Source organism: Raphanus sativus, chromosome 2 (genome assembly GCF_000801105.2).
Source record: "Raphanus sativus cultivar WK10039 chromosome 2, ASM80110v3, whole genome shotgun sequence".
NCBI lineage: Eukaryota > Viridiplantae > Streptophyta > Magnoliopsida > Brassicales > Brassicaceae > Raphanus > Raphanus sativus.
The window spans coordinates 40,214,963-40,269,481 of NC_079512.1; the positions used below are offsets into that span (position 1 = coordinate 40,214,963).

Consider the following 54,519-nt stretch of genomic DNA (forward strand, 5'->3'; position numbering starts at 1 on the left):
TACAATCCCTTCTACAAATACATTCTTCATAGGCACAACAGGCACAACAACAACAACAACATCTGCAGCAACAGAAGCTGAACAGAGATGACTATTTTGACTACTTAATAAAAAATACATGTGAAATAAGGATCCTCTTTTTTTTTCTCTATCACATCATCTCATTAAATCTCTGGAAAATGCTCAAGATCATTCACCATTGATCATTAGCGACTGAAAAGGAACTTTCTTTATCTCCACAAAAGTAGAATAATCAGTTTTCATCGGTTGCTTCCATGGCTCACCATCCATTTGCAGAAACGCATCTTTCCAATCACCTCCTCTCAGTTCAAACCTAATAGCAGCAGCCTGAAAATATTGATAAAAACCGGTCAAGATGAAACCGAGGCTAAACCGGGACAGGACCGAGGGCAGAAGTGTTTTCTATACCTGAGCAATGTGCTTAGCCGTGATGATTTGAGCCATTACAAATGACGCATGCCAACCTTGCTTCAAACCGAAAATCTCTATCAGCCCATCATCACAATGTGCCTCCACAAATCCTCTCTGTAAAAACGAACAAAAACCCCAAAAAAAAACTATTTCTTTGAAGAAGCTTGAACAGCAAGCAAAGAAACAAAAGATTAGCGTACTGAATAAAAGAAAAACATTACCTTCTCTAAATAGTTTGGTTTCAGATTACCCCATGGATGTCTTCCACTTCCATAATTATCAAGATTCAATACCACAATGGATCTCACGCTATATGTACAAAACCAAAAACACAGATTGTAAAAGTGAATGATAATTATTTTTTAACCAATGTATGTAATAATTAAACTTTTTGTACCTTTTAGGAATCAGGATCTCTTCCCATTCTGAGCAATTTGCCTTTTTAATGTGGATTTTCATTATGTTTCTTAGTCCCCTACAAAATTCATCTTACCACAACATGTCACACACACAACAATAGCTAGGAGATGAGTAAGCTCATAAGAAGCTCTTCACTAGAAATACTAACCTTAAACCCGGATTGCTGACACAAGGCGTGCAAAACCAACCTTGAGTGCAACTGTAACTTGAATAAATAATCTGCAGTGTGATTAATAATCTCATTACAAAACAAGCTTAACCAATACACCATGGAAGATTCAAGGTTCAACAAATCTATAACAACCTTATTTGTAACGGGACCTTGAGCTAGATACGGTTTCTCATTGCGAAGATGATGGAATCCATATGCAACTTGAGCGTCCATACCTTAACAAAACAATACAAGTGTTACCTCAAAAGAAAAGATAAAATGTGTACAAGGATACCGAAAAGAGTAAGTTACCTATGCTGAAGTAGTTGTAGAACACTCCTTCGTAGGACTTTGCTTTAGGAGGTACATCCCCTTCAGCATCCAAAGCCTGGTCAAGTGCAGTTTCTTCTGAAGGCTTCAAAGAATAAGGAGGATCAACGACTTCTCCGGATGGCATCGACACTACAATACTCCAGCTATCTAATTTAGCAACAGGACCTAGAGTCGCTCGGTGCAATGTTCTTTTCATAGCAGATCTCCAAGCAAAAGGAAATGCACCACCCTAAAGAGAGATGGAGAGTGAGAAACAGTTGTTTCAAAAGCATTACCTAAAAGAAAACATTATTAGACTCACTCACTCACTCACCCAATTAAAACTCCTGGAGAGGTCGTTTCCTGTACCAAGAGGAATGACACCAACGGGAGGAATATGTGATTTTCCTTCTTTGTGAAGCTCACCGAGACAACCAAGTACCCAACCAACTGTACCATCACCACCTGCCACCTATCATCATTGCCATTAATTTAACAGATCCAATTCGAACTGCTAAAGTTTAAAAGAATGTGTATATGTATATCTATTAGTCACCATGATCCGAATCCTTTCTCTGCATTCTCTTGCGCATTCATCTCCTTTGGCTGCAATCGTCTCCAAACACGCCAAACCGTACCGTACAAATTCATGGGGTTTCACTTCTGTGAGATCAAATACCTGTAATTGTATAACCACCATCCCATGTGCTCACAAAGCAAAGTACAATTATCAAGAAAAGCAAAAAAAAAAAAAACCTCCAAAGTATTTTTACCCTTCAAATATCAACAACAATCCAAGTAATAAAGTTTCTGCCCTTTTCCATGACAAGAAAAGTTTTATAACCTTTTTCAAGTACCAATAAACTTTTTTAACTGACGAGTCACAATCATAAGCCAAAATAGTGTGTTAACTAACATCCACTAGTTAGAATCAGAGAAAGACAAAAGATTAAAAATCATGACAGAACAGTACACTAAGAATGTCGTCACTCTCAAATTCACATAGATTCTATTTGTACCATATACTTTAGATCATGACAGAAGATTAAATCATGACAGAACAGTACACTAAGAATGTGGTCACTCTCAAATCCACATAGATTCTATTAGTACCATATACTTTAGATCAGAGTGGTTCCATTCACAATCTAAACCCAAATCCAGTTAAGTAGAAAATTAAGGCAAACCCAAATCTAAATTTAAGATCCTCTTCACATAATCTAGATGAGTTCGAGAGTTACGATCTTTAATGTCTGATATACAAAAAAGAAAAAGAAAAAAAAAAAACAGGAACACTGACCTGTTCGTCGCTCATCAACTGTTGAAGCCTCTCTTTAAGAACAGGTCCATGACGACCTCCGCTTTTCGGGTTAATAAACACAACCATCGGTGCATGAGGAGGAGCTAACTCCTCAGTGGCGGCTGCGGCGCCGGGAAGTAACAAATGGTCCGGAACCGCGGTGGAGTCTTTCCGCTCGATGCAATCTCGCATGGCGAGTCGGAGATACTCAGGCATCACTATCCTCCGACGAAGCTCCTCTCTGTCTACGCCTACCCACGCTAGGTTACCGAAACCGCAGCCTCTCGTCGTCACCGCATCGTCAGTCTTCGCCGACGGTCGTGCAACCACGAAGTTAGTCGTCGACGCCTCGCCGACGGACCTCGGTGTCTCCATATTCTCTCCGGTGATCGAATTCGTTAGGGAACAGATTAAAAACTGAAACTTGATCGAACTTCGAAGACTTGAGTTTTGTTCCCGAGACAATTCAAAAGCTTTTTAAAAAAAAAATTATTTTAAAGATTTTTAAAGTGTTTCGAAGACAGAGCAAATCTGTATGTTCGGTTCGATGCGATGTGCATGTGTTTATTAGATTTTCCCCGAAAAGTTTTATTTATGACTTTTCTACACTTTAATTGAAATGCCCATATGTGGACTACGTATTTACACAATTGCCACTTTTAGCTTTATAAAGTTTACTTGATTTTTGTTCTTTCTTGTGAGCAAATTTTGAAGTTTAGACTGGAAGGTGACTTGTGCCAAAAAAAAAGACTGGAAGGTAACTGACCGAGCAGACATAAGAACATTACTAGAGTCAATACAATAAGAAGATGTTTTTCTTTTGTTCTTTGAGCTATATACTCAATTATTATTTTTACATGCTTGCCGTAATAACTCGTAAGATCTTATGAACGGCAGATTTGATATACGGTTTGGATTCAGAAATATATAAAGCAGTGTATCAAAGGCGAGGTACTTGCCGCACGTTATGAATGTAAAAGGGTAAAAAGGACAATCACAAAGCAGTGGACTGGGTCAGGATGACATTACTGGTGTTGTTGGATCGTGAAGCTGTCATATCCAGATATTTATTGCATCTTATCAACGGTGTGTTGCATAACCACTTTTAGTTTACTAGAGTCTAGAATTGATTTTCTCTTTTTAGCTTTGAAAAACATTATTACAAGTCCACAAGTACAACCACGTCTAGAGCTGAGTGAGAGAGAAAAGTTGTGAGAATACCTAAACCATATCCAAGTTTCACTCTATATATCAGTTGATAAATTGTCACTCCCAAAGACAGAGAGGAAAACATTTGAACGTAAGTGAGTAAACGAAAAGAAGAAAAGTCTATTCAATTGATTACATGGTGCCGGCGTCTTCAATTCAACAGAAGTAATATGGAGCCGGATTTTGGATCCATGTCTTAACTAACTAAAGCCCACAATAGCTATGGGTGTGTGGTTTTATAGTCCACTAGTAGTGTAAAGGCCCTATACTTCCACAGATCCTTTATCGACAATTAATTCTCATAATTTAGTTCTCACCTTGAGAAGAATCCAATAAAAGTTTATAACTATACAAAAAATCTTATGAAAAGGTGTTTAATCCGGATAAACGAAACCGATCCAAAAAAACTTGGTTTAAAATTTGTATACTTTTTTATTTATCGAAAACTTTTAAAACAAATTTAAATCAAACTTATAAAATTCAAATTTGCAGAGACGTTTCAACTATACATCATATAATAATTCATATTGGTTGGAAATTTTTAGAACATGAAATGTTGAATCATAACCAATCTGATTTTGCAATGAGTTGTTTTAATTAGTTTTGAATCTTAAACTAACATAACTATTTTCAAAATGTTAGTAAATCAATTTGCTTATCGAAATCATCCTTGTTATTGGTTAGGCATCATTTTCACACCATAAACAATTTTTGGTGTCTTTCAAATTTATCTGAATTTGGATATTAGTGAAAATTATATAAAATGTGTGGATTAGCATATAATGATATAACTGGTTCTGACCACCAAAAGAAAAGTAATACTAGTGGCTGGCAAAAGAAAAAGGAGGCATAGAGTGATAGAAATCGAAATTGGAAGACTGCCAAATTGTTGTGGACAGTGAGAGGGAAAGGTGGACATGTAGATGTAGTCATCAGGGGTACACACAATTCACATTTTCTTGGTGTCAAACTCTCGAAACCGCGTCCGAAACAAAAATAAAAATTATGATTCAGTTTGTTTTCAATTCGCTATTTTGAATGGAATCAAATTATACAAACTTTTATTTTCTAACTATATAGAAAATAGTTACCTAAAAAAAATGTCATGCATGACCAGGGGCGGACGTATATTGTGAGCAACGGGATCACGCCCCCGACTAATTTTTTTTTTCTTTAAGTAATCATCAAGAGATTGGATCAAATTCAATGACAAAGCTCCCGGTTAATTTAATTTTTTTGTAACTGCCCCTTATTAAAAGCTCTCCTAGATCCGCCCATGTGCATGACCCACGTGGATTCGACGATTCATGCACAGTTTTGGAGTATCGATCGCATATGATATGAACCCAAACACTGAGACTTGTTCTTACAGTTGATTTTTGATATGTAATCCAGTTTAAGATTTAGATTTCGGTTTAAACTTTTCATTTAGGAGTCAACAATTAGTTCGGGATTAGTTCTATAAATTGACCATGAAATAGTCAACTGTTAAAATTTAAACAGAAAATTAGTTCGGGAATAAGTTCTATAAATGCATAAAATCAACAGGATTTTTGATATGTAATACAGTTGATTTTTTTTTTAATTAAATGAAAAGTTTAAACCGAAAATTAGTTTCTGTTTAAATTTTAACAGTTGACTATTTTATGGTCAATTTTGCGCAGTCAACAATTAGTTCGGGAATAATTTTGCGCAAGCAATACTTAGATATTAAAAATGTTGATTTCAAAATAGTTGGGGAATAAAATGCTCATTTTCCCTATCATGTGACACTTGAATCACTGAAAGTACACCTAAGAATTTGTATTTATTACTCCCTCTGTTTCAATATAAATAATATTTTAGAAAGAGTATTTTGTTTCAAATTAGATGAAGTTTTGAGATTTTAAGATTAATTTTAACTTTATTGAAAACTGTTTGGCCAATTAAATTTAGCCAATTAAATTTTACTGTATTTTTTGGTATTGGTTAACTGGTTTTAATATTATATCTTTGAAATATTTTTTTCAGAAAATTTTAGTTTTATTAATCTTTGTGCAATAAAAAAATATTATAAAACGGAAGGAGTACAAAATAAATGAGCTATTAATGTGATTCGGCCGTATCAACTAGTAATAAACTTAGAGCATGATTATTGTGGAACTCTTATGGAAAGACTCTTATATTCCGCTAATAACATCTCCGTAAGAAATCCCCAAAATCATGCTCTTGCTAGTTACTGGATTTAGCTTATATTTAAAATTGGGGTTTACAATATCTTAATACATGGGTTAGTCAATCTTCTCGTTAGCAATTTTGACTCGTCATATTCATCGGTAGTAGTCAGACGTGTTGAGTATTTTTTGTTGCGTGGGTATGTCTTTTTTTTTTATTTTTATTTTGTGCACGCGTGGGTATCTGTCTTTGATAAATACATTTTGACCTAGACTGTAGTCTTCCTTTGCGTGAATGCAATTTTTTAATGAATTGTCTCACCCTTCCTAATTAACCAGCCTCAGAATCAGGGGATAAGATTTCCTTCTCCATTTGAAGGGATATCTAATAACGTCACTGACACATTTTTTATACATTTATGTAACATTATAAAGCAGGTAACAACTTAGAACTCACAGGGCCTTTTGTTAACTTTACAATTTCCTCGCTTATAAAGAAATAGAGATGAAATCATCATTTCATAATTATATATTTGCAGGCTTTTTTGAACGAATATGTTTTGTCGGAGAAAATAGAGGGGTTTTTGCCACCATCATGGACGAACAATGTGGTTTGGAACAGCGATGTTATTATTCTTCAACTACGTAAAAGTGGGGACATTTTTGTTAGGTGTAGTGTTCCTATAAACTCCAAAATGTCTATAATAGCTGAACAAAAAAAATTATATGAAATAAATATTTTTGTGGTCGATAAATCTTATTGAAACTTTTAAGAGATGGTTAACTTCATGAAATGATTACTAAAAGCTCAATCGGAAATCTGATGGAAATAAAGGTACGATTTGGGAGTAAATAAAATGACTAAAAATAGTATTATTTCGAAAGCGCAATTATTAATCTCTCGAAATATTTCATTTTTTGGTAAAAATATTTAGATATTGTAAATATATTATTTTGTTGAATAAATTATACACTATAAAAATTATTAAAGGGAAAATGTATAATAGCAAAACAAAACCTTATTTGAACAATTTGTGATTCGGTTTAACGTTAATTTATGTTTCGTTAGTATTATGATGTCCAATACTTCGATAAATGATTCGGTTTAACGCTGATCTATATTTCGTTAGTACTTTTTTTTTGCCAGCTAAACTTTTATTTTATTAAAAGGCAAAGCCCAGAACCAAACACAAAAAAAACCAAAAACAAACGGGTCTACAACTGAAAAACCAACAAAAACCCAAAACTAATGGGCTTAAAGACAATGGGACAAAGCCCAGCCCAGAAACTGATTGGCACAACCCACCACGCGCCCAGACCACGCGTCCTAAAATAAAAAGGACGATCCACGCGTTAAGCGATACGCTTCCCACCGCCACGCGACACCCGCTCGCTGCTTTGATTCACAAACACCAAGACGTCGCCGGAGAAGACGAAACCACCTGTAGTTTCGCTGGAACTTCACCGGAGTCAAAGAATCCGACACCCTTTTTCCGCCTGGACTAAAAAGGAGAGAAACATCGAGTCAATCTCGATATCTCATCCCAAGCCACCGGAAACACCACTACACCGGAACAAAACTCAATCTCCATCCCAGTTGTCTATATCAGCTTCACTTCCTCCGAGAGCTTCACCGATCTAATCGGAATCTCAATCGAAGAAAAAAGCCAACCAACCAAGATTTAGCCGCTACATCGCATCCAAAAGAGAGAGGGTCAGACAGCAAAGCCGGCGGCGCGAGGTTGAACAAACCTCCACTCCCCGGAGTCGAAAAGCCAACCGCCCACCGTGAGAAAAGTGCGACGCCGGAGTCAGAACCGGCCACACCACATCGAAAAGACCGCCGTGTGCCAGAATCATCACCGCCAAGAGGAACCACCACGAAGACTCTTTCTCTCTCTTAAACTTAGAGAGAAGGCAGAGCTTCTACCATTCCTCCTATATCTCTATATTTCGTTAGTACTTAGCATTGTGATGTCCAATACGTTGGTGAATTTATCAATCAAATAACTTTGCACAAGTGGAAAAACTGAAATGCACCGTCTAATCTTTATACGTATAATAAGTTTTATAAGTAATCTTTAGAATGATTTTTTCATCTGTCCAGGATTCATATGTAGTATATGCCATATGGAAAATGGTAACTAAAGGGCAAAGTTGTCATTGCGATAGAAACAGTAGGTCGACAAGAATTGTACGTGTAGTGTAATAAATGGAGAAAGCTGAAACTCTTACCTTCTTTGCAAACTTGCACTTTTATGTTTATCGGCCTTTTGCGATAAATCTATTCTTTTGCGTCAGCTTTTCTTTTCTTTTCATTCCATCGCTACACGACAATTTCCGTCTCGTCGAAGACCATTATTTTGGATCCAAGAACCCAAAGACCCCATCGTAGACCTGTACAGAATGACTCGGTTTGCAAATTTGCAATCTAAACCGAAACTATTAAGATATCCGAAGATAGTCCAAAACTTAATTTAACGCTTTCACTTTCAGATGTGAAACTCATTTGACAATCTTAGATCGTAATATATGTGTCTTGATTTCTAAGAAGAATATATTTTTTTTTCTTTTAGAAGAATAGATTACTTTAACTTACTCCTTTAAAAAAAAAAGGAGTGTATATGATATTTGGGCGGTGATGATGATGGATTTGGCTATGATACTATACGAATATGTTAACCAAAACTCACTAATATTGTAGAGACATATAGTATATAGGAGTATATTGCAGATGTCTACCTAGTTAACCTTTCGTTCTTTTTAAAAAAAAACAAGAGATATATCTTCTATCGATGAATGTAGTACTCCTATTCAGTTAGTCCTAATCATATACCATTGATAATGTTAATGAATATTCGGAAGTTAAAAGAAGGGGTGTGTGGGATATGGAAAAGAGAAGAGTATAACAGAGAAAAGTTTAGTGTAAAAAGGCTGCAAAGGAGTAGTAGTTGGTTAAAAAGTGAGTGAACTCGATAAACGCGTAGCCCTAAAGGCAAAGCGTGCGTTACTCAGTCTTACCCTGTTACCCAATTATTTTTTATATTTTATATTTTATTTATATCTACTATTCCCTTTGTTTGTAAGTAATTTTAAGTTTTTTTTTGATTCAAAATGTAAACAGTTTCACGTGTTTAGATATTTTTTATTGGATATAGTATAATCAATCAATTAAATAAAACTGCTTATGTTAAGTTATATATAAAATTTCTTATCTTATCTTTGTGCTTTATGTAAACAGTTTCACATACATAACTAAATAATAATTTCTTATCTTTGTGCTTTATGTAAAATTATCTACACAATAAAACAGGAAGAGTATAAAATATGATGGACGAAAAGCATTTACAGCATTCTCTTAAGTTTTCATTTATTTATTTATTTTTATAGTGATCTTTAAACTAAAAATAAAGTTATTTTGTAAATTGCATGCAGATAGTTTCATCGACTATTTAAATACTTTTTTATTTTTCTTTCTGTTGCTTTTGAGTTTCAACAACTTTCAGCGACTGATTTATTCATCTTAAACTATAGTATTTTTTTATAAATTAATATTTGATAAGTTAACAAACACAATAAATTAATAAATTTATTCCATTTCAAGTTTGGTTGATGTAAAATAATAGACATATCGATAAAATAATAATAGACAATAAATTTTTATATAAATATATATGATCCCACTAGATCATAAATTAATAACTACAGTAAATTTTATATAAACATATATAAATCTATTGCTGTATATCTTTCATCTCTAATTTTATTTTAATTTTATTGAATTGCATATAAAATTTGTATTATATGATATTTATTCACTATACATGAAATATATCAATAATCTAATGAAAATAGTTAAAATTCAAATCTATAAAACCTAACCAATATATAATATCATAAATGAAATATTATTTTCGTTTTTCTACATTAAAATATTTTTTTTAAAAATAGAAATCTAAAAAAATCTCCTAAATTAATAATTCTATAAATTATAAATTTTATAGTCCCAACATTATTATTTATAGAGTTTTTACAGTAGATGGATCTCTTGGCCAATCAATATATCCACTAATTATTTTATTGAAACATGAATATATGTATTTGAGTTTCCTTGCATTATTGGTTCTAACAAATGAAATGTAACAATTATGAAGGGTAACAAATGAAATAAAGACAATGAGTTTGGTGTAGAAGTAAGAGTTCTTTTTTTTTTTTTTTGATCAAGAAGTAAGAGTCTTTTTGCACAAAATAGATTGTGTATTAAATGGTCTCTGAATTTATTGGGTCGGCTCGCACATCGGCACATGTGATGACCTTACAATTCTTGTCTCAGCATTTAATATTCTTTATCCAAGTAATGAAAAAGTGAATTGTTATTGTTGAGTTCAAAATCAATGTTATGATCTTTGTGATTTGTTTATTTGTTCCAAAAGGATGTCAAGGTGTCGTCAAGCATTTGGTTATTTGTATCAAATTGGTTTAGGGGGCTATATATCTTGCTTTTAAAGAAAAAGTTTTGTGTATGTTATAAACATTATCGCCTTCAGTCAAAATAGCAACTCTAAAAGTATTTGTGTTGTATCTTTTTATCATGTTTCTGATCGTTTTTTTTTTTGTTTTATAACCGTGGGGTTCCCAGGCGGTAAATCCAAACTAATTCCCACGAGACCTTCCATCCGGGCACGCACGGTTATAGGTGGGAATATTGGTAAGGCGACTCGAACCCAGGGCGGGCACTCCAGCTGGAGTTCCATTACCACTAGGCCAAGAGCTCTTGGTTTCGTTTCTTCAGCTTCAAAGTTAAGTTATATGTTCATTGTGATCGTCGTTCATTATGAGAAGTTCAAATGTATTTCATTGCAAAATATAAACAAGAAACTTGCATAGGAAAAACTCAATAAATAATCGAACAAGAAATGTCAAAATGTTTAGTTTCAAATCATCTGTCAAATTAACCTAGCCTTGAAATACTTACGTCTATGGATTTTTTTTTCTACACTCCCCTTCTCAAAATAAATTTGGCTTTGGGAATATTTTTCTGTTGTGGAACGACTGTTGTATAAATTTTTTTTTCTGGTATTACGTAAAAGTATAAGATCATTTTCAGTGGTTCACACTATTTTTCACTCTAAAATATAATAACTTTATAATAAATTTGGAATTTATTCCAATGGTACTCTATTTTAGAGTGAAAATATAGTGATTAACAAAAAAACAAATTACTTTATATTTAGAGTAAATCTATATTTTAATTTATATAGAGTAAAAAATAAAGTACTATTGACACACTTTTACTTTAAACTCTATTTCAAAACGAAAAATAAAATGGAGCTGGAGTTTTTTCTTCAAGATTGTGAATAAAACTAGGAATCACATGTGATAAATATACATATCGGTTTACGACCATTCATTGTGGTGGTACTTTTTATATGAACAAAATATATACAATACAAGTATAGTTTTATTTTAAATGTGTGCATGGTATATAGACACAACATTTATTAAACTAAGATATTAATAATTTATTTATTAATTAGTTGCAAAATTCTAACAAAAGATTAAAAAGGAATAACTTTTGAAACGGCGGAAATGAGTCAGAAGAGAGTAAAAAGGCAAATACGAAAAGGTGAAAGCTTTTTCTGGCGATTCCTTTTGCAGGGATTGCGTGTGAAACACAGATATTTCGTTTTTAAAGGTAAAACCCAAAAATGATAAAAACAAATAAAAAGTAAAAAGATTTTTTCACCTACACGTTTTCAGTGGCACGTGAGCACACCTCCCTTTACGATCAGAAACGAAACACTGAAGCGATGTCTTACACGCGCTAGCTTCAAACGCGTGAAACTAGTTTGTCTTATTTCTCTGACTAGATTCAACTTTTATTGCGTCATCAAAACATTGTTTAGTTGTTACCTTTTTTTCCACACTCATCCGAAAGTAGTGACAATAAATACAAATTCTAAGCGTATTTTTTTATAAAAAAATATATATATTTCGCAACCGTATAGCAAATTACAAAGACAAATGTTATATCTTGTAGATGAACTACTGGTTACACCCCCAAAAATAACGTTCATTTAAAATTTTGGAAAACACTTATTCTGTCAAACCAAATATTTTAGTCTTAATATTACGAATATCAGTTGGATGTTTATGGTCCAAAAAGGTAGAAACTAACGCAATTTTCAAACCAAGTTAATGACTTTGAGGCCTTTGTCCCATTGTAGCTGCAAACAAAAAAAGGACAGCTTGGTAATTTCAAACCGATGTTATAATATTTGGCGTCGAATAAATTCAAATAGATAGACATTGAAAAGCTGTGAAAAAGTTTCGAAGTTCTTGTGAAGCAGATGATCCCATCTTTCTTTTCCTTCACCAATCTTTTTCCCCCCCACGCGCGCTCTCACACACAAGACAGATACACTGCAAATCCACAGTGAGTCAAGAACAGAGACATCAGAGAAAGAGAGAGATAACTTTTTGAAAAAGCTTCTATTTTTTACCTTTCTGTTGATCGCTTTTGGTTTTTCTGTAAAAAGCCATCTTTTGTGTTGCTCCTTTTTTTACCTGATAAACAATTTTCCCTGCCAAAACTTTCTTTCACTTTCTTATTAAATTTTAATATCTTGGCCGGTCCAGAAAAGCTCTTTGTGCAAAGGTTTCTTCTCATTAAGATAACATAGAGAAAAAAAACAGCAGCCAATACCTTTTCTTTCTTGTTGTTGTTGTTGTTGAGATGAGAGCAGATTTGATTACAATACAGCAAACGTTGACGCCGGAAGCAGCGACTGTTCTTAACCAGTCGATCGCCGAGGCGACACGTCGCAACCATGGCCACACGACTCCTCTCCACGTGGCGGCCACTCTCTTATCCTCCTCCTCTGGTTTTCTCCGACAAGCCTGCATCAAATCACACCCAAACTCCTCTCACCCACTCCAGTGCCGAGCTCTCGAGCTCTGTTTCAGCGTCGCCCTCGAACGCCTCCCCACTACAACCACATCGCAAACGCAGGAGCCGCCTCTGCTTTCAAACGCACTAACCGCGGCTTTAAAACGCGCGCAGGCTCACCAGCGGCGCGGTTGCCCCGAGCAGCAGCAGCAGCCGCTTCTGGCCGTGAAAGTCGAGCTCGAGCAGCTCATCATTTCGATCCTCGACGACCCGAGCGTAAGCCGGGTCATGCGGGAGGCTAGCTTCTCTAGCCCCGCCGTCAAATCCGCGATCGAACAGTCGCTTTCCGGTAATTCCGTTACTCCGAGACAAACCGGGATAGTTAACACGTCTTCAATCGGGTTCGGTTATCGACCTGTACCGGTTCCGGTTAACCGGAATCCTTACGTTAATCCCCGGTTACAGCAAAACGTCTCCTCCTCCGGGGGTGGGATGGTGATGCAGAGGACAGACGAAGCTAAACGTGTCATGGAGGTTATGACCCGGACCCGGAAAAGAAACCCGGTTCTCGTCGGCGACTCGGAGCCTCAGATTCTCGTGAAAGAGATTCTAAGGAAGATCGAGACCGGAGAACTCTCCGACGGACCGCTTCGCGGTTTCCAGGTGATCCGGCTAGAGAACGAGTCGACGAGGTTCGGCGAAATCTCCGGTTTAGTTGAGACTCGGTTAGGTAACTCGGAGTTAACCGGTGGTGTTGTTCTCGATCTCGGAGATTTGAAGTGGTTAGCGGCGAACAACGGAGGAGGAGGCGGTTTAGGAGCTGTGGTGGAGATGAGGAAGCTTTTGGAGAGATACAAAGGGAGGTTGTATTTCATTGGTACGGCCACTTGTGAGACTTATCTACGTTGTCAGGTTTATTACCCTTCCATGGAGAACGACTGCGATCTTCAAGCCATTCCGATCGCCAACAAATCTCTTCTTCTTCCGACCATGTTCCAAAGGTTTGTGTCTTTTTATTCCACTGTTATTAAATTTTCGGACAAAGTCTCAGTTTTATATTTTTGGTTCTATTTTTGTTTTGCTCAGGCTTGGGAGCAACAACAACAATACTTTGTTATTAAACAGTAACAATATATCTCCGACGAGAACCTCTCAGATTCCGGCGGGTAAAATGAGCTGTTGCCCTCGGTGTTTGCAAGGTTATGAAAACGATGTTGCTAAATTGGAAAAATCGTTAACCGGAGATAACCGGTCGGTCTTGCCGCAGTGGCTGCAGAACGCTAAAGTTGACAGCGTCGGTGACAAGAAACCTGTAAGTCTTATTGGTGAATTGATTCAAACATAAGAAACCGTTTTTTTTTTCTTTTTTGCATTTGAATATTAATTTTTGTTTTGTTTGTTTTTATTAGACCAAAGATCAAGAGATCGTGGAGTTGCAGAAGAAATGGAACGACTTGTGTTTGCGTTTACATCCGAAACAGTCTCCGTCTGAAAGAACAACATCTCCTTCGTCCTTGTCGTCTATCATGAAACCCAACCCAATATCGAACATAACTCCACCAGGGAGTCCGATCGGTACAGATTTGGTACTAGGACGACCTAATAACAAAGGTGTATCCTCACGGGAGAAGAAGTCTCGTGAAGAGCGTATTGGAAAGCTAGGAGATTCTTTTGATATTGATCTATTCAAGAAGCTACTCAAGGGCTTAGCTAAAAGCGTCTGGTGGCAGCACGACGCAGCCTCTTCGGTAGCTTCAGCGATTACAGAATGCAAACACGGAAACGGGAGATCAAAGGGTGATATTTGGTTAATGTTCACCGGTCCAGACAGAACCGGGAAGACCAGAATGGCGTCTGCGCTGTCCGATCTCGTCTCTGGAGGAAGCCAACCGATAACCATCAGCCTCGGTTCGCGTTCACGGACCGACGATGGTTTAAGCCTCCGAGGCAAAACGGCGTTGGATAGATTAGCGGAAACGGTTAGGAGAAACCCGTTTGCGGTTATCGTGATGGAAGACATCGATGAAGCTGATGTGTTGCTGCGTAACAACGTGAAGCTAGCGATGGAACGAGGGAGGATCTGCGATTCGTATGGACGTGAGGTTAGTCTAGGGAACGTTATTATAATCCTGACTACGGATTCATCGCTCGGTTTAGCGGGGAACGTTGTTCCTATCGACGAGACGAGACTAGAGAGTCTGGTGGGCAGCAGAGGATGGACGTTAAGACTCTCTGTTTGCAACGGAAGCAGTACACGTAAACGCAAACCAAACTGGCTTTGCAATGATCAGACAAAGCAGAGGAAAGAGATATGTTTTGATTTGAACGAAGCGGTCGAGGTTGATTCGTCTAGTGATGTAACGGTCGAGCACAACGAACAAGAGGACAATAGTAACTTCCTCCACAAGCTAGTGGCGTTAGCAGACGACGCTATAGTCTTTAGACCGGTCGATTTTGGTTCGATCAAGAGCAAAACTGCGGAATCTTTAAAGAAACGTTTCGGTGACGGTCTCGCGGTGGAGATCGAAGACGAGGCTCTGGAGAGGATCGCTGGTGCTATTTGGCTTAGCAAGATTAGCTTAGAGGAGTGGCTTGAGGAAGCAATGGGTTCGAGCTTGAATAGCGTAAAGTCTCGAGTGTGTTCTTCTTCAGAAGATTCTGTGATTAGGATTCAGTTTGAAGATGATGTAAGTGATCGAAATTCTGGAGGTTATCTTCCGAGTAGTATAAGAACAGTGGTCGTTTGAGTAATTTTTTTTTTGTTGGTAAGGAGGGGTGGATTCGTAATTAATGAATTGGGGAAGGGGGAAAGATGTAAATAGTGTTATGTCTCCAAACCGTCTTTGGCGGGGAGAGAAAAGTTCGGTAAACATTACAGTAAAAAAGAGTTATCAACGGCTCAGAATAATTTACATCCTTTTTATGATACTATGAAAGTTGAAAGTTGATAGTTGATACTTCCACAAAAAGAATAGGAGGATCTCCTAGTAATACGAAATTAATTAACATACAGAGACCTTAGTGGTGACATAGTGGATTTTTACTACTTTATTCAGGGTTACATTTGATTATTCTTTCGTATGTTTCTTCTTGGAGTTTAATGGAAATATATTATTCAATATATTATAGTCTCTCGTAGCATACTGAATTTTAGAAAGACTATGCTACTATAGTATAGTACTTTATAATATTCAGAGGACATTAATTTCAGTAAAAAGTTGTACTTTTTAAAATATTAAGTGGTTGGGCTAGTATGTGGCTTGTCTTTATTTCACCTTTTTAGAATGAAAGCAGCAAAACCAACCACTCTTTTTTTTTTTTTCCATCAAGGAATATACGATTAAGTAAAGGTGTCAAACACCACCAAAGTCTAATACAACACGAGAGAGAAGCAAAACACCCTTTCTCAAACTGAAAGCCAAAAAAACAGAGTTTGGCCCTTACAAAAACCCAGAAAAACAGAGCAATTTAAAGCAGCAAACTTCCTACTGCACTTAAAGAACTCACGGCCATCCAAAAGCCTTCCTCTCCCTTTTTCCCCACCGAGACAGCTTTTCAGAGGGCTCTGCTTTCATTTACAAAGAACTCAAATAGCCAGGAAGGGTGTCCTCTTGCAACATAAGAGTTCACCAATCCATATTTTGTGACACTTTGAGCAATGAAAAAGGCCCCTCTATTAGCTTCCCTAGTAACCACCTTCAGTCTCCACTCTGGGATACCTGCCAGTTCCTTTCCCATTAGCGATGCCTGATAGGTAAAGGATGGCCATGCTTGAGGTCTTTCTACCGCACCAAATAATTCGCCAAACTCGCCGGCAAAAATTATCTTGGATTGTCTCTGGCTTCTCATGCTTTCTAAAGCCCAAAGTATGACCACAACCTTTGCGTCATCTCTGTTATGAATCCCTGAAAAAGCTCTTCTGCTATGGCATAGTACGACCCCTCTCTCATTTCTCAGAACCCATGCTCCTCCAGCGATGCCTTGTGCTTTAGAGTAGTCCATTCCCACATTGCACATAACCCAATCCTGTTCAGGAGGACGCCATTTGCGCCGAGTCATAGGCTTTGAACTCAACTCTGCTTCAGCCCATTCTTCTTCTACCGCTTGAGCCGTAAACCATTCATTTGCCTCCTGCACTGCTTTCTGAACCAGCTCTTCTGGACAGAGAGATTTCCCTTCAAACAACAACTCATTTCTTCTTTTCCATAGATTCCAAAGAATCCAAGGCCAGAACCTACTATCTTCATTCGACAGATGTCTTATTTTTCTCAAGTTAAGAAGATAGTCGAAGTTAGTGTAGACAGAATTGACATCGAAGCCATCATTTCGATGTGGTATCAATGAAATCGCCCACACCTGTCTTGCAAAACAGCATTCAAACAGCAAATGGTTAATGGAATCTGTCTCTCCCCCACAAGTTTGACATCGATTATCCACCTTCATCCCGCGTCGGATCAAAAGGTTAGCCGTGGGAAGCGCCTCACTAAGAGATTTCCATAGGAACACTCTGATCTTTGGGAGAGTTTTGATCTTCCAAATTTTCTCCTTGAGAGCATTTGTTGACGGTTCCATAAATAACTCCGGGAAGTTGTTCTTAGATTTTTGGGATGAGGCCAACCAATAGGCTGATTTAACTGTCATTTGTCCACTTTTATTGAACTTCCAAGTGTAAAAATCAGACCTGTCTACAACCGGTTGGTTTCTCATGAGAATCTCCACATCACCTTGAACAAAAACCTCTGCCAAACTGTCTACATTCCAACGGTTTGTATGCTCATCTATGAGGGAACTTGCCATCAAGTTAACATCAAAGAGTTGGTTCTTAATCCACGGCGCTCTCAAACCTAGCTCCGGGTCATCAATCCATTTATCTAGCCACACTCTTGTGTTCAGACCATCTCCTACTCTGTGTCTCAGGCCCTTCTTAAGCAAGTCTCTGCCAAACATCAAACTTCTCCAAGCATAGGAAGGCCTGTCCCCCATAGGAGCTTCTAAGAACTCAACATCTCGGAAGTATCTGCTCTTTAGGAATCTTGCCATCAAGGAATTTGGCTCAGACAACACTTTCCATGCCTGTTTAGCCAATAGTGCTTGATTAAAACACTCCAGATCTCTAAAACCCATTCCTCCCATGTTCTTTGGCAGACACATTCTCTCCCACGATACCCAGTGTATCTTTTTTTTGTGCGCATCCGTACCCCACCAGAAGTCTGCCATAACACTAGATAGATTTGAAATAAGTGTCTTAGGCAAACGAAAGCAGGCCATAGGGAACACCGGTATTCCACCAGCTGTGGACTTTAAAAGAACCTCCTTTCCTCCTTGTGATAGATGTTGCAGGTACCATCCATTTAGCCTGCCTTGAGTTCTGTCTTTTATGTATGCCAGTAACTCAACTTTAGAGCCCGAAAAACATTCCGGTAGACCAAGATATTTGCTAGCACCACCTTCGTTCTCGATTCCCAGTATGTTCCGAATTTGCTGTCTCACTTCCAAATCAGTTTGAGCACCAAAAGAGATTGATGATTTCTGGAGGTTTATGTTCTGACCCGTTGCTGCTCCATAGAACCGTAGAATGCGGTGAAGAGCAAGTGCCTGTTCCGGGTTAGCTTTGCACATGAACAAACTATCGTCTGCAAAAAGCAGATGATGTATTGCTGGTCCTTCCTCCGAAAAACGTAATCCATTGAGTAATCCATTCCTTTCCACAACATTTAGCAAGTGAGTCAGCCCCTCTGTACATAGGACAAACAGAAACGGCGATAACGGATCACCTTGTCTCAGTCCTCTCTGAGGCGAGATTAGCCCAAACGGCTGGTCGTTCATAAGCACTGCAAAAGTCACTGATGTGACGCACATCATCACCAGTTCCACCCATTTGTGATCAAACCCAAGCGCAATCATAAGACTCCTCAGATAACTCCATTCAACCCGATCGTAGGCCTTCGACATGTCCGTCTTAATCGCCATAAAATCTTTTGAAATCGCAGGGTGAACTCTGAGGGCATGGACAGCCTCATGTGCAACAATGATGTTGTCGGAAATATTCCTCCCACTAACGAAAGCGGATTGGTTCACCGAGACCAAGGAGTTCAAAAAAGGCTGCATTCGTTTCACAAGAATCTTGGAGACTGCTTTGTATAGAACCGAACACAGACTTATCGGCCTCAGGTCTGCCATGTGCTCCGGATTGGGAATTTTCGGAATTAGGCACAGGAAGGTGAAATTCCATTCCTTTGGTAGCACTCCTGTTTCAAAAACTTCTTGAATCTCCTTCGTAACTTGCTCTCCAATTATGTCCCAATACTTTCGGAAAAAGACTCCAGTCATACCATCGGGTCCCGGGGCACTGTCTCCATTGATAGAAAAGACAGCTTCCTTAACATCTTCTTTGGAGACTCTTCCTAGCAAGGATGCGTTCATGCTCTCTGTCACTTTCGGTGGAAAGTTCTCAAAGGCTGGGTCGTACGGTCTCGGGTTAGAAGACTTAAACAACTCAGTGAAGTAACTGATCGCCACTTCAGCTTTAGCTCCATCAGACCATTGGTCTTGATCCTCCTTGTCCTTGAGTTTCAAAATATGGTTTCTGGATCGGGAGGTTTTAACTGAACCATGAAAGAATTTAGTGCATCTGTCCCCAAACACTAACCACTTGTCATGGCTTTTTTGGCGCCAAAACATTTCCTCCTCTTTATAGGCATTCATAAGCTCCCTGCGCAAGTTTTCCACCATAAATCGACAGGGAAAATCCCTAGACTGAAACCACTCCATCTTCTGTTGGAGAAAGTTGATCTTGTCTTTTGCATTAAGATTCTTTTTCTTCTTCCATCTACTCAAGGCTGTTCTGCAGTTTCTGATTTTGACAGAGATTTTTTCAGTTCCATTTGTGTTTCTTCCAGTCCAAGTTTCCTTAATTGCAGTAGTAACTTCCGACTGGCGTAGAAATCTCTTATCAAATCTGAACATTCCTTTGAAAGATTCACGCGAAGAATATAACCGAAGCCAAACCGGCCGGTGGAAAACCAACCACTCTCACGGACCAAATATTTATTAAGAAAATCGCAAATATCTGACTCAATAACTCATAGTTTTCCTTTAATGCGTTTTTTAGTTTCTGGTTTTATTTTTTATTTTTATTTTTTGTATTTGAAATAAGCTTTAGTCTGAAACAAAGTAGTGATAATAAATGATAGTATTAAGACCAGGAAGATTGACAATGTTTCTTACTTGATGTTCAATTCAAGTACCAACTGTAAAGTCTTTTACAGTGACTATATTGACAACAAGATTTACACTTAACATGTTTTCGTAAATGTCGTCGAGTTTCACTTTGGTGAATACGCGATTTAGATTTCTAGAGGTACTTCAAAACGAAGTTGAAAATTATCGGCTTTGACGAAAACGTGTTCAAAATTCAAAATTCTAAGCTGTCGGTCATACCATACGTAGTGATTGGTCCTTTTGTGTTCTTGAATTGAAGCCACAATTGGATTTTATCATTTATGACCATTGATTCAAAGCCTCAACCTACAAACCGGTCAACCACCGATAATAAATTTAAACCTAACTAACGTATGATAACAAGAAACGATTAGGACACTCGGTCCAGTGATCTAAACTAAATGACGCCATGTCTTTTCATGTTCAATATAGACTGCAAGATCGAATTTAAAACTACATCAGGTACATCCACAATTTAATCATATGTAAGCATGACCTGTTAAGTCTACTGATTTTTTTATATATAAGCTATTATGAGAGGAGTGGTTATTAGCAACGGTATGCATGCCAAGTGACTTCATGTAGTCAATAGGCCTATGTATATATCATTTATCTAGCAAAATTTCAGATTGTTTTCAAACTAAATATAAATATTGTTGTGATATACATCTACTGAAAATCGATCTTATGCCCCCGAAAATTGAAAATCGTTCGACACAAAGTGCTAATTGTAATGGTATTTTATTTGTTTAAAGTCTCAACCACTTAGTGCACAAAAATGATATTTTCTGATTTATTCTATGTATAGATGTCTGTTTTTTTTTCCTCAGATAACTCCGGGTTCCTTGCTATACACTTGAAGACAAAGCCTTCAAAATATATTGTTTTTCCCTTCACCTTTTTAGATATTACAATATAGTAGTAATCTTTAGGAGTGGAAGATAAGGTTGACGTTTTCGGTACTTGTTTATACATAACTGATAAAAGCATGACCAGTACCTTTTCAGTATCATAAAATATGGATTTGTTATATATAAAGCAGTCCTAAACCTAATTATTGACACAAATAATTTATGGGGATATACTTTAATATTTTCAAATAAAGGATTTTAGCCAAAGAGAAGCACTAGAACAAGGAGAAGACAAACCAAAACATGCCTTTATATCATTCAATTATTTAGTTATATATGGACCTTGTTGCCTCTTTTTAATCTTTTTGGTGGATTTGCATTATACCTCCTCATTTCATAGTTAAATATATCATCAGCCAAAAGTAAGAAAGATTATACGCATTAGACACTGCAGTAGTTGAAAGTTTAGATTAGATTCAGTTTATCTCAAATAAAAGATTCATCATACACCATGCCAATACTTGATCTTGAAGTGACAAAAAGAAACTCATAATAACAGACCAACGTGAGAGTGTAATTGAATAATCTTCAAGTGGAAACTAAAATAATGCAGCAAATGCTGCAACTTTACTCAAAGACCCGTTACCTATTTTATATATTTTCCAGTCTTTCTTTCTTTAATTATTAAAATGAAAAGGATGTGAAGATAATCATTTACGAATATAAGATATGTATTATATTATAACTAAAAGGGGTCACAAATCTCCACCTTATATGATTGAAACCTCATGTTGAATATGAGCTTTTTGGAAAGGGAACATGAACTTAACTTTTGGTGTGAGCAACTACACACTAAGGTTCAACTGCTATATGGCATCTCCTGAGTTTTGACATATGCATGCACACGCGCGCGCGCACACACATATATATATACACTATTAAACTGTAGAATTAGTAATTACTAATCATTTGCTATAAATTAAAGAATAATTATTATTTCTTCTGTATCATTATAAGTGATGTTTAAGATTTTTTACACAAATATTAAAAAATACAAATTTCTATGTAATTTATCTTGATTACATAAAATAACATTAAATAAAATTAATTCAACCAATAAAAATATATGAATAATTTTGTAATTGATCACAAATTTCAAATGACATTATACTTTATCTATAACTACGAAAATATCACTTATAGTTAAAAACAAAAATAAAATTCTTGAAGACCAAGTGATACAAAGTGATACAAAAGGAAGTCTAAAATGCTTTTTCTCCGGTCATTAAGAAGGCTGATAATTTGATACTGTCATTCATGACCCGTTCAATGTGCATAACTGCTTATGCACGAGATACCTAACTTTTCTATAATATTTGGGACTCGAAATTTCTAGAAATTAAAGCTCTCTATATAGTTATCATGTCATATATTTCAAACACTTAAGTTCGTCTGCTCAGTATCCATGATTAGATTATGATTTGTTCCGACATCTCGGTCAGTAGAAAAGGAAACTAAACGCTTTTAACTTTTTCCATGGACCAAAACTCATCATTTGTGTGTTTTGTTGTGTATATAGACCAAGTCAAAATTGTCAATAGACCTTCCTTTCTTTTTTTTTTTTGATCAACAGACCTTCCTTTCAATTAATAAGAAATTGCTTCGTTAGCAATATGCAGAACATGCTACGGATTCTTACCGTGTATTTAGTTTCTCGACGCTAAAAGAACCTCTACAAGAATGTGGAGGTTGCAAAGGACAAACACAAGTCTCAGGCAAAAGAAACAATCAACGTACGAGAACGCTTTTACAAAAAGATAAAATGCCAACAACGAAGCAGCTTTTGTTCCAAAGCTTAGCTTAGATTACACAATATGTTTTCATGTACAAAAAAAAAACAAAACACACTAGGAAACTTGATATGTAGCGTACGTGCTTATCATTAAAAAAAATTCACCAGTACTGTAACTAAAACATGTCAGCTTCTTTTCTGGTTATATGAATGGAGTCAATCAATCATCAGGCTCAGCAGAGAAATCAGGCTCTTCGGGTTTCTTAAACCGAGGCATCTCCACATCCTTAACTCTCTGAGCTGCAACACCACGTCTTGTATTAGCTGCAAAACGTGAAGCCAAAACCATAACTCCAATGTTCATCTTCGGACTCGACCCTACACACTCTTCTTTCTCTTTCTCTTCTTCTTCTTTTCCTACTACCACTTCTTCTTCATCATCATCACTTTGCCTTGATTCAACCGCAGTGAGATGATTCTCCATAGCTCTTCTCTTGTACCTGCGCCAAGCGGCTTGTATGAAGCAAGCAGCCCAAGTCCTCCAGTGGTGGGAGTAGAATCTGAAAGTATGTTGAAGCTTCTTGCTGTGTAGCCTCCTAAACTGATTGGCAACGAACTTCAAATCTTCAGCTCTAAGAGCAAATGCTTCGACTTCAACCAAAGCCCTAACGGTTCTTGTAGAAGACGGTAAGTTCAAGGTTGATTTCGGAAGCAAAGCCCATGAAAGAAGCTCCTCCCCGCAGAAATCTCCAGGTCTTAGTATGATCGAGTTGAAGAAACCAGTTCTGCCTCCATTGGTTGTGGAACTCTCGAGTCTACCTCTGATGATAAATAGCATCTCTGTGATTAAGTCACCTTCACGCACAAGGTAAGTCCCTTCCGTACACAGGGAAGAAACCAGACGCTCGCATATAGCATCGAGTAGCTGATCATCCATTTGGGAGAAAAATGGAACCTGCATGATTCAGACATCAACACATTATGGAGTTAACAAAAGATTTACACTGTAAATGGCTTGCAACTAACACCACACTTAGGAACTAAAAGTCTAAAACCAAAACAAACCAAACCGAACCGACTAAGTCGAGATGCAAAAAATTTGGTTAGTTCGGTTCAATTCGGTAAGTTTTTTCAAATGTTCGGTTTTCGGTTTGGTTTGACAATCAGTTACTTTGGTTTTCTTATTAAAAAATACATAACCAAACTATACCAAAAACCCGAACCAAACTAACCAAATCTCAAACCGAACTAACCAAAATAACTGAACTTATCCAAAATTTTAACAAAATCAAACTAACATAACCGAAATCAAAAACCTCGGTAGGATAACTAACCGAATACTGAACACTATTTCAGATTGATTCGGTAAGATTTATGTTGAACCAGACTAATCAAAAATCGAACTACCCGAACCACCCGGACCCGTAGGCCTTAACCAAAACAACTGAAAAAAACTTACTCTTCGAACAAGGTCTAAGCACAGGTGACGTTGGATATCACGGCGAAGATCAGTAGGCAAACTTTGCAGGAGAACCTCTTCGTCTACACCTCTCGCTGCAAGCCACTTATACTGCTCATAACGCCTCACACGGTCTCTCAAATCTTCAGGAAGTTGGCGATGTCTCATCCACTCCTCCGTGTCTCTCTTCTTCAACCTCCATTCCTCAAGCCGTACCGTCAAAGATTGCAAATACGTCTAACAAAACAAACAAACAAACATTGCAATGAGCACAGGAAAAGAGATAAGCAATGAGAGGACAGAGACCAAAAACCATACCTGCATATTCCCAATGAGATGAGCAAAGAGGACAAGACCAAAGATTGCAATCAGCACAGCAAACGTGGTCTCCCCAATGAACGTGGTAGTGGACAGATTCTGTCCATAAGAACTGGGAGACATCGATAGTAGCAGCCATCAGATTAAATGACATATCTAAAAAGCTTGAGTTTTGATGATTACTTACCTAAGCTGTTGCAAGCCCCACCACAAGCAGTAGAAATATCTCTCGTTGAAGTTCGAAGACACAACTTTTTTAGTGATTGCGTTCTCGAACATCCCATACTTGAACTCCCCCTGTCTAGCATCGCAGAGCTTAAACACGTTTGTGACATTAGCCCATTGCTGCTGCCTGGTGTCATAGAGTGGTGAATCACAGTCTAGGTAATAGAGATAACAGTTCACTCCAACATCTTCTTTGTTGCATCTCGTTTTCCAGCATGACGTGTATCTATCAAACGATAGTATATACCACGCCGCACCAAGCACCTGTGCCAAAACAAAACACCAACCATCATCTACTATAATAAAAGAATTAAAAGAATGTGATCATCACATACATGACTAGCGAGCATGTATAGCAAGAGGTTATAAGCAGCTCCAGCCCAAGCCGTCTTTGTAACAACTCCAGTAGCTTTAACGATCTGAGAACTCAACGGGATGATCAGATAGAATCTAGGAATGTACTGCAAGAGCACAATCAAAGCAAGATCATTGTTGCTATGATCAAACCGGTAGCTTCTCGTAGCCGGCATAACGAACCAGATAACTATCTGAGGAAGCGGCAACGTAGCAACGAGATCAATGATGAAGTCAGACTTGAGATACCTCCAAGCAATAGCCTTGGGATCCATCACAAGCTCGCCTCTGCCAAACACACGAGTGCTGGAGTTGGGGGCGATGAAACCAGTCCTGAACTTGATGAAAATGTGGAGGAGGTAGAAGAGATCAGCGATGGTTCTGAAGAAGGTGACGAGGATTCTGAGGTTGGTGTCGGTCTTGGCGCAGGGGTAGTCTTTGTTTCCACCGATGGCTGGGACGAAGAAGTAGAGAGGGTCGATGAAGAGAGCGAGCATACAGGAGATGATGAAGACCCAGTTCCATTTCAAGACTATCTCGCTGCCTGGGTCGAGAATGGTCTTGTACCATGATGAGGAGGGTTTGGACTTGTTGTCAGTAGTGTATCTACTGATTCTGTTTCCAGACAAGAGGTTGTTATCAGGAGGTTTGAGCGCTGAAGGTAGCGAGAGTTTGTATGATTTGCTCATTGGATCGTTCACTGCCCATATGGCTTCTTTTCTTTCTTTCCTATCTGAGTATAGCCTACAAAGATGGAAACTTTACTCTTTGAGCGACAAGCTTGAGCTTTGATGTAATAGAAACACCAAAGAACATTTTTGTTTCAGGGAAACCTAAACATAAAGTCTAGAAAGAAGACAAAATTAAACTAAAGCAAAGTCTAAATCAGAAAAAAAAAATAACTACTTTAGAAACTTTACTCTTGAGGGACAAAATCAAAGCTTGAACTTTGATTTAATAAGATACACCCATCAAGAAAGAAGACAAAACTAAAGTAAAGTCTAGATTTTTTATTTCAGGACAAACCAATCAGACAAACTGAGCAGACAAATCAAGACACTTGAGGAGAGCTAGTATGACCCGGAACATGAAATCGAACTAAAAGACAATGAAAATTGAAGACAAGAGAAGTTCTATAGAAAAAACTTACATAAGAAGCTTGTCCTTCCTCAACTCCATTAGAAGAAGAAGAAGCTGCTTAAGCTTGAGAAAGAAGAACCCTTTTGATCCAAACAAATTAAAGATTCGTGCAGACTCTGACACTGTCACTCTTTGTTTGATGTCTCTCTCTCTCTCTCTCTATCTAAATCTGAGGACAGATCGTTAATTCCTCCTGGGGAGAATTGAAACGAGGGAGTCACGGGACGAGTCAGAGTAGCGTATCTTCTTTGTTTTCTTTTTCCTTACCTTTAAGAAAAAAAAGAAAAAAAGGAACAGCGAAGAGGATATTTGTGTGTGTTTTAGGAATATTTGATGGCTCATCGATAATAGTAAGACAAGGAAGTCAAATGCATTTGACCAGATGGCTTAACTTAGCCTAATCAGAGGCATTATTAGTGGGGGAGGGGGGGAATTAATGACTTTTAAAGTTTTGTTTATGTGTGTAATCGAACCAATTTAAAGTTTATTAAACTATGAAATGCTACGTCACAAAACAACAGTTTTATAGGCCTGTCGTTAGATCCAATCACAGTTGTCTAACTGAATTGGAAAAACAAAACATTTAAACATAACTCAGAATATGAAGCTGGTTAAACTGAAGTCATAAGTATTTCCTTAATTCATCATAGACAATTTGAAGCAGAACCATTGATGAAAAAGACAAAACTAAAACATCAAATTAACAGAAGCAACATCTGATGTAGTCTCATTCATGTGTTATCCAACTGAATCTGATCAGAGGAAAGATCGAAACTTTTCAGATGATGTTATTGCTTACTAGTGAGCAGAGCTAAAGAGATTCTGTGCAAAACAGACCATTATACTTCTTCAAATCCCAATCTATAACTTGATTCTTAGGTTCCAATCTTGAAACTATGTTGGATTCTCCAAAAAGAGAACCATTCATCACTCAATACATGCTCAAAATCAAACAGTGAAGGAAGAAAGGAACAAGCTTTCAATTTGTTGAGCTCTGTAATAAAATAAAAAAACTGTACATGATTGATTATTGATGAAAAACCAAATTTGTTTTAACATCATCGTAATAAAACTGAAGCGAACCAAACGAACTATGAAACAACAAATCTAACCACTAGACCGAACTAAGTACGTCCTTCTTCTCCCATCAAAAATTTCTCACCTTTTTGCTTCTTTCCAATCCTTTAAACCCTATCCCTGCAAATCGGACAAGTCCCAACTTTCACCAACCAAAAGTCCACACACTTCCTATGAAACACATGCCCGCATCCAGGCAATCTCCGACACCACTGCCCTTGTCTGAACCCATCGATACAAACCACGCACTCGCTTCCGAACTGCGTCGCCTCGCAGAACTTAAACTGGGGAAGGCTCTTCACGCATCTGGGAGACAACCCATCCGAGGATTCGTGACGGAGGTGGCGACGGAGGCGGCGGCGGTAGTTGCGGTGGAGAAACCAGTAGAGGGCGAAGAAGAAGACGGAGAAGCCGAGAGACATGAGGATGAAGAGAAGGGCGGTTAAAGCTACGGGGATCATGATGAAACCAACGAGGATTTTGGAGAGGATCTTCGTTGATAGACTCGTCGTCGTGTTGCTGCCCTTCGGTGGCGCCGCCGGATACGGCGTTTGTTCGGCGGTGATTGCGTCATCGTGAGGAATAGGTATCGACGACATCGGACGGAGATTAAAAAAAACTTCTTTTTTTTCAATTTTTTGTTTTCTGTTTTGAATCTCTTAAGAGAATGAAACTCTGTTTGAAAGATAAATAAGGAGGTGGGTTATTACACGATCAGAAGGGTTCCATATTGATCGAAAACTGTGGATACAAACAAACAATACAAGGGGTATTATTTTATTCACTATTTAATTATGAATAATATATGGGCGAATATTCGGACATTTTAACTAGTTTTCTTCCTGTTAAAAGTCTCTTTTTTAATTTCTTTGAAAATATCTTTATATTGTTTTTTAATTAGAATTTACGTTACAAAGTGGTGCAACATAATTACACCAACACAATAGGTTGCAAGTTAAAGGGTTTACCATACATTTTGGGTACAATGAAGTAAAACCGTTTATTATTATTTTTTTGGGATGCAAATACAACTATTCTTTGTGTAACATCTTGAGGAATTATTGGTGATATTTTTGGCGAAATTTCATTTATACCACAAGTTTAGTATCACTTTTCAAATTAATCGTTAATAAATAACTATTTTCATAAATATTTAAAATTTGTAATAAAACAATACTAAACTATTTAAAATAAAATATTTATAGAATATTTATAAATCCAACTTCAAACTCTTAATACTAAATCCTAAATATTAATCAGTAAAGTTTAAACTCAAATACTAATATATTTTTTGATTGGTTGTATTTTGAAAAGTGGTACTTAACTTCTAGTAACTCTAACAATTTCTCATATTTTTGTGTATTATTAAAAATTAAATGTATTTTTCATAATTGATTAATTATTTTGATTAAAATATGTTAACAGAGAAAACTATATGATTTAAAGTTGATTGATTGAAGTTGTAATTTTATATTTTTATTCTAAAATTTATGATTTAAATGTTAGATGTGGCATCAAATCCTTTTTTGCTATATAGACTTTTCTAAAATACTAAGAAAACTTTAGAAAAAATAATTTATGAAATTAATATATTACCTTTTATTAGTATTTTGTTTTTAAATTCAATTTTTAAATTAAAACATGATTATTTAAAAAAACTGTAAAAATAAAAGCAGTTGCCCATGATTTTTACCGCCTTTTCCAATAACTTCCAAAAAGTTTTCAAGCAAAATCAAGAAACAGATTACCTTACCAAAGCTTATCCTACGTAATAATATAATGTTTTCCGATTAAAAAAATAAAAGAACGGCCTGACCATATATCATTTTAAGAATTTAAAAAGAGCCAATTAGCCATATGATAAATAAAACGCATTTGAAAGAATACATGATTTTGGTCCTAAATATTCTTTCCGTTTCAAAATGATTTATGTTTTAGAAAAAAAAATTATTTACAAAAAAATTTGTATTTTACATCTTCAATGTATATAACATTAAAAATTGCAAATTTTAAAGTTATTAGTTGTGTCTATTGAATAGGTAAAAATTATACTCGTTCTGTTTCAGAAATATCTATATTCTAAAAAAAATATTGTTTCAAAAGAAATATCTCATATATTATTGTATTTCTTCAATGTATTATTTAATGAAAATTTGAAAATTTCAAAAAAAGTTGATGTGTTTATTGAATTTCTATTGACTACAATTTGTGAAAATTTGTTATTTATAAAAAATAATGCATTTACAATCAAAATTTAATGTGTTTTCTTAATACTCCATCTGTTTCATAAAGATACATATTGTAGGAACAAAATATTTTAAAGAGATATATTTTTATATTTTCAATACATTTTTATCAACTAATAATGATTAATTGTAAATTTCAAGAAGATTAATTGTATTTACTAAATTCTTATTGATTTAAAATTAAAGGAAATAGATAATCACAAAAAAATTATGCATTTTACATTTAATATGTTTTATTAATCTGTGTAAAAAACCAAAACATGTAAGATTTTAAAATGGATGGAGTATATGTGAAAAGTTAAAGTACGTATCTTCTTTAAAAAAATATGAAATAGTTAAACATAAAAAATAATATATTTACTTTCGAAAATTAATAGATTTTTAATAAATATGAAAACTCTAAAATATAAATTATTTTAAAACGGAATGAATATAAAATAAGTTAACCAGCCATATGATAGATAATACGAACTAAAAAGAAAAAAAAATGAATTTGGTTCCAGTTCTTTTTATTATCACTGAACTCTCCTCTCTGGTAAGACCGAGTGGAAGAGATTGAGACAGACCGACAAGGCAGCTTCCTCGGTAACAGCCTTTCTTTATGTCACCCTACCAAGCCACCACTTTTAACATTTTTTCTTTGCAAACTTTTTTGTATTATCTCCTAGCTTCTTTTATACATTTCCCTCCAGTTCATTTTGCGATTTGAATCCGGTTATCTACTTTTGAGCTTGGTTTAAAATATGTCTCCTTATTGTGCCGCTCGGCCCATTAGCATTCGAATTCTAAATTATGGCCGTCCAATGATGGCTTCTAGATAATTCTTCATAAAAAACGTTTGGTTTAGTCCGAATTTGGTTCGATCGAATTTAGATGGAAATATATATGCCTTGACATTTAGATTAACAGTTGTTAATGTCTTTCGTCGGGATTGTTGACACGAAAGCAAAAGTGGGAGTAGTCAAGAAAACCTATTGTAGTCAGTTTGACTTGACCAAAAAATACTATAGTCACAAAGTGGGATTGTTGACTATAGTATATGGTAAGATATAATGCATGCTTATCAGGAGACTTAACATATAACATAACACATATAAATAGATATTCCGCATATTGAATATCATAACAATCTTGAATAACTTTTTTGCTTAAAGAAAAGAAACGAGTCATGGGTAAAAGTATTTTGGTTTTCTCTGTCGTTATTACTTTTATCTTCTCTATTGCATATGCAACTCCTGGAATCGGAACTTTCTACACAAGTTACACTCGTAAGAAAATCATTTAAAACACTGTTTTGTGTATAGTGCATACTACTTGATTTGGGAAGAAAACATATAAAAATACACTTTATATAGGTACCCTTTGATACCTAACTAAAGCGAAATGTTATAACAATCTTTGTTGTTTTATTATGTGTTTTGATAGCATCGGCATGTTACAAAAATCAGCCAGAAGGAGTGATGATAGCTGCAGCGAGTGATACATTATGGGACAATGGTCGAGTTTGTGGCAAAATGTTCCATATCAAATGCACCGGAGCTCGTAACGCCGCCTCATCCTTGTACCGGTAAAACTGTGACAGTTAAAATCGTTGACCATTGTCCCGCTGGCTGCGCTTCTACTATCGACCTCTCCTTTGAAGCTTTTTCTCAGATTGCTAATCCTGTCGCTGGGATCATTAACATTGATTATACGCCGTAATTATTTGACAACCTAATACATATTTTTATGTTACATTATAATAACTTGTATCCGGAATTTTAGTGATGAGATTGTGTGTTTGTATTTCAGGGCCTAAATGTAGATGGAGTTCTCAAGGAAAACAATGCTTGGATCTAGAAACTAGAAAGTATTGTAATTCTATTATAGTTTTGTAATTGTATTCCAAATATTAATAAAATCCCCGAGACTCATACAAAAATAAGATTGCATATTTTTCATATATTTATAGTTTGCATAACATGATTTTAAGAGATAGACAATCAGGAGGTATGCACAACACATCCAAGTCTAAAAACGAAATACGCACTTAGCAGAACAAGACTTGGGTTCATTCCCTGTGATGAATTCTCAAAATCACCTCAAGTGTTAACACCAATCAAAGTGCCATATAAATTTAGTAAAAAAAAAAGAGAAAGAGGTAAAAAAGACGTCGACTAACTTTTTAAATATCATCCATAGCTTCTTTTTTATCACCTACGCATAATATTGAAAAGCTTCTTCAATGTATGATTTTAATGAAAATTTGTAAATTTCAAAAAGTTAATGGTGTTTATTGAATTTCTATTAGCTAAAAGTTTTAGAAAATTGCCATTTACAAAAAACAATGCATTTATGATCAAAATTTAATGTATTTTCTTAATACTCTTTATGTTTCACATAGATACATATTGTAGGAAAAAAAATTGTTTTAAAAAGATACATTTTTATCAATTAATAATGATTAATTGTAAATTTCAAAAAGATTAATTGTATTTACTAAATTCTTATTGATTTAAAATTATGTGAAATAGATAAGCACAAAAAATTATGCATTAATATTTAATATGTTTTGTTAGTATGTGTGAAAAAACCAAAACATGTAACATTTTGAAAAGAAAGAAATATATGTAAAAATAAAAAATATGGATCTTTTTGAAATGGAAGAAGTAGAAAATAATTAAACACAAAAAATAATATATTTACTGTCGAAAACTAATGGATTACTTAATAAATACAAAAACTCTAAAATATAAATTATTTTGAAATTGAATGAATATAAAATACGTTAACTAGCCATATGATAGATAATAAGAACTAAAAAAATGAGTTTGGTTCCAACTATTATTATTTTATTATCGCTGAACTCTCCTCTCTGGTAAGACCAACTTGAAGAGATAGAGACAGGCCGACAAAGACAGCTTCCTCGGTAACTGCCTTTCTTTATGTCACCCTACCAAGCCACCACTTTTAACATTCTTTCTTTGCAACCTTTTCTATATTATCTCTTAGCTTCTTTTATACATTTCCTTCGTTGACAAAAAAAAAATTACATTTCCTTCCAGTTCATTTTGCGATTTGAATTCGGTTATCTACGTTTGAGCGTGGTTTAAAATATGTCTCCTTATTGTGCCGCTCGGCCCATTAGCAAATGAATTCGGTTATCTACGTTTGAGCTTGGTTTAAAATATGTCTCCTTATTGTGCCGCTCGGCCCATTAGCATTCGAATTCTAAATTATGGCTGTCCAATGATGGCTTCTAGTCAATTCTTCATAAAATAACGTTCGGTTTAGTCCGGATTTGGTTCGATCAAATTTAGATGGAAATATATATGCCTTGACATTTAGATTAACAGTTGTTAATGTCTTTCACTGGGATTGTTGACACGAAAGCAAATATGGGAGTAGTCAAGAAAACCTATTGTAGTCAGTTTGACTTGACCAAAAAATACTATAGTGACAAAGTGAGATTGTTGACTATAGTATATGGTAAGATATAATGCATGCTTTTTTTTTTGGTCAACATATAATGCATGCTTATCAGGAGACTTAACATATCATAACACTATAAATAGATATTCCGCATATTAAAAAACATAACAACAATCTTAAATAACTTTTTTGCTTAAAGAAAACAAACGAGTCATGGGTAAAAGTATTTTGGTTTTCTCTGTCGTTATTACTTTTATCTTCTCTATTGCATATGCAACTCCTGGAATCGGAACTTTCTACACAAGTTACACTCGTAAGAAAATCATTTAAAACACTGTTTTGTGTATAGTGCATACTACTTGATTTGGGAAGAAAACATATAAAAATACACTTTATATAGGTACCCTTTGATACCTAACTAAAGCGAAATGTTATAACAATCTTTGTTGTTTTATTATGTGTTTTGATAGCATCGGCATGTTACAAAAATCAGCCAGAAGGAGTGATGATAGCTGCAGCGAGTGATACATTATGGGACAATGGTCGAGTTTGTGGCAAAATGTTCCATATCAAATGCACCGGAGCTCGTAACGCCGTGCCTCATCCTTGTACCGGTAAAACTGTGACAGTTAAAATCGTTGACCATTGTCCCGCTGGCTGCGCTTCTACTATCGACCTCTCCTTTGAAGCTTTTTCTCAGATTGCTAATCCTGTTGCTGGGATCATTAACATTGATTATACGCCGTAATTATTTGACAACCTAATACATATTTTTATGTTACATTATAATAACTTGTATCCGGGATTTTAATGATGAGATTGTGTGTTTGTATTTCAGGGCCTAAATGTAGATGGAGTCTCAAGGAAAACAATGCTCGGATCTAGAAACTAGAAAGTATTGTAATTCCATTATAGTTTTGTAATTGTATTCCAAATATTAATAAAATCCCCAAGATTCATAAAAAAAATAAGATTGCATATTTTTCATATATTTATAGTTTGCATAACATGATTTTAAAAGATAGACAATCAGGAGGTATGCACAACACATCCAAGTCTAAAAACGAAATACGCACTTAGCAGAACAAGATTTGGGTTCACTCCCTGTGGTGAATTCTCAAAATAACCTCAAATGTTAACACCAATCAAAGTGCCATATAAGATTAGTAAAAAAAGAGAGGTAAAAAGACGTCGATTAACTTTTTTAATGCCTTCCATTGATTTCTTTTTTATCACATTCGCATAATATTGAAAAGCTTCTTCATCACCCACACAGAATATTAAATGCTTTATTTCTGAAATTAGTGTCTATAGTCCTCTGCCTTTATACCCCAAATCTAAATTCAAAACACAAAACCCTAAATCTTTGGATAGATCCTAAACTCTTGGGTAAAGATAATTCAAAAGGTTTAGAGTTTACCCAAAGATTTATGATTTAGTGTTTTGGATTTACGAATTTGACAAACAAAGCTTTTAATATTTTGTTTGGGTGATGAAGAAAAAGAAGTCATGGATTACGTTAAAAAATTAGTCGACATTTTTTTGACCTCTTTTTTTTTCCTTTTTTTACTAATCTTATATGGCACTTTGATTAGTGCTAACAATTGAAATAAATCTGAGAGTTCACCATAGAGGATAATCCCAAGTTTTGTTCGGTTTTATATTATACATGATAATATTATCAAGCTTAGTTGAGCATGTCATTTATTTATCGATTGCAAATGTAAAGACCAAACCCATTTTTGTAATTCTTTACAAATAATCTCATTTCAAATGAAATTTCAAGTGGTTGGCAAATAACACCTGTTAAGATATTTTCATGCATGCCGGTGGTGTTTTCTGGGTCTCTTATTTAGTTATTTGGATTGAAATTTTATAACCCAGTGCTTAGGACTCTTTTCCGAGAAAGAAGGTTCATGCACTAATAAAAAAGAATACTTGACTTTTTTTTTGTAAAATTTGGACAATGAAGCGATTTGTATAATTATTTTGGATTATATTGAAAAAGCACTAGTGTCTAGTGATCGTTGTTTAAAACAATTCATACAAAAAATGCTACATTAATTAGTAGCAAGATCGGTTGAGAGGGCAAACAACTCAAGTAGTCGTTTAGGACATCCAATTTTAAGGATTTCTTTGACTTTTTCATATTAATTATTTGTTAGTATTATATGTAAATATAATTTATAATTTTTATAAAGATATTTATAAAAAAAAGTTTAACATTGCGATGAAACTTTTCTTATTAAATATATTAAATCACTACATTATAGAGCAATAACATATTTAAAAAGAAAATTTCGTATTTCCAATGATTTTAGTAAAATTAGGATTGAATATAGTCAAATGTTTATGATATAACATATATAAAGTATTGATACGCCGTTGACAAAAATAAAGTATTGGTGCGCCATAAATTCTATGAAATTATTTCCACTTATATTTATTGTGGTTTTAGTTAGATTTATGTTTTTAAATTTCTCAAATAAATGATTATCGATTTTAAAAAAGATTTTGGCTGTGCTAGGTTTATCAAACAAATTGAGTTATTTTAAAATTTTAATGTGATGTTAGATAAAAACAAAAACAGAAGCACTCATGTTGTAAACAAGTTTTTTTATTTGAATAATTTAACATTCTTTCAAAAAAGATGTTAGATAAAAACATCAAAATACAATTTATTAAAATTTTGCTTAAGGCATCCAAATACATAGCATATAATTCGCCCCGTCGTGTTCGTCGTAAGAATTGTAATCCAATCAGTGATCTACCCGAAAAAGACATTATGTTTCTGATAAACGGTAAAAAGGTCACAGACCCTCATAAGTTTGTTGCCCGATCAATAATAATCAAGGCAAAGAAGATAATGAGAACGTTCGGTTTCTCGCTGTAGCTGCATTCGTTTTTTTGTGTGGAAAATCAATCTTTTTCTTTTCATTTTCCACCCGTCAAGATCGTATTCGCAGATAGTCTTAGACTTGGGCCGAGATAAAAAAGATTGGTAAATTTTACATGTTGGTATTTATACGAGTATTCGCTAACGATGGGCCGAGATTAATAGAAACGATGGGCCGAGATTAATAGATAACTTGTTAATTGGCATGATGTACACGAACCGCGCTCTCGACCCCACTAGTAGCTGATCTTGGATACCTTCAAACCCAACCAACCTCCCTGCGAACCATAGAATTGAAAATTTTCGGGAGTAGAGAATATTTATTTACTATTGTGAATTTTCTTTACTTTTGAGGTAACATCGATATATACACAGTTGTTAGTAAAATCCATGAAAAGACTAACGCTTTAGTTTAAAGTTTTATGTAAGCTAGTCGCTAGAAATTGGTTTAAGATGATGTTATGTGTATAAAACCGGTTAAGTGAGTTTTTTTTTTTTGCTAAAATTTGGCAACCGGTTAAGTGAGTTGCAGTGGGGAAAACCTTTTTGAGGTTTGACCTAGGTGAATGTGTACGTAGATCTACAGTTTGTTCGAGTTCTTTACAGAATGTGAAGTCTTCATTAGAATGATATTTTGATTTGTCAAATACTTCCCAGATGGTTTTGCTTAAATATTATGATATTTTACATCTCTATTATACAGATTTTATAAAGATGGACAGTTAAGCAAGGGTCTTAAATTTATTGGCAAAGCAATAAATGTATTATGTATAGCACATGCACATGGGGATTCTTTTCCTGTTTATAAGGTTCAATTTCTCATTAAATATATCTCCAATACGTGTATTGTGACACATTTTAATATTGTTTTGCTAGAAAAGGTGTCTAATGGAGAAAATTTCAACAGTTGACTAATCTCATAATTCAAATTTAGGTAGAATTATTAAGGAATTTAAAACCATGTAATGACAAATTAGTGGTTACAAGATTGTGGGAGATCTAACTTGAAAGTTCATTGTCCCATTGATCCCAGCCCTGGTCTGTCCCACTGGAAAAAAAAAACTCAACTGATCTGTGTTATCCTCTATTCTCTTGTATATGAAGTCTACCAGTTTTATTATGTATTTGGCTCATGAGTCTATTACCTGAACGTTGTCTCTCAAACAAATTATGTAACCTGTGATTTAAATTGTGCATATACGTTTCTTGGTTTTCTTTTTGTAAATGTTTTCTGTATAAAAGTATTAACCATCAAAATAAATAAATACAAACCATCATGTTTTGTTTGGATGAATTTCTTTTGAGTTTTTTGTTTGCACTTTGGTAGACTGGAACTAGTAGTCCTTACTCCTTAGATTAATATACATTAATACAGTATCAGATATCCTGTGGATTGCCTCGGTCCATCTTGGAGCTATGACTTGATTGCAAATTCCAACTAGTCACCCTTTTTAAAGTTTGGGAAGATTCATTCAAACAAAAAAAAAGGAAAACAATACTCTCTTCGTTTTTTACTTTTTAGTATGTCTTTATAATAATTATGTACATAGATTAAGAAAATAATTAATTTCTTAGTTATTTTCTAAACAAAAACACCATTAATTGTTTACTTAATCATAATCTAACCAATAATAAAATAAAATATATTATCATTGGTCAAGTAACATTAATTATTAATAAATTTTACATAGAAAAATGAAAATTTCATATAATTTAGAATAAAAAAAATTCTCTAAAACCACTTATATTAAAAAAAACAGAGGAAGTAAGTAAAATATATATGTCGACAGAAGAGTTGCATCACTACAGGATCCTGATTATATTCATCGAACTGTAATTCATTTATTTTTTGGAAGAAGTAGAGACGTTTACAAAATGACTTAAAGTCAAAAGTATTGGATTTTGCAAACCTGCCTAGCAAGAAAAAGGCGTCACATTTCATATAATTTATAAAAAGTGATTTATAAGTCTCTCTAATTCTTATATTTATTCTGCAGACAATCGATTATTTGTTGTTCTACAAACAAAACCAATCTAATAAGTGTGTAAAATTGAGTTTATATTTAATTTCTTTTTGTTATGATGTAGTATTATAAGTTTCCAAAAATACACGAATGCGTACATTCGGAAGGGCTGAAGGGGTACATTATTCTGTTTTGCTAAAATTTAATTATGTTTATGATAAATTTGACATGTGAATGATTAAAACATATCGAGTAGTTGTTATGTCACTAACTCTGTTTTATTGGTCAATGGAAGCAGGTGAATTTGAAAGAAAATAATAAGTCTATGTAGACAGTGAAAGTAATATGATTACAATAAGAATATTATTTTCTTTTGAACTTTTTGGGGAAATATGTTTACTACTGGATAATACTAGTACTAGTTAAAGTGCATAAGATAGGACAAAAGTTGCACTTCGAGTCATAACACAAAAGGCATCGAACCTTCTCACAATGCCGATCTCTTGTTTCGTCCCTGACCTCTCTCCTTTTCAGCAGAGTTAAAAGTTAACCCACTGCCCCAAAAAGATAATACTACTATTTGTAGACGTCTAGTAACTAGAACAGCCTTCTGAGAGCTTCGTGTAAACAAATTGAAATAGGTTTTTGTGTAAACAGTTTTAAAAGAAAAGAAAAAACGAAAGTGTTTTCTTCTGGTTTGACTTAATAACTTTGGACCCCACTAAATCTCGATAAACAGAGTTGCTCTCTGCTTATCGCTTCCGTGTCCTCTTGTCCTATGTTTCCGTTCCTCGACTTTCCATTTTCCAAAAGTTTATAAAACTATTTTACAAACAATTATGTAAGATATAAAATGTTTTTTTTTGCTGTAAATAAAAATAGAAATGCATAATATATAAGGAAGCACCATTTTGAAATGGGAATAATAGTTTGGGATCTGGTTGTCTAGCTAAAAATTAGGAGTCATGTTATATTCATGATACTATTATTTAATTTGTATATGAATACAAGTAATGAACTGTTATTTTATGTATTTGAAAGTACCCGTGAAGTTAGTGGTGGTGTTCTTTGTCTTGTTGATTTAAATGGGGATGCATGGGATTTGGTGAGATCACAAATATATTATTCACAGGAAATCATTTAATTAATTTGCTTCATTACCTCTGATTTGTTTCTTCTTTTAAACTAATCTTCGATTGACTTTGCATGTCTGGATGTTAAAATCAAGGATACACAATTAATTACAGTCTCGGAAAATCTGGAGATTCAAGAGGTACCACCCTTCTTGGTGTAACTGTAAAAAAAAAATCTTAAATGAAATTTTTCTCTTCTGTCCTCATCAATGGTCCAACCTGTAATTCTCTTATTCACCCCTCTATCTCTTTCCTCTTACAAAACAAATCTCATAAGAAGAAAAAACAGAGCAGTTCTCTCTCTCTCTTTCTTTCTCTTTGAGAGCTTCTGCCATGTCTGAAACCAACAACAAAGCTTGACTCTTTCCTCTCAAGTTTCCTCTTTCTTGCAAACCCATGAAGTTTTCTCGGGAAAACATGAACTGGGTTATCTCAGAAATCAAAACAACTCAGAATCTCCTCTCTCCTTCATCGCTTCCACGACCACCACCACCAGTAACCATCCTACCAAACACAAACTTCGATATAAACAGCAAGATCAGTCCGAGCATCCTCCTGATAATCATAATCCTCTCCATCATCTTCTTCATCTCAGGTCTCCTCCATCTCTTGGTCAGATTCCTCCTCACGCCGCGCAGAAGAGACAGAGAAGACTACTTCGACAACGTCACTGCTCTTCAAGGCCAGCTCCAGCAGCTTTTCCACCTCCACGATTCAGGAGTCGACCAATCCTTCATCGACACGTTACCTGTATTCCATTACAAATCCATCATCGGTCTCAAGAACTACCCTTTCGATTGCGCGGTCTGCCTCTCTGAGTTCGAAACAGAGGACAAGCTCAGGCTTTTGCCTAAATGCAGCCACGCGTTTCACATGGATTGTATCGACACGTGGCTTCTCTCTCACTCTACTTGTCCCTTGTGCAGATCAAGCCTCCTCTCCGATCTCTCTCCTCGCCAAGATCCTCGTCCCTCTTTTCTCCTCGTTCTTGAGTCGGCCAGTGATCATAGCTCGAGAGAGATTGTCGGAGATAGAGGTGGTGCAGCTTGTGTGGCTGCGGGTGATGCTGATGACGTGCATCTTAATGCTCATTCACGATCCAGTTCTCATCTGGGTTTTGTCGGAAACAATGATCTTGGGTCGGATTCAAGTCGTAAAGATCAATACCAAGATGGTGAGTCGGGTGGTTCGGTTGAAAAGGTTGTTCCTTTTTCGGTTAAGCTAGGGAAATTTAGGAACACCGATGTTGGAGAAGGAAGTCATATCAACAGTGACATTGGTACTAGCAGCATTATAGATGAAAGGAGGTGTTTTTCAATGGGTTCATATGAGTATATAATGGACGAAGAAACCGCTCTTGAAGTTCATGTTTCAACCAAGAAAGTATCAAGCAAGAACCGTCACTTGCCTGGCCACAGGACCGCTATGTCCGAATGCAGTTTTGATCCAAGTGGGAGATTGAAGTTTAGTGGGAGCGGTTCGATGAGGATCATGGAAGAAACGACCGAGAAGAGTGTAGTTGAAAGAGAGAGCTTTTCGGTATCGAAAATTTGGCTTAGGGGTAAGAAAGAGAGACATGGTAAGGTTCAAGGAAAAGAGGATAGTTCATTGGTTTCGTCGTCCTCGGGAAGAGCATTCTCTTTCGAGTTTGATAACCCGAAAGAGAATGCGAAAAAGGATAGCGAAGAGAATCAAAAGGTCGAAAATGCATCATCTTTGGAGGTGAAGACACCATCTTTTGCTAGGAGGACTATGCTTTGGCTTGCAGGGAGACAAAACAAGGTTGTTCATTCTTCTTCTGCTTCTAATGTCTAGTTTCTATATATTTTTTCTTTTTCTTTTTTTTCACATTTAAATTTCTTTTTCAATTGGTATTTTGTGTTAGTCCTCATAAGTTCAAAAACAGATGAATCATTGTAGAAACGTGGTGTTGAAGTATAAAAATTGTTAGGCATAGATTGTTAAACATTTTGGTGCGTCATGTTTTTGCAAATCTTTTTCAGTTCTTAATTATTTGGCCCAAAACAATTAATTGTCGACTAAAGCTTTCCATCTAACCAGAAAACGACACAATTAAATGTAATGAAATGATTGAATTAGAGATAGAAAATAAAATTGCCAAAGATTCAAAACCATTTGAATGTTTGTTGAAGAAACCGTATAAAAGTCTCTCTGTGACTATTTTAGTCAGCAACATAAATATCTTGTTAGGTTAAAAATCCATACTAACTTAGCCAGCAACAACTAAATATGTTCAGCAAAACAGTTAAACCATATGCTTTTATGTCTAATTAAAAATAAACATTAACCATATACGTTTCATTTGAGATACAAACCGTCATTCTAAGAATCTTGAAGGAATAATCTTCTCTTTGTTTATTTGTTTTTTTTCTTTCTTCTGGAGCATTAGATAAGAAGTGGGTGTGGTGGTAAGACAGTTGCATTGAATTGAGGCAATTCTTCATACGACAAAAGAGTGACATTTTGAGTCATGTGATACGTTCTACATTAAAAATGTGGGTGTGTATGTATATACGTATATATATTTTAATGTTGTGTGAATAAGGTTTTACATTAATTGGTGAATTAATAATGGCCATGGAAGCAGTTGGGTTACATGCCCACTAGTCACTTGGTCTTTATTGCGTGACAACACATGCTAGTTTTATAACGTTAATAACATTGGGTTATGTGCGAATAAATTCAACTAAATTTTGAATTGAAAAGAAACATGGGTTAAAAAAATAACAATATACTAATATACATATGTCGCCTATTTTCAGCTTTAGCGAGATGCATGTATTTTGTGAAAGTGAGTCTTGGGTCTTTCGTTTATGGGTTTATACGATATACTATCGTCTCAAACAAATTTTTATACATTTGAGCCACAGTATATTTTCAAATAGGACCATATGCCATTGCCAGTACCTAGTTGAAAATATACTGTTATGTATGTATGTTACATAATCAGAACTCAATACTCCACGTCTCTCCACAGGAGAGTAAAAGGAGAAGACTACATGTCCTTTTAAGTACGATAAAATGATAAGCAGTGAAGATCTACGTATAGGAAAAGCCAACGCCGCATTGTTTTCTTCACCCGCCTCGTTTCCTCTGTGCGTGTGTATGGCATTTCTGTTGGTCTGGTTAAGAAGAGTCCAACTGTTAAACAGAATATATAAGAGTCCAGTCAGTGACTAACTGGGCTGCTGGGCCTAACAAGAAATACACGTGTTTCTAAAAATATGCAAGGGTAATATGATATGGACATCCAAAATTTTTTATTTAATTTTCGTCCAATACTCTATAGTGAAAATGTTAGCTACAGTTTAGCATGAAAATAATTGAGCAAATAAGGAATCCGAACCAAGCGAAGTAAATCGAAGATTTAATTGAGAATCATATGCATTACACACATATAAATGGATAGATAAATAGTATATCTATCAAAGAACGTGAAGAAAGAAGGGCTATATATGTTTTTTTGGTTTATTTCTCGTTGTCATTTCTGTCCTATTAAATGAGGCTGATTGATGGAACATGGAGTATCAAACAAGTATTAAAAGGGGAATACGAAGCTCTCTCAGGTATGCCACGTTGGATTAAAAATTCAGCCAATGAGAGAGTTTGATTTTGCCACATCACTATCGCTGACTCAGAGTGGGCATTTCGTGTGGGCTATGTAAATTATAATTCGGCTCATCTCAGCCCAAAACCATATTCGTGTAAAGCTTTCCATTTTCTTGCGCCGACTTTTCCACTTCCTCTTCTTTCCTCTTCTCTGATCTCTGAGTTCTTGCATTGTCTTAACAATCAATGATGATCTTTAACATTTTCTTAAATGTTTCGTTTCACCTCCTCTTATTCCTCCTGTATAAAGGCCTATGTCTAAACTTAAATCCACCAAAAATGATAAACTTATTATGAATAAGCTACATTCACGGCTATGAAATCCACCAGAAAATCTTGGCTCTCCACCGTAAATGGCCGTTGATTACAACAAATCTCACCAGGACCAGGTCACTCAGATCAATCATGCATGTGATTAAGATCTTATCCACGTCTCAATTCTTCTGTTTATTCAAGGAAACTGATGTATTTTATTTTCAGATAATTTTCTCTGTTATATATTTTTTTTTTGAACTTAATTTTCTCTGTTATATTGGTATGGTTTTAATTGGTTTTAAGCTCTGTTGTTCATGTTGTAGTTCTCTGTATTCTTAAAAATGTTGAAAAAGAAAGCAATGTTTTTTAGCTGCTAGAGCTTCAGGAACAGAGAATCGAGATGATATTAATGTGCTATGGTTGGAATACTTGCTAAGTCCAAAGAGTCAAGAGTTGGTATTAGAGAGATTCACGTCTTAGGATTCAGTCCCATCAACATATAACAATGGTAATGGAGACTGGCACCAAGTAAGCAAAGGGGGCTCCAGAGCAGGTTTTACAAACTGATTTTGTTTAAATTTTAGAACAGTTTTCCTCTTCAATGATTTAACCTGTAAAACCTTTTTTTCTTTTGATGATATTCAGATTCTTAATCTTTGCAACAGAAGAGCTGATCTGAGGAAGAGAGACCACTTGGCAATCTAAGTATGCTCGGTCATTAACTGTTCCAAGACGGATACCTAAGAAAAAAAAATATCTGGTGGTCCATGGGAATTTGTTGTGGTTGCCTTTGTTTGATCCTCCACGACATGATAGTGCAGCACCATTAGAAGAGCTTCAGACCTCTGTGTCAACATCAATGATCACTGGTTAATATCTATCTATACACTTTTATCTTTCACTTTAATCTTCCTTATATTGTTCTGGTTTTATTAAAGGTGATCATTTTGCTATTGCCAAAGAGACTTGACGTAAGCTCGGTATCGGATCAAACATGTATTATGTATCCGTAGCATCACCTTCTCTACTTGGATAAGAAAGCCATCCGAGGGAGTTTAGGCAATCAAGTGACGTTTTTATAATCTCTTGATTCCAAGTAAGTTTGTAAGTAGTTCTACAAATTCTCGAAATCAAAAACCACCTGAGAAAGGTATCCTAATTTTTTAAAAAATTTCACTGCAGACTCTGAGATATAACATTAAGCAGAATGCAGAGAAGTCTTGGAGATGCGTTGTTTTCAATAGGGATCTGGTCTAACGACTCAACTATTCCGAGTAATGATTTCTGATATATACTATTTGACATTTTTGGGTGTTCTACTTCTTGACAATGGTAGTTACTGGTCAACAAGCAGATGAAAGGCAAGGACTTAAAACTCTGCTTTTCTCAGTTTAAATCTATAAATGTGGTATTAGTATCAGGTCCAGGATGATAGTAGTGGGTACATGATGATCCTTTCCTGTGTGCAGACGGTGGATAGATTGATTGAAACTGGAGATGGTGAGCATACTATTCAGAAAGCAATCATGGAGCAAGGAAGAGGGCAGGTTGTTATTTAGGTTTCGGCAAGAGCGTGACTACATCTGCATCAAAACAATTGTTACGTGTATCTCCAGTTAGGTTTTTCCTGCCTCTGTGCATGCAGATAATAAATTTTGGATACTGTGGCTGAGATTCGGGAACGGCGTGACGCTTTCAGAGGTTAGAGAAGAAACTCCTCCACATTGTAGGTTATAATAAAAATAATGAACCTGAGGGTGTCTAAAAAGACGCTGAATTGATGAATGCTTCTGAAATCTGAAGGGGTTCTTCTCCCATTCCACTTTTTTTCTCTGGGGCACAAATTTGTTTTGGTAATTAAAGCTTTGTTATCTGTGTTCAGTCCAGGTGCTACGAGGGGAAGATGTAGAAGAGTTTCAAAGCCAGATGAAAGTTAACTTTGTCTATATGTGTTCTTAGAAACCTTGAACCGTTTGCATGGAATGAAATTGTTCAATGAACATTAGTATCTAAAGAGTTTTTGGCGCATCTATATATTAAATGTCTCCACGAACTAACATATTACTGTATATCAAGTCAATCTCTTGCCAAAAGTTTTGCTACCAGCTTTACAGAATTAGCCATTCAACTATGACATAAACAGTTTTGTTTCTGAAAGGAATTGTCTATTAACTTCAGGGGCGACAAGGCAAATGTCATGAACGTGTTTCACCGGAATTCACAAGTACTGCTACACTGAGCCCTTTACCTTTTAATTTAACGGTAAATGTATCTGAAATAACCAGCCAGCCAAACGGACTAAAGGATAGTAGAAAGATTAATCACGATATGAATATTTGTTACAACGTCCACCTTTAGCTGCCATGAGTTTCATGAGAAAGTCCATTTGTTTAGGACAAACATTAATGTTGTGAAATAGATTCCTTAGTTAATTATTTTTTTTACCTGGTAGAACAGCAGTGCAACCACAACATATGGTGGCATTGAAAATATGTAGGTATGAGTGTATGACCCCAGCAGGAATAATGACACAACCTTTTCGACCTTAAAATTTACTAGTGTAAGAAATTGGAACCATTGAATTATCTATGCCATTGAGCGTAATATATAGTAAGCTTGATGTACTTGGAGATTGTCAATGAATCTTTATTAGCAAGTCTGTATAAAGATTCAACATGTTTTAATATCCTGATTGGTCATAAGTTTATATATATTATGACGTTTGACTTTAATGTTATATAATTGTTAGTGTTACGTTTCTTTGTAAGACTATTGGTGAGAGTTGAAACAATATGTCCCATAATGAAAAATATAAATGAATATTTTTTTTAACATCAATTATGTTAACTTTTTTCAAATCATATAATCAAAGTCTTCCGGTGTCTTAATTTATTTTTCATGGTTCTTATGTCCATTTTCTTGCATATTCAATGATTAATCACAAATTTGGGCTGCTTTTACACAAATACATGCAAAACACAATATTTACACTGCAAAGCAATTGCCTCAGTTGCCCTTTTAAAATATTTATAAATTTAATATAATTGTTTACCAATTTTTAATATTCTACATGTTGATTTATTAATTTATACTTTAATATGTAATTTGTTTAGGACCAACACAGTTTCTAGATCCGCCACTACTTATGAGAAAACCAAGCAGCCATGTTCAGAGAGATACAAGGCATATATAATCAGAAATATAAAGTTAATATGATGACTAGCATTATTCCCAAAATTTATAAAGGTAAAAAAAAATCAACTTAAGTATGTAATATGTACATATTAATTACAATTATTTATAAGAAAGTTATTACTTATTTCATCACCGGCCACATAGTTTTACTTTTTACACAAAAATAAGCATCATCAAATACTTCAAAAGAAGGTATGATTCAAGTTCAATGTAAGAGTTCAAAGAAAAACTTTCAACAACAAATAAGAAAATTTTCATCAAGAAAACACAACTGAAAAGAAATTCCCATCCTCTTCCAACTTATATATGTATTCTGAAGTCAATCTTGCTATTTTGCCAAACTAATATAAAAAAATTATCACAAAACAATGTGAGCAGATAAAACTACATACACCATTCAAAAAAACATAAATCATAGCATATATCTCTTCTAAGAGCATCTCCAATGTAAAACTCCATTTTTACTCCAAAATAGAGTAAAAGTGAATATGGAGTAAAAATGCTTCAATCCTACTCCATTTTCCACTTCATAATAGACTAATGAACAAACAAAAAATAGATTACTCCATTTATGGAGTAAATTTCATTATAGAGTTGGATATGGAGTTGGGTTGGAGCATTTCTTACTCCATATTTACTTTTACTCTATTTTAGAAAAAAAAATAGAGTTGGGTTAGAGATGCCCTAATACTATATTATACACTCTTAACAATTTTATAAAATATAAATACTCTATAATATTTTATATTCACACAACGAAATTAACAATGTGTTTAACGCAATTTTCCGCGCGTAGCGCGGACAATAGATCTAGTGTATATAAAAGCCAAATGACTGATTTTTTCACAGGTTGAAATTGAAACTATTGTTTGTCCCGTGCTACTATCCTTTTTGAAAGGTGAAACATACCCTTTCATAACAAGTCAAATTTACTCTTATAGCGACAACTCATATGAGCTAATATCATTTCCTCTGGTAAGTTGAAATCTGATCAAATATTTTTGTTTTGAAATCGTGGATGTTTTGAATCGTCTATAATATTTCCCATATCTGAAATCTGAGACATAAAAAACTAACCATTTGTATTATTTATTAGGCATGCCAAGAAAAGCAGTCGAAGCATAAAATATACCAAGAGAATAACACAATAAAAAGCATGCTAACAAAATGTTTCAATTATATTCACCATCCAGTAAATAGAAAAATTCATATAAGCGTGTGTAAATTCTGTTTTGTACAATACGACTTACTATAAAATTCTATCCATGGTCGATCGTGAATTTCAATATCTCCAAATAACATGCGGTCCTATCGACCAACAATGATCCCATCCGATCAGTATCGTGCTTTCACAAATTATCTCCACAAAAAAAAACATTTACCGTTCAATTCCGGCCTCAGCAGCATCAACAATACTCCTCATAACATTCACTTGTGTCTGAAGCGAGACAATATAATCTAAGGTTTCTTGTATCAGCAAGACGTCATTGTTCATAAACTCTCCACCGGGGACAACGTTTCTTAAGCCTTGAGTCTTTCTCTTGACAAGCTTCCTAGCTTTTGCTGCGATCTCTTCGCTCACTGATTTGGATTTCCTTCTCATCAAGATCTTCTTGCTTCTTCTCACTATCTTTCTATGACACATAACCTTAGGCAACTTCTTGTTGATTAACGTTTCCGCCTTGATACCAGAGAGCATCTGACGTACGAGGAAATTGTCCTCACTGGCGGTTTTCTGGATTAGGGCTCGGTGATATATGGTGTTTTTCACATCATTGTACATACGTTTTCATTTGTTTCAAGTCACTAATTCGTGTCAGTCTAGTCCTTTTTGACCTTTTACAGGTCTGGAGTTAGCAGAAGAAAGAAGAGAAGGTGCCTGATGAAAAGAAGTCCTTTTGGAGTATTCCTGCGGAGAACACTCAAGAGAACAGTCCCGAGACTGATCTCTCTCAAGCGGAACAAGCAGACGGAGTGATCCGGTGATTGTTCCAGACAAATATGGAAACTCCTATTTCGGGAATTGAAGCCCTGTTGCCCTAATCTCTTTCCTTCTGATTGGCGCCTCCATATAAAACGCCACCTATCTATTTTCTATTTTTTTTTACGCTAGTTTTTACAAGAGAACACTGAGTATTTGCGATCTGCAACTTGTAAGGGAGAAGAACCAATCCTCTCATAGAGAAGATCATCTGAACCCTATTGTTTCATACTCTGTTCTTATGCAATTTTATTCAGGATTTATGTCTTTGTCTATGTGCATCATGATCGAGTAGTGACCTTGCTCGCCTAGGGTTTTTAGGGTGTTGAGACATGAGCTAAACATAGATAAGCGATCCATAACTGTTCTTCATTCATACTGTTCTTACTGCTTTCATTAAACTGATCACTTGATGTTAGATCACTAGTTCATCACCTAGTTAACCGCTTAGGATGATAACTTGACATGTATTGAATGAGCTTAGTATCCCTAATCAGCGAAAGTAGATATTAGGGTGGTAAGTGAACTGATCGGACCTGTTCTCTAAAGCTTGCAATCGATCCTCATCCCAACGACAGTTAGGTGGTGAGATCGACCTGCAAAGCGATCACTGCCACGACAGTGGAGTGTTCCAGCTTAGTGATCGAGTTCTAGAAAGCACTTCATCGCGCTTGAATAATTGTTTGGCTCCAATTCAACACCCAATGAAATACCCTAGGCTAGCTCTTGTTTAATTGAATCAATCTCGTGTTTATTTTGCTTGTTTATATCGCCTATTTCAACCAAATCATATCTTCTTCTTAGCTTGATTCTGAAACTTATAGAACTAGAGTGTAGACTGGTCCTCTGGATTTGAATCTCAAGTACTACAATTGCAACTGTTAACTTGGCAGTAGCAAGGATTCATTTTTAGTGTATCAAGTTTTGGCGCCGTTGCGACGGGGACCAGATTTTTTACCTCTAATTTTCGGTTTCATATCTAGTCTAAGATATCTAACTCGTGTTATTTTCTTTGTTTCAGCTGATGATCCAGGTGCATGACCAGTAGACATACTCGGAGCAACGCACAAGGACCATTACATCAGCTTCTAACGAGGAACTAGCGAGATTGGAACGACAGAACCGTCAACAGCCGAGATCAACGAACACCAACATGGGTGATCATCCAGATGATCTCACTGCTGCGTTTGCACTCATGCAACAGCAGATGCAGCAGATGCAGCAGACGATCCAAGCGCAGCAAGCTGCTGCCGAGCAAGCTGCTCTGAATGCTGCGAACCAACAGGAGGGAGTGGTCCAGATCGGCCAGAGAAACTTACTGCGTAATCTGCCCGCTACGCGATCTGCCATAACCCCTCCACCGTGCACAAGGCAAGACTTCGAGATCAAGCCAGCCTTGATAAGTCTAGTGCAAAAGGAAGATCTTCAATGGGCTTCCTGCTGAGATACCGATGGACCACATCGAGCACTTTGAGAAGATGTGTGGTTTCACTAAAGCGAATGGAGTACCACCCGATTACATCAAGTGTACTCTGTTCCCTTTCTCTCTTGATGGGAAAGCTGCTCGCTGGCTTGATTCACTACCCACCGGATCACTCACAACTTGGGAACAAGTCCGAGAAGCTTTCTTAAGCCACTTCTACACGAAATCGAAGACAGCAGCTCTGAGACAGAAGATCGTGACCTTCAAACAGCTGGTAGACGAGCCGTTCTGTGATGCTTGGGAGCGATTCAATGTCTACCGCAGAGAATGCCCACATCACGGTTTTGAGGAAGACTATCTGCTGGGAGTGTTCTACGATGGAGTAGGCTGGGAGTACAGGAACGCTTTGAACTCAGCCAGTAAAGGAGATTTCATGACTCAGTCCACTCAAGGTGCATTCGAATTGATTGAGAACATGGCCTCAAGCTCAGCTGACAATAACCGCGAGACTGATCGCACTCAGAAGGTGAAGAGCATCGACAACAGCAAGATTGATGAGCTCTCTGCCAAAGTCGACCAGCTGATTAAGAGTAACCAGAACCAAGTCTTCATCATGGAAGAATCCCCACAGGATAAAGCTACCGCAGAAGGCACATCAGAGGCAGATCAGTCGGCTGAGGATCAGCATGAAGTGAGTTATGTGAATGGGCAAGGATGGCAGTTCAAGAACTATCACCCGAACCCTAACGTGAGGAACAATCCCACCTGTTCAATGCCCCTAAACCAGACGATAAAGCTCAAGGGAACCAAGGTCAGAACAGTGGATATCAAAGGCCTTATGGCAATCAGGGAAGAACCTTTGTCCTTAACCCAGCTCAGAATGCTCAGTTCCACAGCCAGAAACAGCCGGTTAATCAGCAAGCTGCACAACCGACTCAGACTGCTCCGCATGATGACATGAAGAGTCTCGCCAATATGATGAGCCAGCTGCTCCAAGGACAGCAGATCCAAGGGAAAGCACTGAACCAGGTCACAAACGACATCAACACCAGGATGAATCATATGTTCAATGACCTGAGTGTGAAGTATGACAATGTCTCAAGCCATATGAGACAGATGGATATTCAGATTGCTCAGACTGCTGAGAACGTGAAGAGACAGCAAGGAACTCTCCCTGGGAAAACAGACAAGAACCCCAAGGAGTGCAATGCAGTAGGTTGAGGAGTGGAAAGCAACTGCCTGATCTAGACCCCAGGAGATTCACATCGGCTGAGAAAGGAAAGCAGAAGGAGTCGGATCAGCCATCTAAAGCTGTACCCACAGGTGAGGATGATGCAGAACAACCTACTGAGACTGTTCCGACGGAAGCAGAGCGACCCGCTGGGTTGTTCCACCGACTGCAGCGCCTTCTCCTGCTCGTCAGTATGTGCCAAAGTTCCTTACCCTGTTCCAGCTAAGGCTACACGCAAGGATAAGGAAGAGATGAAGTGCAGGAAGATGTTAGAAGACCTAACTGTCAAGCTCCCTCTGATGAGTGCGATCCAGATGATACCATCCATGCGCAGCTTTGTCAAAGGACTGATCTCTGGGAAGATATCTGATGACAATGAGTTCATGATTGTCTCTAAGGAGTGCAGCGCGGTGCTCCAGAACAGAAGGATCAAGAAGATGGGTGATCCGGGAAAGTTTGTTCTCTCGGTTCAGATTGGGAGAACACTTTTCTCATGCTCATGGTCGATCTAGGGTCGAGCATAAACCTCATGCCATACACTGTGGCTAAGCGCCTTGGATACTCGGACTTCAAGCCTACCAAGATGTCCCTAGTGTTTGCTGATCGATCTGTCAAGTCTCCAGTTGGATCCTAGAGGATCTTCAAGTTCTGGTCGGAAACACACCCTTGTTCCTGCCGATTTCGTTGTTCTGGAATTGAGGAAGATTCCAATGATCCCCTGATCCTAGGCAGACCATTCCTCTGCACCGTTGGAGCTATCATTGATGTCCGACAAGGGAAGATCGATCTCCACCTTGGAGATATTGTGATGAAGTTTGAGATGGATCAGATGCTCAAGAAGCCGATGCTGGATGGACAAACCTTCACTGTCCAAGAAGATGGTGATCCCCTAGAGCCGCATGAAGGTATGATCGAGGAGATTCTCACCGAGGATCCACTTGAACTCGCCTTAGTCAGAGCTGAAGCCGAGCAAAGCTTGGAGAGTGTTGATGCTGATGCCTATGCCAAGATCCTGGATTCAGCCAGGAGTATGGAGAGGATGGTGGCGAATCTAAGTCTAGGGGAGAACAGTGACTCCAGCACATCAACTGGAACAACCACGCCTCAGAACCCGACTGTTCCGGCAGCTCAGCCCGATGACTCATGGAGCGAGCTGAAAGCTCCAAAGGTAGAGCTCAAATCCCTTCCCAAGGGACTCAGGTATGCATTTCTTGGACCCAACTCCACATATCCTGTCATTGTGAATGCTGACTGAACAATGCAGAGACTGCTCTGCTTTTGTGTGAGCTGAGGAAATATCGTAAGGCTTTAGGTTACTCTCTAGCTGACATACCTGGCATTTCACCTGATCTGTGCATGCATAGAATACACCTGGAAGATGAATCGATGACTTCTGTAGAACATCAGAGGAGGTTAAACCCGAATCTAAAAGATGTTGTAAAGAAAGAGATAATGAAACTTCTAGAAGCAGGTGTGATCTATGCGATCTCTGACAGTAAGTGGGTTAGTCCCGTGCATGTAGTACCTAAGAAAGGTGGATCACTGTTGTAACCAATGAAAAGAATGAATTGATCCCCACTAGAACAGTTACGGTCATCGCATGTGCATTGATTTTCGTAATTGAATGCTGCGACTCGTAAGGATCACTTCCGCTTCCTTTTATTGATCAAATGCTTGAGAGATTGGCTAACCACCCTTACTATTGCTTTTTAGATGGTTATTCAGGTTTCTTTCAGATCCCATCCACCCAGATGATCAGGAAAGACGACGTTCACATGCCCTTATGGAACATATGCATACAGGAGGATGCCATTCGGCTTGTGCAATGCTCCAGCGACCTTCCAGCGATGCATGATGTCAATTTTACTGATCTGATCGAAGACATAATGGAGGTTTTCATGGACGATTTCAGCGTCTATGGAAGCTCCTTTCATGTCTGTTTGTCAAATTTGTGCAGGGTACTGAAGCGATGCGAGGAGAAGCATTTGGTGCTGAACTGGGAGAAATGCCACTTCATGGTGAGAGATGGGATTGTTCTGGACACAAGATATCCGAGAAAGGCATTGAGGTGGACAAGGCAAAGATCGAGGTCATGATGAGTCTGCAACCACCAACTTCAGTGAAGGGAATCAGGAGTTTCTTGGGACACGCTGGTTTCTACAGGAGGTTCATCCAAGACTTCTCTAAGATCGCGAGACCACTCACTCGGTTGCTCTGCAAGGAAGCTCAGTTTGCCTTTGACAGTGACTGCTTAGCCGCATTCCACACAATCAAGGGAGCTCTAGTCAGTGCACCAGTTGTCCACCTCCAGACTGGGATCTCCTTTTGAGATCATGACAGATGCAAGTGATTTTGCAGTGGGAGCAGTCCTTGGACAGCGTAAAGACAAGAAGCTTCACGTGATCTACTATGCAAGCAGAACTTTGGATGAAGCTCAATGCCGATACGCAACAACAGAGAAGGAGCTCCTTGCCATCGTGTTCGCTTTTGAGAAGTTCAGATCCTATCTTGTTGGATCAAAGGTGATTGTGCACACAGACCACGCGGCTCTCAAGTACCTGCTCACGAAGAAGGATGCTAAACCACGGCTCTTAAGATGGATTCTATTGCCCAAGAGTTCGATCTAGAGATAAGAGACAAGAAGGGGGTTGATAACGGAGTGGCAGATCATCTCTCCAGGATGAAAGTGTCGGATGAGACAGTTCTTGATGTGGAACAACCGATGGAGTACGTCAATGCGATTGGTCTGCGCAACATGGAGCAGTCGTTCCCTGCCATTAAGGACTGCTCCCGCGTAGAAGGAGCATTCGTAGCAGTAATCCAGAAGGAGTACCCGAAATGGTTGCTGAGATTGCAACTTCTTGGCAGCTGATAAAGAGCCTTGAGGTTCACTGGAATGAGAAGAAAATAATTTCAGGGAGGCAAGGCAACTACTCTGATGAGCATCTCTATAGGCAAGGGGCAAGGATGGAATCTTCAGGAGATGTGTTCCAGAGGCTGATATTCCAGGAATCCTTCACCACTGCCATGGTTCCTCTTATGCTGGTCACTTCGCCACCTTCAAGACTGTTTCCAGATTCCCAAGCCGGTTTCTGGTGGCCGCCTGTTCAGAGATGCTCACGCCTTCATATCTCGATGCAATTCATGCCAAAGGATGGGGAGTAAAAGCAAGAGAAACGAGATGCTCAGAACTATATCTTGGAGGTTGAAGTGTTCGATTGTTGGGGGATCGATTTCATGGGACCTTTCCCAGTCTCTCACAAGAATGAATACATCCTAGTTGCTGTGGACTATGCTCCAAGTGGGTGGAAGCATTGCTAGTCCAACAATGATGCACGAGTTGTGACCAAGATGTTCACCTCCATCATCTTCCAAGATTTGGAGTGCTAGAGTTGTTATAAGCGATGGTGGAACTCACTTTATCAACAAGTGTTCCAAGGATTGTTGAGCAAGAATGGTGTGAAACACAAGGTTGCAACCGCCTATCATCCTCAAACAAGTGGTCAAGTGGAAGTTTCCAACAGAGAGATCAAGAACATCCTCCAGAAAACTGTCAACACCACCCGCAAGGATTGGTCCCTTAAGCTTGACGATGCCTCTGGGCATACAGAACAGCCTACAAGACCCCTTAAGGACTACTCCCTATCATCTGGTCTATGGCAAGGCGTGCCACCTACCTGTTGAGCTAGAGTACAAGGCAGCTGGGCTGTCAAACTACTCAACTTCGACATCAAACCTGCCAAGGAGAGGCGAACCATTCAGATCCACGAGTTGGAGGAGATCAGGCATCTGGCCTATGAGAGTTCCAAGATCTACAAGGAAAAGACCAAGGCGTTCCACGACAAGCGGAT

At 36.7% G+C, this 54,519-nt stretch overlaps 7 protein-coding genes, 1 long non-coding RNA gene, 1 other non-coding gene and 1 pseudogene across 16 annotated transcripts; 5 read left to right on the plus strand and 5 right to left on the minus strand.

Moving 5' to 3' along the window:
- Positions 1 to 6: 6 nt before the first annotated feature.
- On the minus strand, positions 7 to 3,182 carry LOC108818345 (diacylglycerol kinase 7). Its single transcript, XM_018591304.2, has 10 exons — positions 2,616 to 3,182; positions 1,872 to 1,994; positions 1,650 to 1,787; positions 1,316 to 1,565; positions 1,157 to 1,239; positions 1,001 to 1,071; positions 830 to 907; positions 654 to 741; positions 430 to 546; positions 7 to 348 (listed from the first exon to the last, which is right to left on the minus strand). Exons 1-10 carry the CDS (start codon positions 2,988 to 2,990, stop codon positions 190 to 192), a joined length of 1,482 nt encoding a protein of 493 aa, XP_018446806.1. The 5' UTR covers positions 2,991 to 3,182; the 3' UTR covers positions 7 to 189.
- Positions 3,183 to 12,317: 9,135 nt separating this feature from the next.
- Positions 12,318 to 15,794, plus strand: LOC108843580 (protein SMAX1-LIKE 2). The gene is made up of 3 exons (XM_018616809.2): positions 12,318 to 13,867; positions 13,953 to 14,178; positions 14,276 to 15,794. The coding sequence occupies exons 1-3, from the start codon at positions 12,714 to 12,716 to the stop codon at positions 15,611 to 15,613; spliced, it is 2,718 nt and encodes a 905-aa protein (XP_018472311.2). The 5' UTR covers positions 12,318 to 12,713; the 3' UTR covers positions 15,614 to 15,794.
- A 6,925-nt stretch (positions 15,795 to 22,719) lies between these two features.
- On the minus strand, positions 22,720 to 26,548 carry LOC108842976 (cyclic nucleotide-gated ion channel 17). The gene is made up of 6 exons (XM_018616044.2): positions 26,237 to 26,548; positions 25,068 to 25,830; positions 24,695 to 24,996; positions 24,508 to 24,619; positions 24,190 to 24,426; positions 22,720 to 23,685 (listed from the first exon to the last, which is right to left on the minus strand). Exons 1-6 carry the CDS (start codon positions 26,263 to 26,265, stop codon positions 22,951 to 22,953), a joined length of 2,178 nt encoding a protein of 725 aa, XP_018471546.2. The 5' UTR covers positions 26,266 to 26,548; the 3' UTR covers positions 22,720 to 22,950.
- Positions 26,549 to 27,187: 639 nt separating this feature from the next.
- Positions 27,188 to 28,054, minus strand: LOC108839979 (RING-H2 finger protein ATL14). Its single transcript, XM_018612784.2, has one exon. The coding sequence runs from the start codon at positions 27,900 to 27,902 to the stop codon at positions 27,411 to 27,413; it is 492 nt and encodes a 163-aa protein (XP_018468286.1). The 5' UTR covers positions 27,903 to 28,054; the 3' UTR covers positions 27,188 to 27,410.
- A 2,663-nt stretch (positions 28,055 to 30,717) lies between these two features.
- Positions 30,718 to 31,250, plus strand: LOC130508450 (putative EG45-like domain containing protein 1; annotated as a pseudogene).
- Positions 31,251 to 33,173: 1,923 nt separating this feature from the next.
- Positions 33,174 to 33,708, plus strand: LOC108841568 (putative EG45-like domain containing protein 1). Its single transcript, XM_018614319.1, has 2 exons — positions 33,174 to 33,273; positions 33,431 to 33,708. The coding sequence occupies exons 1-2, from the start codon at positions 33,174 to 33,176 to the stop codon at positions 33,706 to 33,708; spliced, it is 378 nt and encodes a 125-aa protein (XP_018469821.1).
- Positions 33,709 to 39,052: 5,344 nt separating this feature from the next.
- Positions 39,053 to 41,612, plus strand: LOC130494483 (RING-H2 finger protein ATL13-like). 2 transcript variants are annotated; one of them, XM_057003908.1, is made up of 2 exons: positions 39,053 to 40,735; positions 41,364 to 41,612. In XM_057003908.1, exons 1-2 carry the CDS (start codon positions 39,350 to 39,352, stop codon positions 41,403 to 41,405), a joined length of 1,428 nt encoding a protein of 475 aa, XP_056859888.1. In that variant the 5' UTR covers positions 39,053 to 39,349; the 3' UTR covers positions 41,406 to 41,612. The 2 variants fall into 2 exon arrangements, with proteins under 2 accessions (XP_056859888.1, XP_056859889.1); XM_057003909.1 differs by lacking the exon at positions 41,364 to 41,612 and having other exon boundaries at positions 39,054 to 40,921.
- Positions 41,613 to 42,508: 896 nt separating this feature from the next.
- Positions 42,509 to 44,838, plus strand: LOC108839163 (uncharacterized). Of its 7 annotated transcripts, none has more exons than XR_008942851.1 (6): positions 42,513 to 42,994; positions 43,162 to 43,391; positions 43,484 to 43,707; positions 43,777 to 43,934; positions 44,021 to 44,539; positions 44,721 to 44,838. It is a non-coding gene; the product is annotated as an uncharacterized LOC108839163 (long non-coding RNA). The 7 variants fall into 7 exon arrangements; XR_008942854.1 differs by having other exon boundaries at positions 42,515 to 43,391; positions 44,021 to 44,112; positions 44,308 to 44,539; XR_008942856.1 differs by having other exon boundaries at positions 42,509 to 43,391; positions 43,801 to 43,934.
- Positions 44,839 to 47,411: 2,573 nt separating this feature from the next.
- LOC130508736 (transcription factor IBH1-like 1) lies at positions 47,412 to 47,732 on the minus strand. Its single transcript, XM_057004389.1, has one exon. The coding sequence runs from the start codon at positions 47,730 to 47,732 to the stop codon at positions 47,412 to 47,414; it is 321 nt and encodes a 106-aa protein (XP_056860369.1).
- Positions 47,733 to 49,675: 1,943 nt separating this feature from the next.
- On the minus strand, positions 49,676 to 49,782 carry LOC130508827 (small nucleolar RNA R71). The gene has a single exon (XR_008943011.1). It is a non-coding gene; the product is annotated as a small nucleolar RNA R71 (small nucleolar RNA).
- Between the last annotated feature and the right edge of the window lie 4,737 nt (positions 49,783 to 54,519).

What these genes read in the sequence shown, in the direction of transcription:
- LOC108818345 (XM_018591304.2), bottom strand. Translation starts at nt 2,990, where the DNA reads ATGGAGACACCGAGGTCCGTCGGCGAGGCGTCGACGACTAACTTCGTG. An exon ending in GAGAAAGGATTCGGATCATG is followed by an intron (nt 1,788 to 1,871) that starts GTGACTAATAGA and finishes CAATGATGATAG; the next exon opens with GTGGCAGGTGGTGATGGTAC. An exon ending in CTACAACTACTTCAGCATAG is followed by an intron (nt 1,240 to 1,315) that starts GTAACTTACTCT and finishes TGTTTTGTTAAG; the next exon opens with GTATGGACGCTCAAGTTGCA.
- LOC108843580 (XM_018616809.2), top strand. Translation starts at nt 12,714, where the DNA reads ATGAGAGCAGATTTGATTACAATACAGCAAACGTTGACGCCGGAAGCA. An exon ending in CTTCCGACCATGTTCCAAAG is followed by an intron (nt 13,868 to 13,952) that starts GTTTGTGTCTTT and finishes TGTTTTGCTCAG; the next exon opens with GCTTGGGAGCAACAACAACA. An exon ending in GCGTCGGTGACAAGAAACCT is followed by an intron (nt 14,179 to 14,275) that starts GTAAGTCTTATT and finishes TGTTTTTATTAG; the next exon opens with ACCAAAGATCAAGAGATCGT.
- LOC108842976 (XM_018616044.2), bottom strand. Translation starts at nt 26,265, where the DNA reads ATGGAGTTGAGGAAGGACAAGCTTCTTAT. An exon ending in TGGGGCTTGCAACAGCTTAG is followed by an intron (nt 24,620 to 24,694) that starts GTAAGTAATCAT and finishes GATGTCTCCCAG; the next exon opens with TTCTTATGGACAGAATCTGT. An exon ending in ATCTCATTGGGAATATGCAG is followed by an intron (nt 24,427 to 24,507) that starts GTATGGTTTTTG and finishes TTGTTTTGTTAG; the next exon opens with ACGTATTTGCAATCTTTGAC.
- LOC108839979 (XM_018612784.2), bottom strand. Translation starts at nt 27,902, where the DNA reads ATGTCGTCGATACCTATTCCTCACGATGACGCAATCACCGCCGAACAA.
- LOC108841568 (XM_018614319.1), top strand. Translation starts at nt 33,174, where the DNA reads ATGGGTAAAAGTATTTTGGTTTTCTCTGTCGTTATTACTTTTATCTTC. An exon ending in TTTCTACACAAGTTACACTC is followed by an intron (nt 33,274 to 33,430) that starts GTAAGAAAATCA and finishes GTGTTTTGATAG; the next exon opens with CATCGGCATGTTACAAAAAT.
- LOC130494483 (XM_057003908.1), top strand. Translation starts at nt 39,350, where the DNA reads ATGAAGTTTTCTCGGGAAAACATGAACTGGGTTATCTCAGAAATCAAA. An exon ending in TTGCAGGGAGACAAAACAAG is followed by an intron (nt 40,736 to 41,363) that starts GTTGTTCATTCT and finishes CTGGAGCATTAG; the next exon opens with ATAAGAAGTGGGTGTGGTGG.
- LOC130508736 (XM_057004389.1), bottom strand. Translation starts at nt 47,732, where the DNA reads ATGCTCTCTGGTATCAAGGCGGAAACGTTAATCAACAAGAAGTTGCCT.